At 48.4% G+C, this 52,429-nt stretch overlaps 3 protein-coding genes across 6 annotated transcripts in view; 2 read left to right on the forward strand and 1 right to left on the reverse strand.

Annotated features, from left to right (window-relative positions):
• Nucleotides 1–1,390, forward strand: part of LOC130261898 (alpha-2-macroglobulin-like protein 1) — a 20,702-nt gene extending 19,312 nt beyond the window's left edge. Inside the window, exons 30-34 of the mRNA XM_056508596.1 lie at nucleotide 1; nucleotides 349–439; nucleotides 866–934; nucleotides 1,155–1,257; nucleotides 1,350–1,390. The exon at nucleotide 1 is cut by the window's left edge and continues 124 nt beyond it. Of these exons, the coding sequence (XP_056364571.1) occupies nucleotide 1; nucleotides 349–439; nucleotides 866–934; nucleotides 1,155–1,257; nucleotides 1,350–1,390 (305 nt within the window). The remainder of the gene's footprint in view (nucleotides 2–348; nucleotides 440–865; nucleotides 935–1,154; nucleotides 1,258–1,349) is intronic.
• A 4,668-nt stretch (nucleotides 1,391–6,058) lies between these two features.
• Nucleotides 6,059–30,854, forward strand: LOC130261833 (alpha-2-macroglobulin-like protein 1). The gene is made up of 35 exons (XM_056508470.1): nucleotides 6,059–6,117; nucleotides 6,708–6,891; nucleotides 7,779–7,941; nucleotides 8,396–8,448; nucleotides 9,658–9,678; nucleotides 10,159–10,330; nucleotides 10,734–10,818; nucleotides 12,110–12,221; nucleotides 12,514–12,628; nucleotides 13,007–13,116; nucleotides 13,607–13,774; nucleotides 14,894–14,987; nucleotides 15,312–15,457; nucleotides 15,696–15,845; nucleotides 16,081–16,233; nucleotides 16,837–16,921; nucleotides 17,733–17,847; nucleotides 18,340–18,565; nucleotides 18,685–18,811; nucleotides 19,365–19,486; nucleotides 19,941–19,995; nucleotides 20,621–20,704; nucleotides 21,656–21,832; nucleotides 21,970–22,051; nucleotides 22,820–22,976; nucleotides 23,175–23,249; nucleotides 23,617–23,779; nucleotides 24,138–24,352; nucleotides 24,484–24,699; nucleotides 24,803–24,927; nucleotides 25,188–25,278; nucleotides 25,987–26,055; nucleotides 26,405–26,507; nucleotides 26,631–26,672; nucleotides 30,510–30,854. The coding sequence occupies exons 1-34, from the start codon at nucleotides 6,059–6,061 to the stop codon at nucleotides 26,669–26,671; spliced, it is 4,113 nt and encodes a 1,370-aa protein (XP_056364445.1). The 3' UTR covers nucleotide 26,672; nucleotides 30,510–30,854.
• Nucleotides 26,999–51,204, reverse strand: LOC130261383 (alpha-2-macroglobulin-like protein 1). Of its 4 annotated transcripts, none has more exons than XM_056507665.1 (36): nucleotides 50,976–51,204; nucleotides 48,633–48,819; nucleotides 48,133–48,295; nucleotides 47,439–47,491; nucleotides 47,118–47,135; nucleotides 45,733–45,886; nucleotides 45,221–45,305; nucleotides 44,591–44,711; nucleotides 44,363–44,480; nucleotides 43,419–43,528; nucleotides 42,903–43,073; nucleotides 42,255–42,479; nucleotides 42,084–42,147; nucleotides 41,423–41,568; nucleotides 41,121–41,270; nucleotides 40,093–40,290; nucleotides 39,356–39,443; nucleotides 38,592–38,745; nucleotides 37,577–37,805; nucleotides 37,099–37,222; nucleotides 36,803–36,924; nucleotides 36,368–36,419; nucleotides 35,889–35,972; nucleotides 35,347–35,523; nucleotides 34,960–35,041; nucleotides 33,943–34,099; nucleotides 33,303–33,377; nucleotides 32,987–33,158; nucleotides 32,324–32,538; nucleotides 31,828–32,043; nucleotides 31,345–31,460; nucleotides 30,596–30,686; nucleotides 30,239–30,307; nucleotides 28,925–29,027; nucleotides 28,221–28,262; nucleotides 26,999–27,178 (listed from the first exon to the last, which is right to left on the reverse strand). In XM_056507665.1, the coding sequence occupies exons 1-35, from the start codon at nucleotides 51,044–51,046 to the stop codon at nucleotides 28,222–28,224; spliced, it is 4,401 nt and encodes a 1,466-aa protein (XP_056363640.1). In that variant the 5' UTR covers nucleotides 51,047–51,204; the 3' UTR covers nucleotides 26,999–27,178; nucleotide 28,221. The 4 variants fall into 4 exon arrangements, 3 of the variants coding, with proteins under 3 accessions (XP_056363640.1, XP_056363549.1, XP_056363731.1); XM_056507574.1 differs by having other exon boundaries at nucleotides 47,118–47,138; XR_008841998.1 differs by lacking the exons at nucleotides 26,999–27,178; nucleotides 28,221–28,262; nucleotides 28,925–29,027; nucleotides 30,239–30,307; nucleotides 30,596–30,686 and adding exons at nucleotides 30,718–30,804; nucleotides 30,912–31,097 and having other exon boundaries at nucleotides 47,118–47,138.
• Between the last annotated feature and the right edge of the window lie 1,225 nt (nucleotides 51,205–52,429).

A 52,429-nucleotide genomic window follows, 5' to 3' on the forward strand; every position in this document is an offset into this window, starting at 1 on the left:
GGTGAATAAAGATCTTGTCCCACCTGAGGAGGAAAGCTGGACATGGCTGGAGAGCTGAGGGGTGCTTCTTGGCTGCAGTGGAGGCACCAGGCAGTTTCAGGGCCAGAGCCTTGGCTCTTGCTGGAGAGAGGAGTGCAGTGGTCAGCTCGGACTGGGGATGCTCAGAGCAGTGCAACCATCCTCTGCACCCTGTGAGAGGGAGCAGTGGCTGCCTCTGCCCCAGCCCTGGCTGGGCTGCCTGGCTCAGGGCACTGCACACAGGGGCTGGTGGTAAAAGGAAGGGAAAGCTGGGAGAGACTCTTTTTTATGTTCTCCCCCAGAGACTCTCCTTTTAATCTTCTCCCCCAGGTACAATGGGAAGAAATCCACTTCCAACATGGTGATTCTGGAGGTGTCCTTACTGACTGGATTTGCCTTGGCTCCAGGATCTGTAAGAAGCGTGGAATCAGGGTGGGGATTTGGTATCAGTGGGACCATCCATGTCCAAGGAGAAGGGAAGGTTGCATAGGAAGGTGTTGCCTGTCTCTTCCTTGAGCAATCTCACGATCCCTTTCCCTCTGCCACACAACAAACTTGAACACATACTGTTGGCTCTTGCTTTGAGTCCTGAGGATGGTGATACTTGTGGCCCAATCAGTTTAGCATATCCCTGTCAGCTGAGTAGCCTAGGCTCTTGTCCTTGGGGTTTGCAGGAGCTGAGTGGCCCTGCAGGGAGATCAGCCTGAAGAGATATGAGTCCAAAATACATTTGGAAGTGAATGAATGAGAATCTGCCCACTCAAACTTAGATAAACCTTGTTGGGATGTTTCACACTTTCCTTTCAAAAGACAAAACTAAATTGCTTCCTCCTCTCTCCTGTCCTAGCTGCAGCATGGGCACTCTGTGAGAAGAACTGAGAAAACACAAGGAGGTGTTGCCATCTACTTGGACAAGGTAATGTTTGTGCTGCTGGAGGAGCTGCAGGAGTGGAGGACACTGCCAGAGTTGTTGGGAAAGTCCAGGACTGGGGCTAGCAGATCAGGATACTCAAGATTCATCTTGAAGTCCAGTGTTCAAGTCTACAGAGTTGTTATTGTCAGTTAGTAGGATCAAATTCAGGTGAGGAGTAAAAAGAACAGCTCAGAAGTGAACTGTAATTTATTTTCTTCCCTAGCTGAGCCATATCTCTGACACATATGTCCTGCAGCTGGAGCAGGAGATTGAGGTGACCAACCTGAAGCCAGGCCATGTCAGGGTTTATGACTACTACAGCCCAGGTCAGTGGGGAACTGTGGGGTGCCAGGGCTGCCTGGGTGTTTGCACCTGGCTCTGTGCAAGGATAACTTAGATCTCTCCTGTTCTGTTGCAGAGGAGCAGGCCCTGGCTGACTATAATGTCTTCTGCATCTGAGGTAGGTGCAAATCCCCTCCTCAGTCCCCTGTACAGACCTAGCAGCCTTGTTATGCTTCCTCTGCACCCCATCCACTTCTCTGTGTCCCACTGGAGCCACGTGTATCTCAGATTTAGCATGTTCTCTTCATCTAGGACTGTATCTGACACTCCCTAAGAAGAATTCATGGTACTAGTTTCAGAATAGTATATTTGGATGTGGAGAGTTTCTCTTTCTGGAGAGGGCCTGAAGTAAAACAGAAATACTGGATCAAACAAAAAAATATCCCTTTCCTTAAGAGTCCTTAGTGAGAGCCTGTGCTCCCTAGCTGTTAGCATCCCAAAGTTGATAATTTGGATCATATTATTTGCTCTCTGGTTTACTCTCTCTTCTGCTCTCATTTCTCCAGGGACTTGGGCTGCTTCCTTACTGTCTACTGCTTCAGCTCACAGGGATCCCACTAGTGCAAGATGCCTTAGGACAGTGGGGCTGCTGCATTATTGCTCCTGGTATAATGAGACCTGTGTCACCTGGAAAGTCACATCTCAGGCTTGGGATTTTGGTGCTGGGACACATCTCAGGTTGGATTTTGGACTAACTCCAGCATAACCTGTGCTGCTAATCCTGACAGTCATTACTGGGTGAACTTTTTGGGGTGTCTGATTAATTCTGATTGTTTCAATCCAAGGATTTTTCTTGCTTGTAAAAAGAATGAAAATAAAATACAAATCACAAATCTGGGTACTGTGGTGTGTGCTTGGGCTCTGTGACAGCATTTACCTGGGAAGAGTGGGCAGAAGCAAACTCTGTATCTGAGCCATGTCACTGGCATTCATTTCCTCCAGCATTGGATTCTCCTCCAGCAGTGTTGTGTAGCCATCAGTATGGGGTGAGGACTCCTAGTCCTGCATGGAGGGTGATCCCACTGAGCATCATCTCCTGCACACAGATGTAGCTGAGCCACAAGGTCTTGGCTGCTGGTGCACTTTATGTGCATGTAAACCTACCCTACTGTGTATCTCACAGACTAACTCTGTCCTTCTGGCATGGAAAGCAGAAAGGGAGTGATTTTAGTTTCTGCACCTCCTGTTGAGCTGGATCTTGTGCAGGACAAGTCAAAAATGAGTTGTCAGGAAGGGGTGGTGCCCTGGGATTGAACCCCCTGCTAATGAGTGAGGAAAGTGAGCAGGATCTTTGCCACATTACAAGGAGCTGGACAGGCAATTCAACAGAGTATGTGAAAATTCAACATCTATCACTGCTTTTTAAAATCTAACCTCACGATTTAAGTGCTGGTGATCATGGATCTTTTAGGTTGACAGTGACATGTCTCTGTGTAATCAGGTAGATCTCCCAGACCCTCCCTAGAGCTGGCTGTAAGAATGTGATGGCTAAGTGCAAAGGCAGGTTTAAGAGTGGAAAGTCTGGAAGACAGGCGAGGGTTGAAGGTCAGGATTTGGTTACAGCCCTGAAGACTCTCCATACCCTGCATCAAGGCTGGGATTTTTGGTGGTTTAATGGGAGGGATTTGGAAAGCATGTTTATATTTTAACTATGATACTCCAGAGTAATCCTGAAGACTCAGCAAGTCCTGTCTGTGAGACAAAGACATGTGCATTTCAAGTTTTTTTTGTTTAAGAGTGAACACACTGAGGAGATGTGCCAGCAAGGCAGGCTGATGACAGCCTGTTCTGTGCTTCATGTGCAGTTTAACAGGGCTAGAATGAAAGCATGAGCTCAGCACAGCAGCTGGATGGTAGCAGTACCTTGTGCAGTGCCAGAAGTGGCTGAGCTGGTGTTGCAGGTGTCATTTGTGCTCTTGCACCTTTTTTAAAACAGGTGCATTTCCTCCTCTCTTTATTCAATTTCCTCAGTAGTCCATGAGCAATGCAGGTCTCAACTGTGCAGAACATAATTTTTAATTACTTTCTTTGAAACTTTTTAAAAACACTTTGCAAATGTTTCTGCTTTCTTTGCAAATGGCTTCTCTTTCCCCTGCCTTTACCACTGGCAAAGTCTGTCCTTGCTGATATCAAAAAGCAGAGCTGGAGCCAGTCAGGCCTGCAGCTGGGACTGGTGCTTGGAGAGTACATTGCTTAGAGCCTGGAGTCTTGCAGAGAGGGAGGAACTCCACCTATCACTGCCAATGTGCTCTTATATTCTGTTTTGCAGAGCTTAGCAAAGCACAGGTCTGAGAAAAATCCCAGGCACAGAGGTTTATTGGGAAACCAACTTCTGTGGTGGTTACACACACACAGGAGTCCAGCCTACTCCTTGCTGACACCATGAGGGTGAAATGCAGGAGCCCATTTCTGCAAAAGGAGGTCACACACAGCCCCTCACTACTCCTGTGCATGTGTGCACACACTCTGTGTAAAAACTACCCACAGTCACAGTCACTTTTGATTCAATATCCATTGTAATTTCTATTCCACTTTCTTAACAACTCTTCTCTGTCCTGTAAAATGTTCTTTATGAGATTTAACCAGTAATACCTGTGATGCCCAGCTACTGGAGAGCATTTGGAAGGAGGTGGCTGTCTAAGAGAATTCTAAGAGAATTTAGACAGGGAAAAAACCACTTTTGTACAAAACACATTGATTTCTCTCTGGCTTAAATGTCCCGTTCTCTGCTTAGAGCAGCAGATGTCAAACATATTTTCATCCTTCACAAAATCGAGGGGTGGTGGTGATTCAGGCTGGAGCTTGGTGGTGTGCATCCTTCCATTTAGCTTGTGATGAGCTCACTGCTTGAGCACTGAGAGCTGCTGGCCTCCAGGGACACAAATCCACTATGGATGTCCCTCTTGCCTGTCTCTGGACCAGGCGATGAATGGATCTGTGGGCTGGGGAAATGTCTTAGCACAGGACAGCACCCAGGCCCTGTGTGCCCTGTCACCAGGTCCTAGGGGGTGCAGAGCCCTGCTAAGAGATGCTCCCATCCCCAGAGCCTCCTGGCCACCAGCAACTGGTCACTGTGCTGGTAGTAGGAGATGGAGATAGGACTGAGGCAGATGAGTCACACATATCAAACCTGACACTTTGTTTTTGTTGCTCCTACATTTATTTAGTTTCATTGGGAGTTAGGCTGGATTGGGTGCTCAGGGTGTAGCACTCCAATCAGGGCCAAGCCCAGAACCTGGGAGGTGTTTACGTGTCTGCTCTCACAAAGCAGCTGCTGGAGTCAGCAGGAGTCAGGATACTCAACACCTCTGCCATTGTGAGCCCCTGTGCTGTTATGAGGGATCTGGCTGTGCCCAGGAACTGCTGTGGATCTGCTGTGAGCAAACAAATGTCAGCTGGGATTGTTCAGCAGGCACTACCTGTACTTTTTGAGACCCATGGAAAGAAATGAAGGGCAGCTTAGTGTCAGAGAATGATTCACGTTCCTGCACCGGTTCCTGTTTGCTTGTTTGTCCAGGTGCATTTGCTCATTTTTCCCAACCAGCAGCTCTGACCTGAACAAAGCCCACGGAGAGAGAAAGGAGAGAGAGGAGCTGTATCTGCCCACTACATGTGTGTGCATGAGTGGGGAAAAGAAAGCCTCCAAACCTAGTTTCCTTGTTATGGTCAGTCTGTAGTAAAGCAAAGGAAAATACTGCTAGGCCCTACATGTTTAAGAGCTCAGTTTGGTACTAAAGAATAAGTTAGTGGTACATTTTGATATGGAATGACTTTGATACTGAAATTGAAGAACTTCTTTTTTTAAGAATAAGTAGTTTCAAGATCCAGATTCTCTTTTCAATTATGGTAAGATACTCAGGGAAAGTTCAGTACAATCAGTGAACTAACACATATAAAATCAGCACGTGGAGAGAAGGCCCCAAACCAGACAGCCTGGTGTGTGTTTGCATCACCCAGGACTCAAGCACAGCCTTTTGGTAGCTAGACAAGACCCTGCAGGACTTCAGCCACGCAGATTTTGACCTGCCTGACCAATCTTTGGCCCTCATTTCCTCCATTGGTGAAGATGTGAGTAGGTTTGCCTTGAACTGGAATGCAGAGTAATAGGATACAGCTGGGGTGAGTTGCAGCTATTCAATTTTCTCTTCAAATTGAAATACCTGTAGGGCAGAGGCTAGGTGAGGATTCCAGCTCTGCTTGCTCCTTGTGTTCTCCTCCTCTGTGAAGGAGCAGAGAACTATGCAAATACACTGAATTTGTACAAAGCCTGGTCTCCATATCAGGACTGAGACCTGCCTTGGGTGCTGCAGACTCAGAAAGCCAGGGGACAGCATGACCACACGAGTTCACAGTGAGCTCCAGCTGGGTGCACATGGGTGCCAAGGGGTCATGGGACAATCCAGCCAGAGGCAAAACAATGGGACTTGGGCTGCAACTGGCCCAGGGAGCAGGGGCAGTGCAATGAACAGGAAACAGGCTGCTGGTTAGCAAAATAAAAGGCACATTTGTCTGAAGGGTGCTGGTCCATCCACAGGGGAGTAGGAGAGCAGTGAGGCTGGAGTCCAAAAGGACTTGGATTGGCTGGGGAACATCCTGGATGGTACAACCCTGTGCCTGTGGCGCTATAAATGCAGGAATGAGGTGGAGGGAAGGAAACCTTGGGGCTTTGTGTCTGCTTCCTGGGAGAAACAGCAACAACAGCAGGTGTCCTGGAGACTTTGGAGAGCACTTTCTCTCTTGACCAGCCCTCCAAACAATCCACCCCTTTGGGGTTCTCCCAGGAAAATGTGGACTCCCATCCTCCTGAGCTGGCTGCTCTACACCCTGGGGATAGTGGCACAACCGTAAGTGCCATTTAAAAATCTAGTGATTGATAATTGTGAATGCAGAGGGAGGGGCCAAGATAGCAGGGAGAGAGTGTGGGACCCTGTGAGCCCTTGCCTCCTGGAAGGGCTAGCCATGGGGTGGGTGCAGAGCCTTGTTGTGGATGCAGGGCTCTCCTGAAGGTGGGAACCTCTCTCATGGATATCGCTGCAGAAGTAGGTGAGCACTGGTGGTGGGAACAAGAGTGAGGGGCCGCAGTATGAGGTAGGATGAAGGGAAAGTGAAGGGCAAATCAACTGCAAGGCTGATAGATAAGCAGGAACCAATCTGCTGTCGGGGTAGCTGAGGAGCTGTGTCAAAGCAAGAAGGGCAAAGACTGTTCTGTCACCAAAAGCATTCATCTTGTACTTATATGAAATGAACTCTGTACTTTCCATCCCCCCTGTGCAAGGTTGTCACTCTGGCAATCTGTCCCAGTCTCTCCAGTAGAGTAGCACTCCCAGTCTCAGAGAGACGGCAAAATGTCCTCTTTCCTCAGGCCAGCCTTTTAGTGCCAAGAGTGGATGAGAGGGTTCCTGGGATGTGATGATATCTTGTTTCCCTACTGCAGGAGGTACCTGATCATCATTCCAGCTGCCCTACCCTACCCCTCATCCCAGAGGGCATGCTTGGACCTTCGTGGGGTTGAAAAGCCTATTCGTGTGGCCTTAACTCTTGTGCACCCATCTGGCAACCTCAGCCTGTACCGCAAGGTGGTCCGGAACGACTGGATCTTCGAGTGCACCAGATTTCAGGTCAGAGGCATTCCTGGCAGGGACCCCTAGCTGGCAGCTCCCAGCCTGCTCATCTGCCTCTCACCAAAGAAAGAGAGAATGAGGAAGACAGAAGATAAGATGGCATGGAATGGAGTGAATGCAAAATAAGGGGGAGTTTTTGCTCCTTGTCTTTGTCTGCCCGCATGGTACTCTTCCTGTGGGGAATCCTGGTGGCACACTGAGGAAAGGCTGCCTGGCTAGGCAGCAGAGGTCTGAGGAGGATTGATAGCTTAGAAGCACCCAAATGGCAGTCATGCAGCTCATTCTCTCCCCTGAGGAAGATGCACTGTCACAGTGAGCTGTTTGTGAATCTGTGACACAGAAAGAGTCAGACCTCTCATCTCTGACAGCTCCCCTCATGTCTGCTTCCTTCCAAGCTTTTCCTTCTGAGCTTGAAAAAGTCCTGGAGGACTTGGAAAGACATGGGAGGGTGTGCACAAGCTCAGCACAAACCTTTCTTATTTGCCCAACTCATGATCCTTATTTTCTTAGTTTGCATTGATAATAAGAAGGGGATTTCAGTCTCTGTGACCCTCACACTCTAGTAAACAGAATTCTCATCACCATAGACTTTTTCTTCCCTTGAGTTAAGTCTTCTCCATCTTGCTCCATGCAGATCCTAACAATGGTCCCATGAAGGAGTAAACAAAAGTTCTGTGTCAGAACCACCTCCTTTTTCTCTTGTCCCAGCATCTATCCCAGCTGCTAAGCATTGTTCCCTGTGCTTCCACAGACACAACCACTGAGGGACACCCTACACTGGCCTCCAGAGTAGAGATGGCAAAGAGTCTGGCCTTGCAGTGCAGTTGAAGCAAGAAGAGCACTGCTCTGATGCCTGCTAACCCATGGCTCTCCTGTTTTGTCAGGTGCCCCGACCTGCAGGCAGCCAGGAGGTGGCCACTGTGCACCTGCGCATCTCCAATGGCCACTACTTCAGTGTGAGTGAAGAGAAAAAAGTCCTGATCCGCAGGGCTGGAACAGGCACCTTCATTCAGACAGATAAGCCCATCTATAACCCAGGAGAGACAGGTGAGCAAAGCATGGAGCACTCTGAAAGTGGCCCTGCCTTGACCCTCCCAGGCTTTGCTCCCAATTTCCTGTGAGTGCTTTACACGGGGACAGAGGGGGTGTGCTGCCTTCTGCACTGAGGTATCCCGTGTTTTAGCACCATGCTCTAGGAGCAGAGCTGGCTTGGAAAAGGCAGCAGACCTGGAATTGGCCAGGGCAGGTAGGACTGGTCTGCCTACCCTGCAGACGAGGAAATGTGAGGGTAGCCCTGGGTGCAGCCCATGGGAAAACCCTTAAATTGTGAAGCAGCTGTGCTGCTCCACGTGTTTGGGGCTGCGTAAAGGGTGAGGGGCTGCAGGGCAGGCATGGGGCTGCCACTAGGGCTGGGTGTGGAGCTAGGATTCTGGGGTGAGACAAGTGCTGGGCAAGTCTGTTCTCTGTCTGTATTGTGCTTTACTCCATTTTCTCCCTCCAGTGAAATTCAGGATTGTGACACTGACTGAAGATTTTGTTCCTGTTAACAGCAAGGTAAAGCCTGTCTAAGTGGAGGCAAGGAAGTCTCCAGGCTTCAGATGGCTCTGCTTACTCTACCAGCCCCATGCCAGGGAGGCTGGGACAGTCCCAGCACCCAGGGTGGTAAATGCCAGCCCTCGAGAAAACCAAATTTGAACAACAATTCCTGTTGGCTGGTGTTGCTCTTAGAGGTTGGCTGCTGGTTGATGGGAGGGTTGGATGGGATCTGGGGAGTGTGCCAGCATTCCTAGCTAGCTGAGTTAACTGAATGCACCTGCCCTTGCCAAAAAAGCAGGCAGGGCTTCTGGGGACCAGTCTGTGGGTTGCTGGCCATGGGCATAATTATCAGACAAAGTTGTGTACAAACAGCACGAGACTCGAAGATCCCCTCCCACAGCTCTGAAAAGCTCAGTTACCTGGGCAGTGTGTGACACCTGAGGGTGGCAGGAGAGCCTGAAGCTAGCTGCAACATTTTAAGAAATATTAATTAATATGGGGAAGGATACACAGGAATTGATCATAAAAAAAGGAGAGAAAACAGTACAACCAAATTATACTGAGTTGCTGCTGGCAGCAGCTCATTGTCCCGATGTCAAGGGAGTGAGAAGTTGCCAGAGAATTACATATGTGGTGGCCAGGAAACTGCAAGGCTGGTGCCATTCTTCAGTAAGCAATTATGTCAGCAGCCAGCAGCTATAGCTATTTCACTCCTCAGTCCTCAAGCAATTTAGGGAGAGCCAACAGGAATTCATGCCATGACAATTAAATACTGAAGGGCACGCATTAGGGGAGCTGGACCAAATCCTTCCAGACTAAAATAAAGGGAGAGAGCCTTCCAGCTTCTTTACTGCTGACTTAATTTCATCTTTCTCAGGCTATTGGTGATATCCTAGGATCAAACACCCCTTTCTTCTCCCCATAGGGAAAGCATGTATCTTATATTAATAAGATAATGAAGTGTAAACAAATAGAACAAATTCTAGCTTTCATGGCTGTTGAATACCTATCAAAATGCAACCTAAATATTCAAAAAGCAAATATGAAGAATAGCATGGATTTTTACTATTCCTTACTATTTCAAAGCAGTTGTCCTTCTTTCAGTAGGATCAAGTTTCTTGTATCAGAGTGTTTGTCACAGTACAGGGGCTGGGTGGGTAAGAGAAGTTTATATGCAGCTTGCTATGTCATGCCAGCTTTTGACAGTGCTGTCTGTTTGCTTTGCAGTACTCCATGGTGGAAATTCAGGTGGGTGATCCAGACTCTTCAGAAGTTATGAGGATAGGTATTTCAGTATGGATAGTACCTAGGATGCTGTCTTACCAGTTCAAGTTACTTTTCTTAGGCTCTGTGCATGCACATTCTCTGTCCAAATGCTTCTTGTTACCAAGACTTGGTGATACAAATGGTTTGACTTCATCAATTTCTACATTCAGGAATGCCAGCCAGGCTTTAGCTAATTTTTATAGTTCATATTTAGAAGACTGGAGAGTCTAAATGTCAGAACTTTCCATATGTTCTTTTTCCATGGCTGTGCAGAGCAGAGTAAACCTGGGTGGGTTGGATTCACCTCTGTTTGTGCTCCAGAATCATCATCTGGGCTAAAACCAGCAGGAACCTGTGAAAGCCTCTGAAATCTCTGAAATGCCATTGAATCCAGGGGACTCTGGGTAGAGAATAGGAAGCATTGGTAATGACTGCCTTTTCTTTCCTTCCCTTGCACTGCAGGACCCAAAACAAAACCGCATTGGCCAGTGGCTGGATGTGAGACCAAAACAGGGCATTGCAGATCTCTCTTTCCAGTTAGCTGATGAACTTTCCTTGGGGACTTACACCATCAGTGCCCAGTCCTTTAAGTCCAGCTCAGTCCAGTCCAGTACCTTTAAGGTGGAGGAACGTGGTAAGGAGAATGAAGAAAGGGATGGAAGAAGGTGCTTGTTTGTTGCTTGCCTGTCTGTATAACAATGTAAAACCAAATATTGTAAAATGGGATTTACTGCCTGAGAGCTATGACTGAACACAAATCTATGGGCAATATCAGAAATGAACACAAGGGAAATTTGCTGGAGATTCCTGGAGAAGGTATCTTCTGGCAAATTGAGAAAAACACTGAAGACCTCTGCAAGACTGTTGGGGGAAAAGAAAAAAGGGGGGGGATTCTTTCTTTGGTTTCCCTGTTTTTAATTAATGCTTGCTTTTTCCTCATTAACATGTTCCTTTATGGGAACATACTCTTCCCTTTTGTGACCCTGTGCCCAGGTAGCCTTTTGCCTTTGATGGAGTAACTCAGGTTTTTGTTCCAGTGTTGCAAAAGTTTGATGTTTTCTTTGTGGGACCAGCTCAGATTTATGCTTCAGATAAAACCTTCCCACTGCAAGTGTGTGGCAGGTAAGGAGAATGTTCAGGGGAAAGGAAAGATTCCATCAAAACTATGTCTCTCCTTCCATATATCTCCTATCTTTTCAGTCCATCAAAGAGAGGTGGCTCAAGAAAGGTCAGACAGGGCCATCCCTTTAGAAGAATCCCAAATAGTTCAAGAGTCAAGCTAATGGTTCTTCCTTGTGGAGGAGGTACCTGAGCCCCACATGACAGAGAACATCCATCTATAGGGAGACTTGCCCAAGGCAACAGATACTGTCCTCTGGAAGATGTGTCTGTCTAGCATGGAAAGATCTTACGTGGGAAAAGTACCAGATGGGAAAGACATGTTGAGGTAAAGGAGCTGGCATTTCTTTAGGAGTTTATGCCTTTCCTTCTCACTTACATGCTACTGGACTTATTACCTTCTTAGGAGAAGCAGATAAATTTCTCTAGTTATGTGGTTATCAGCAAAAAATGAGCAGATGAGGGTGGGAAGGAGGGCAGGACCTCTGACAGTATAAACACAAAGAAGGGAGGACAATGAGCACAAAAGCACTCAAAATCTGGTGAGCTCATTTGTATTTGGGGCTGCATTGTCTGGAGACTTTTGGTGTCTCTTTTGCCACTGATTGGTCTGACATAAGTTCTCATTAATTGGGACAGTTACAGCCAGGTCATATGAGGCTGTAGTAGTAAATAGTACACGCCACTCTATATCATCAGGATGGGTCACAGATGTCATCTTCTTACTGATACCATCAGGAGCATTGCTCCAAAGGGCAAGTCAGAGAGGAGTCAAAGCAAGGAAAGGCAGCCAAGCAGGCAGAGGAAATACCTAAACATCTAAATCAGCAGAGCAAGTGGAAACAAGAGCCCTGATCATGAGATAAGCCCATAGTGAGACAAGTCTGAGGTCACTCTGTGCCTCTATTTCTGCAATTTGCTGTTGCTGTCTGCAGGGACACCCATTTCTACTTCTTTCCCTCCCAGACTAATATCTTCACTGAGTGGATAAATCAGGTCCACTCTCTGTGTCTGCCTGCAATTCCAGGGCAGCAAGTGCCCAGAAGTGGGAGAGCTCCAGAGGGTGTGGGTCTGTTCCTGTCCATTTCTGCATCCATTTCTTTGTTTCTGCATCTGTTGGATGCCAAACCATGCTATTGCACCAAAGTACTCAAAGTGCTATATTTTAATTTGTGCCTGCCTGCTTGCCAGCTGCAGTAAGACCTTTGTCACAAAAGGCACCTGTGTGGAGCAATGTGCTGGACAGAGCACACAGTGCCTCTGCCCAGAAGCAACTCTGGTGCTCTCCCTGCAGGTACAGTTATGGGAAAGCAGTACGAGGGACAATGCATGTGACTCTGTGCCAGAGAACAAGGAGGTGGCTGCAGGATACCAGCAAGGACATCTGTAGGGAACACAGCGGTCCTGTGAGTAAAGTCCTGGAAGGTATATGGGCAGTAAAGAAGCACCACACAGGATCAAGTGTCAAGGGCTGAGGGAGCAGAAGGAACTGCTCAGAGCCCTGTCCAGTGTGACCTTGAATGTTTTGGGAATGAAGCATTCACCACCTCCCTGGAGAGCATGTTCCAGTGTTTCATGAGTTCTGCCTTACTATTTGTTGTAGTCAATAGTTAGGACAGAATGACTAATCAATCCCTTGTACTTCCAACCCCTTCCCTTCTCCCCAGCCCCCAATAATACCTATCACTCCTACTGCAGACAGCGAGCAATGGGTGTTTCACCCCTTCTGTCAGTACATCGATCTTCAACCTGGCTCCCAGAGAGGAAGACAATAAACTTTATGCAGAAGCCTCTCTCCTGGAGATAGGCACAGGTACCCAGGGGCTCAGCAGGGAAGGTGCAGGGGCAAGGGAACCATTAAGGGGGTTGAGGACTAGAGAGGGCACACATCCTCCTCTCCTCCTCCCTGCTGCTGGGATCATCACAGGATGTGGAGAGCTACTCTGCCAGCAGCAAGGGGATGAGGAGTGTCTGGGAGGAATGCTGTGGGTCCATGAGACTTGGAGACAGCTTAACTAAAGATGGAGCTGCCACAGGAACAGCCTCCAAACCTTGCAGATTGCTGGTGTTGGGAAGGACGTTTCAGACACTCTGCTAAGAGGGGCTGGGAATAACAGAGTAAAATTGAACTACAGTGCAGTAGTCACCTCTGGTACTGATCCTGCTTCCCTTGCACTCTGCATTCCAACAGGGGTGCAGATCAACACCTCCAGCCAAATCCTCATCTCCAGGACAGCTGCAAGGGCAGTATTTGAGACACCCAATGAATATTACATCCCTGGAGTACCATACAGGGGGAAGGTGATTTTCTTCCCTTGCTTTTTCGCTCCCTGTCATTTGCCAAGAAATATAGTGTCTGGTAAAGCTGACCCAAAGCATTTTGTGCTCCTCAGACAGAGTAGCTTGCCTTGCACTGTGTCACACTGCTTGACAGTGTGGCTGCAGATGCTGCATTTTAGACTCCCTGTTATGTTTACACCTCCAGCATCTGCTGAAAGCAATGAGTGGTGTCTCAGCAAGAATGCTGGGATGCAAGGATGTCTCAACTGTTGGCCAGGAGAGAAACTCCTCATATTCTGGCCACACACACCTTTTGGAACAGACAGATTTTAACCATACTCAGCTTCACACTGGAGATGAGGGAGTTGTACAATTCTCCTGTCTTCTTGGGTCCAGACTGAAGTCTGTAGGTGACCTACACAGGAAGGTCTATGTTGGAGAGAGGAAGGATTTGGTTATGATATTGCAAGAAATATCTGACTTTGGCTTTCCTGCCTCATCTTGTCACCAGATTAAGGTTCAGGATCATTATGGAACTGGTATGAAAAACAGGAAAGTTTATCTTGTGATAAGGTTCATGAGGCGTCGGTTTATCAAAACGTACATCACAGATGACAGTGGAATAGCATCATTCAACCTCGACACAACTGCCTGGAACAGCTCATCAGTCTTCTTGGAGGTAAACACCACCTCTGCATATGGGAAAGTGAGAGTCCTTGAGCTCTACCTGTGCTCCCCACTCCTGCCTGCAGCCCCCCTGCCAGCTCAGGCCTGGGCTCATCACGCAGCCCTGCACAGAGCCACCTGGAAGGCACCAAGCCACCAGCCTTTCCCAAGCCAAGCTGATGACAGGCTAACAAAGCACTGAAGCATGAAACTCTCCATTTCTGTGTGTCTCTGGTGCCCTTTCAGGGGAGGTTCACGCTGGAGGAGTTCATGCGCACTCCTCGAAGGACTGACGTCAGCTACACGAACGCTTACCATCACCTGCAGCCCTTCCATGTCACAACCAAGAGCTTCCTGGACATACACCCACCCATGGAAACACTGCCTTGTGGGCTGAAGCACAATGTCCAGGTGACCTTCACACTCAGCAGGGATGACCTGGGAGAAGACACCAGCCGTATAAGTTTTGTATATTATGTGAGTAAGGGTAGTAGATAACCTGGGGGGAAAGGCTGCACTGACAGGACCAGATGCCGAGGAAAAGTTGAGGATATAATTTAGGTCATATCTGGAGGGATGACAGTTAAACCTTGCTCTCAGGGGAGTGGGTGAATGCTATGCCTGGTAGGTCTCAGCCTGGCCACACCGTGATCCCGGTGCTGGGTCTTCAGTCACCACCATGGATGGGTGAAGGTTCTGTCTTTGTAGCCCCTCACCCCCCTAGCCTCTGCCAAGGCTGCAGCTGGAAGTGTCATCTGCCATTAAAACTGGATGGTGAGGGGTATCCCTTCTTCACTCTGGTTATCAAACAGCTGCTCAGTGGAAGTGGGCTTTGATCTGTTTGGGAGGCCAGCCTACTAGAGGAGAAACACTTTAGGTTATCACTCACCAATCTGCAGTGAACCCACTACCCATCCATTGTCCTCACTGAACAGACTAGACCAGAGACTCCTGTGCTAAATCTTCCTGACTGTGATGTCTGCAAATCTCCTCAAGTCTGGGGTTGGATTGAGCCCACTGTTAATTTTGTGGGCTTTATTTTGCTTTTGGGAGCAAGATGCACATAGGTACGTGTGGATGCACTCTGTGGCAAACAGCAGTCTGCTCATCCCTCATGTCCCTCCTCCTGCAGGTCACTGGCAAGTCTGGAATTGTTGTCAGGGGTCAAAGGAATATCCAGATCGGGAAACTGAACAGTAAGTCATGGCAGAGATGGGGAAACAGTTGCATCCAGTTGGTTTCTAGTTTGGACATGAGGGTTGCCAGAGTTCCTCCCAAATTCCCTCAATCTATAGGTCTGGAGCAGTCAGCAAACGGGACAGAGAGAGGCTGAGGAAGCAATTGTTGTCAGCTGGAAGAGGGCAAAAAGACAGAATGAAACAATGATGGGAAGAGAGGCTGGGAGGACATAGGGGAAGATGGAGTAGAGGGCAGAGAGTGCAGCTGCAGGAATTGGTTTGACATTTTGGGATTATATAGCACAAAAAGAAGAAGGGCAGAAGGAGGTATCAGTGGGCTTATGATGCAAACATTTGCCTTTCCTTCCTCAGTGTTGAAGGGCTCGTTCTCCATCCCTTTGACCTTCACTGCCGACTTGTCCCCATCGCCTTCCTTAGTGGTGTACGCCATCTTCCCCAGCGGAGGGGTCACAGCTGACAGCATCCGTTTGGATGTTGCCTTGTGCTTCCAAAACCAGGTGAGACTCATCTCTGTGGCTGGGGAAGAGCTGATGAGCAGGAGTTAGGAAGCCTGAGGAGATCCTCAGATCCAGCACAGTGCCCAGACAGCAGGAAAGCTTCAGCAGTGACTTTTGATAGCAGTGGCTGAGCAGGAGAGATTCCAGCTAGTCTTCCTCTTTCTGTCTGTGCCATCTGTATGTCACACTCCTCACACCTCTTTCTTTTTCATATTCCTTTCCTGGTGCATTGCTCCAGGTCAAGGTAGGATTCCCAGGTAAAGAAGCCCTTGCAGGGTCAGCAGTGCAGCTCCAGCTGCAGGCAGCGCCCGGCTCCCTGTGTGCAGTCCGGGCAGTGGATGAAAACATGTTCTTCACCAGACCAGACCATGAGCTGACCAGCAGGATGGTGAGTGTCTGTGCAGCCAGGCAGAACCTCGGGAGTGATGGATGAGCTGGGTGAGGCAGGCAGGGGCTGTGGCAAGGGGAGCTGGAAGCCGATGAATGAGGAGGTCTGTGTGTGAAGAAAGCAGGGCCTGCCTAGGAAGGACAGGAGCTGATGTACATGCTAGGGGAGGATGGAGTGAAGCAGCTGGAGGTATCTGCTCCTTGCCCAACCCTTCCCTGCCTGTGAGTTTCCCTAGGTCTATGGTTTGTTCCCTGCTGCCTACCGACGTGGATACCCTGCCCAAGTAGAAGAGCATTCAGATCGCTGTGTGCAGCCCCAGTCCTCGTCATCTCTGCTACGAGCAAGGCCACACAATTCCTTCCAGCCTGACATCTTCAACCTCTTCCGGGTAATCACCACAGGATGTTTCCCAGGGCTGTTGCAATTATGAGCATCTGAGGTATTTCCTCCCAAAGCAGTCTGAGAAGGCCTTTCCTCCTCCAGCCAGACCCTGCTGTCTGCCCTGACTGAACTGTGCTGTCTCAATAGATGTACAACCCCACTGAGTAGGCATACTTGTATTTCCCTCCACACTTGCACAATGCAAGGTGATGAAATCCTGGACCATCAAACTCCATTTTTTTGGACTTGAATGGGAATGAGGAATGAAGTCCTCGGCTATGTACTGTTTATCGACAGTGTTAGAAAAAAGAGACACAGGGAGTGATCCCAAGCATCAGACCACAGATTGTTGATGTGGCTTAGTTGTTAGCCTGCTCTTTGCCACTGTTCTGGGCAGTTCCCAGGCAGACCTCTTGGGGTCTTTAGGGCAGATCTCCTCCATGCCTCCCTTCAGCACTGTGTCCGCTTGGGCCATTGCTGCTCTGGGCTGCCTGGGCACTGGGTTGTCCTGACCCCCATGGTTTCCAGAACAATTTTGAAGAGCAGCAGTCAATCTTCCCCACTCACAGATGCTTTTCTGCCTCTCTTGCCCTCCTTCTTTTCCTGATAGAACATGGGACTGAAAGTCTTCTCAAACCTTGTAATCAAGAAGCCCTCTCAATGCTCTCGTCGGGCGGATAGGAAGCCAACCATAGGTAAGCTGCACTTTGAGCCCACCTGGGATGTGAGATCACATCAGGTGGCAGAGCTCCCTGATCTTTTTGGGGTTTGCTGGTGGGGGACATTGTCTCTCTTAGGAGTATTGGGTGCTGCTGCCACAGTCTAGCTACATAATCCAGACTCAATAGGAGTGACCCAGTCCCTATAAAAAAGGGCTCTGAAGGATGTCACTTCCTGGATGTTCCCTGACACTAAAGGATGGCACTCCCTTTCCTCACAGACAAACCCAAGTGGGGTGCAGGATCTGTTTCCCGGTGTCCATTCCCATTCCCCAGGCTGTAGAGACCCAGCTTCTGTCCTCACTAGTGGCCACAGAGACAGTCCTGTTTTTACTGTGTCTCAGTTTGCACTTGATAACTGTACTAAACAGGCTCATGTGCCTGCCTGTATTTAAACCATTGCTTGCTGTAGAATGTGAGTTTTGTGCAAGCAAGCAAACAATGCTATTACTCACAGAATTATATAAGCATTGGTTAAAATGGCTCTCTGGAGATTCTTAGTCTCTTAAGCAACAACTTGGGGTCAGGTCAGGAAAGGGTTTTGTCTAACCAAGTTTTGGAAACCTTGCAATCAACTCACTGCAAGCTGCTTCTCCTGCTATCACTCTCTTTTCCCTTCATTTCTAATCTCTCCCGTGAGATCAGACCAGTCCCTTGTGCTTTCGTCTGGCAGACTCTCCTCATGTCTCTTAGTGCTTGCTGTGCCTCCAGCCCCACTGCTAGGCTGTCTATGGCTGGCAAGGTTCACCTCTCCCACTCTGGTGGGACTCCTTACTCTTTCTTTCAGGGGTGCCTTCCACAGAAGACCAAAGAACCACTGAGGAACATCCCCAATTTACAACTCACAGAAGATTTCACCACTATTTCCCTGAGACTTGGATCTGGAATGTGTACTCTGTTGGGTAAGTGATTCCTGTCTTTACAAATGGACAGAAGGATGACCCTTTGCTACAGAGACTTGGCTGACTTGAATTTGTGTAAAAGGGGTGTAAAGAGACCTCTGCATGCAAATTATGTGGCTCTTCCCTGCATTTTAGTGTGTTAAACTACTGGACTTTGAGGAGCAGAACTGAAGTGTACACAGATTTAAGGAACAGCAGTACACATCCAGACCAAACCACCACGAGTGTACAGAGCTGGAATGCTTGGGCAGTATTTTGCTCAGGAGAAGGACATAAAGCCATTACTGATTCCATTTAAAGAGGGTTTATGGCTCTAGAGAAAAAAATGCTGAGAAATGCCTTGCAAGTGTCACTGGCAATACAGCAGAGGTTGGTCCAAGCATGAGGAGCTGTGTCACCTCCCTCAGCAGGACCATGAGCACTCCTCATTGCATCTCCTTCCCTCTCCATTAGCAGATGAATCTCTCCATGCAAGTTCTCTCTTCCTCTCAGCTCCAATGGCAGCAGGAATGTCTCAGTCACAGCACCTGCTGCTGCTGCAGAGTGGAAAGTCAAGATGTTCTGCTTGGCTGGGAGGGGGTTTGGCCTTGCCCCCACCACGAGCCTCAGAACAGTTCAGCCCTTCTTTGTGGACGTGACGCTGCCGTATTCTGTCATCCGTGGAGAGACCTTCCTGGTGAAAGCCACTGTCTTCAGCTACCTGCAGCAGTGCATACAGGTGTGTGCCTGTGCCACAGGTAACACTGTGTGGGACAGCTCTGCCCTCCAGTTTTAGAGCTTATTGAGCCATCTCACCTGAGCTGTGCAGTCACTCGCCCACATCTGTCATTCCCTCAGATCCAGGTGGCCCTGGCTAAATCCTCAGACTTCCAGGTGGAGCCATGTCAGACTTGTAGGGACAAGGAATGTCTGTGTGCAGAGGAGTCCAAGACCTTCATGTGGAATGTCACAGCAGTCCAACTGGGTATGGCAGCAAAAAGGGACTGGTGATAAGGAACCCTAAAACTAAAGTGAAAGACCGTGGGAGGTCCAGAAAATTTGGCAGAGCCATGTATCCTCTGAATCCTGAAATTAGTTATTAATGGTGCAAACATGCAATCCATAATGTTTGCCTTCTTTCTCTCTTCGTAGACAGACTCACCAGAGAGGGCAGGAACCCCTGAAGAGAGGGCTGTGGGAACCAACTGGGGAGGAAGAGGCTGCATGGATGTGGGTGGGGGAATTTTGTATTGCTGGTCCTGTGCTTCATATCCAATGGGAAGGGCATGCTGGGCTCCAAGGGCTGCTGGAGGTTCTGTCCTATTGCAGCAATGAAGTCACTGCTGGTGAGATGTTTCTGAGTTTCCTCAAGCTCAGGGTGTCTAACAAGCTGTCAGCACTGGCTGGCTCACCTTTATTGGCCAAACCACCAAGACCATGAAGACCAACAAGCCAAACCATCTCCAAGTTAGTTAAAGTAAGTTTACTCCACTTGGCCACAGGTATAAGGAAAGGACTCTATTGACTTTGTTTGCTAGGGACTCTGAATATCTCAGTGAGGACAGAAGCACTGGACACCATGTCACGGTGTGGGGGCAGAAAGCCCTTGCCAGCTGCTGTGAGGGGGAGGCACACACTCACCAAACACTTGCTGGTCCAGGTCAGTATGAGAACAGCCTCACTTCTCTCTATGATATCCCTGCCCAAGGGGGAAGGCAGACTGGGGTGGGATAAATAGTTTTATCACCTCAAATTTTGGCCAGCAATAGTATACCAAAGCTGTGGCTTAGTTCACTTTATTTCTCCCAGGACCTAACCAAGCCTATTCCTGCAGTACTCTTTCTTGAGCTGTGTTCCCACATCTATGTTTCTCCCTGTACCTTTTCATGCTTTGCCTGAGCTTTTGTACGTGCTCGCTGGCCAGAGAGTCCTGTCCCTCGAGCTTACTCGTGATGCTTTGAGCAGTGAAGCAGGCAGACCTGCCAAAAATGAGGAGGGTGGAGTCCCTGACCTCTGAATTCAGACTTGAACTGGCTCTGAAATGTTGCTGTCATTTGGGAATTTTACGTGTATTTGTGTTTCTCCTGTCCCATGTGCGTGTTTCTGCCTGGCAGCCAGAGGGTGTGTTAGTGGAGAAGTCTTACAGCTCCCTTCTGTGCCCAAGAGGAGGTATGTGCCTAAGACAAGGTATGTGCCTCCTGAGTGGGTTCTGCAGCCTGGAATAACTACATCTGAGAGTAAAACTAAACTATGGGAGGTATCATGAAAGAATGTTTTGAAGTTACTTTTCACATAGGAAATTTCACTTCCTATCAGACACAAACAAATAAGAAATATTACTCCCATATGTGCTGTCCTACTGAATTTGCTGCTGAGTATAACTGGCAAAATCCTGCTCTGTAGCCTCCTTCCCACAGTGCAGCCATTGGATGTTCCTGGGGCTTGATAGTCACCAGTGAGTGGGGCTCCATCCCTCCCAGCCCATCCCTGCAGCACTTTAAATCTCACCAGGATGTCCTCCAGCTGAGTGATGTCCAGCTGTGATTCTTGTGAGCTTTCTGAAGTGCAGTGATTTGAGCTGAAGTGAAGCTTGGTGGGTCCTAGGCCCCACCAGCAGCTCTCTTGTTTGGCCTAATCTGAAAAGTTTCCAGGCAATGCACCTTGGTACAATGACCAGGACAGTCTGTGAGCAGGATTTAAGCAGTGTCCCACTCACCTGGGCCAGTCTTGTCTCTCCAGTTAGAGGCTTTTGGCTTGGTTTTTCATGCTGCACCTTTTATCCTACTGTTAACAGGAAATATGGCTGAAGAACCTGTGTCCCTTCGCCTCCCTGACAATGTAGTAAAGGGATCTGCCAGGGCTTCCATTTCTATCACAGGTAAGTGACTTCTACTGTGGGCTCACAGGCTGCTGGTACCAAAGAGCAAGGCTTAACTTGGTGTCAGAGGCTCCACTTGACATGAAACTGCCCAAAAGAGAGGATGCTGCGTTTCTATTCCCTGTAAACACCAGGCTTTCAGATTTTTGTCTTTCATGGGAAGGGTAATCTGTACAGGAGAATAATCCTTCTTTTTCTAGCTAGGACCTTGGAGCAGAGACTCTAGGACCTTGGCTATTTCTGTGTAGATACAAACTATAAAGCTCAAAACCACGCTACAGTAGAAGCTCCTTGAGAGAAGAAATCTTTCTCAGCATTATAAAGTTGCAAAAGAATGTTTTGGAGAGGGCACTGGGACTGACCATAACTACCATTAAATACATCTGTTGGTATTGCAGGCCAGAACTGGTATGAAGCCAGGCCTGGCATAAGTAGCCATGAATATTGTGCAACAGAACCCCAACAGAGGCTTTTCTGACTGGCTGAAGGATATATAGACACTTTCACACCATCTGAGTAGCACCCCTGCTGGCTTCCTCACATTTTGATGCTTGTCATATGGCCAGGTAGAACAGGCCTGGCTAAAGACCAGAAGCATTTCAACCTTTTCCTGAGTGCTGTTATATTTGCTTGTCTATATAACACAGACTGAGCAGGTGCAGCTCTACTCATAGCCTTTTACAAACAGTATTTGTTATAGCTGGAGCTCTTCAGAATGCACAAGCTGATAAGGGGAAGCTCTCCAGGGAGTCCACAGAGTAGTCATGATGACAAGCTGGAAAGAGGCAAAACAATCACCACTCTCCATCTTGCACTCAGTTGTTTACTCCTCTTTCCTCCTTTCTCCAGTGCTTTCCCCCTGCTGAGATAAAGCACTATTATCCCCTGCCTGGCTGAAAAGGCACCTCAAATCACTTACACTTTATTTGTTTCTTACACCCTGGCTTCAAGGCGACCTCATGGGGGTGGCACTGCAGAACCTGGACCACCTGGTGCAGCTGCCCCACGGCTGTGGGGAGCAGAACATGGTGCTGTTTGCCCCCATTGTCTATATGCTGCAGTACCTGGAGAAGACGAGGCAGCTGAGCCCCGAGATCAAGGACAGGGCAACAGGATTCCTGCGCAAAGGTGAGTACAGCAGAGCCACCCTGCCCCTCTGCCTTCCCCTGTGCCCAACATAACAACTCTTGCCCTGGCACCCACTCTGTCAGCACTGTCTCCTCCGTGCTGCTGTGCCATATTAATCACTGTTCCCATCTCCCCAGGGTATCAGACACAACTTCTTTACAGGCACAGAGATGGCTCCTACAGTTTCTTTGGGGAGAAGGATGGAGAAGGAAACACTTGGTAAGCACTGCAAACATCCTGCACTTCTGATTTTTGCTGTCTGGGTCTGAGCACCTAATGTATCTGAGAAAGCTGGCAAGATGTTCCTTCTTTGGGATGGAGACAGAAGGAACTCTGATAGGGAGAGTCTGAGGCACTCGAGCCACTTGAAAAAGCAGTCAGGCAGGGCAGCAGAGTTTCTGGGGAAATGGAACAGCAAAGGGAATGAAAGGTCTTTCTTTGGTCTCTATGTCCCTGCTGTTGGCCCACAGACAACACCAGGTCATGCTGCTAGTGACCTGGCAGCTAAGAGGGGCACACATGATTGGAAAAAATCAGGTGAGAGCAATAAAAAATCCTCTCCTCAGTGAGTGGAGAGGAGCTGCCTTGGAACAGTTTACACCTATAGGGCTTTGCTAAGACAAATGGGGAAAGGAAGGGAGAAAGAAAATGGGGAATTCCAGATTGTCTCTAGTAATTTGGGGGAGATGAAGTAGAACAGGTAAAAGTAGAAGGAGTAGGAAGGTTTTCACCTGCTGAAGGACTGGGTAAAGCACTAAGTAGTACATAAGTAGTATATTTGTGGAGACAGGGGCAGGGAGAGGAGCCACTGGGGTGGGTCTTGTGGACCATTTCCACTTTTAGATTTACTTTCGTTATGAAAATTACTCTTTTTTGTACCTCCACTATGTCACTAGTTCAGGGACAAGCACCAGGAGGCCTCTGACTTTCTCTTTGCCTTTTATTTTTTTGTTTGCCTCTTTTTCTCACAACTCATCCTCTTCCTAGGTTGACAGCTTTTGTACTCAAGAATTTTGGCCAAGCCAGAAAATACATCTATGTAGACGACAAGAACATCCAGGATGCCCTACACTGGCTAGAGCAAAACCAGCTCCCCAGTGGCTGCTTTGCCACCAAAGGGAACTTTTTTCACTCCTCCCTAAAGGTAATGGTGGGCCAGAGCAGGGAGCACTGCTGGGGAATGACTGGACAGGTTTGTGACAGCAGATGTAGAATCCTAGAAAGTCATTCTGCAATCTGTGCAAGACATAAAGGGAGGGAAAATATGAGAGCAATGCTTTTCTTTCTGAGGAGTGAGCACTCCTAACACCCCATAAGAGTGAAAGATGTGTTCCCTTCACAGGGCAGCATGGATGATGGAATCTCTCTGGGGGCCTATGTCACTGTAGCACTGCTGGAGATGGGTCTGCCACTGCAGGTGAGCATGCTCAGCTCACTCCTGCTCCCTCCTGCTCTCCTGGGGGATAAACCAATTTGTGATTCTGGTGCTCTCCAGGCCATGAACTGGGAGGGAACTTCTGGCAATGAGTCAATGTTTGGTCAAATGATGAAGTCAGCCCTCAAAAGAGTCAGTGTTGTGAAAATGACCTGATACAGTAGTGCTTGGTGGTGATGGCTCCCAGTGCACACCAGGGCTGCACTGCCTGTTTTCTGAAGACAGTCTGTAATTTAATGGGTTTCTCTGGAGCTATGTTAGGAAGACATAGTGTGGCTCCCTGGAATGAGTTCCCCAGCCCCCTGTTTCACCCCTGTCAGAGTTTGGCACGTGTCTCCTCCCAACACAGGGCAAGCTGATGCAGACTACTCTCCACTGCCTGCAGAAGGTGGTTCACAACATCACCAACATCTACACAGAAGCCTTGCTGGCCTATGCCTTTGCCCTGGCTGGGGACTATGAGACAACTCAGGAGCTGCTGTACAAACTGGAGGAACAGGCCATCAAATCAGGTGCTGCCTGATGGGATTCTGGACTAACACATGCCCAGCCACAGCAGTCAAAAATTATATATGTATTTATATATATTCCTTATATTTGTGCAGTAACTGCATTGTGTGACTGAAAATACAATAAGGTATTTCACAAGCTGTGACTTAGAAATAGCTTCCTCAGACTGGGGTATTTCAAGATCCCTTTGAGGGAAGAGGTAGGTCTGTGAGCTAAAACAAGGTGAAGCCTTGGAGAGTAAATTCGATATAGCAATCCTGGCCTGAGTACAGGGAATGTGCTGAAGGAACCCTGAAAGCACTGTGGGGTTTGTTCCCTCAGAAACCCTAAAGAGCCTTGATAATCCTTTTCCTGCTGCAGGAGGACAGATCCACTGGAGCCCCAGGCCAAGCTCTCCAGCCTCCACAGGCCTGTGGCCCGGCGCTCAGCCCGGGGACATCGAGCTGACGGCCTACGTGCTGCTGGCCTACCTATCCAAGCCGCGGGTGCACGCAGGGGACATGACGGCCGCAGCCGGCATTGCGGCCTGGCTGGCGCGGCAGCAGAACGCCCACGGGGGCTTTGCCTCCACACAGGTAAGCAGCAGCACGTGGATTCCCCCGTGCCCTGGGCTGGCAGTCAAGCCCTCCTGGGATCTTCCTGCTCCCAGCCAGCGTCCTTGCGGCTGACGCCGCCAGAGGACGGCTGTCTGTCTGTCCCTCTCCAGGACACGGTTGTGGCCGTGCAAGCCCTGGCGAAGTTCGCGGCGCGGACGTTCAGCGCGTGGGGGCAGGCGGTGGTGAGGGTGCGGTCGCAGAGGGCCCTGGGCAAGGCGTTCCCGGTCAGCCGCCAGAAGCGGCTGCTGGTGCAGCGGGCAGCGCTGGTGGAGCTCCCGGGGCAGTTCCTGGTGCAGGCCCAGGGCAGCAGCTGTGTTCTCGCCCAGGTGAGGAGCCGGGATGAGCGTGCAGGGAGGAGAGGACTCTGCCTCTTCTCCTGCATGACACCAGGCCCGGCCTGTCCGTTCTGTCCCGGCCCTTGGCCTGCAGACAGTGCTGCGGTACCACGAGCCCTCCCCGCGGGCGGCCGTGACCTTCACGCTGCGTGTCGGCACGGAGCTGGCCAACTGCAGCCAGCCGAACCCGCGCAGCCTCGCCGCCCGCATCCTCGCCAGGTGAGCGTGGGCTGCTTCCCCCTCAGCAGCATGGAGGCAGCTGGGGCACAGCAGCCAGGACAGCCAGGGCTCCCATGGAGAGACCCGGCCCTTGGGTGGACAGGATGGGGTGAATCGCACAGGTGGAAGGCTTGGAGAGGGAGGGGGCTGGCTAATTCCTGTGACAGGGAGCAGTGGGTGCTGTGCCCCCATCCCAGATGGGGATCAGGGCCTGGTGGTGGAGGGCATTTTCCTCACAGAGTCTGTTTTTTCTTCTCCAGCTACATCGGCAGCAGAGTCACATCCAACATGGTGATCATAGAAGTCTCCCTGCTATCCGGATTTGTCATGACTTCCAGATCCAGAATGTTGGTAAGAACTTTGGAATAAGAAAACCCAGCTGTGGTAAATGGATCCTGTTTGCTTACTCCTGTTGAGAATTGTTCATTTCAGGTCAGGCTGTAGCTAAATTTGCAGGAGACCTTTGCTGCTGCAATTGCACCACAAATTTTTGTTTTCCTATAGCCCAACAAGGGAGATTAGAGGTGGTTCAGCTTCTCCCACTGACAGTATTTGGACTTGGCCAGGAACAAAGTGTTCTGCTGGGTGTGCTAACACTGGGATTTGTTTGTCAGAAATTCCAAGACAGGATTTCTCAGAGCTACTCTAGTTCTATCTAAAAAGATTATTTTGTTTTCCAATTAAATCATAAATTAAATCTCAGCCCCCATGCAGGTCTTTAAAAGCAATTGAATACTCAGTGAGATGAAATAAGAATCTCTACTGGTGCCTGCACCCCTTTGCTGACCAACATATCAGTCATATGTACTACCTACACAGCCTTTGGTCACCAGAGGGGGAGATTCCTCTGCCCTGAGCAGGGTCAGTGTGGCTCATACATGAGATGCTCACAAGGAGTGTCCAAGAGGGACCACTAAAGCCCTTAGGCATGAGAAAAGCACAGTTCCACACAGTGTCCAGCTCCATACTTTCCCTTCACTAAAATGCTGGGTGCCTCAGGTCAGGAATCCCTAAGGAAAATGCTCACAAATTTCATTATATTATTGTTTCCTAACCTAGCTGGAGAACAGAACCATTGTTAAGAAAACAGAAGTGAAAGATAATGTGGTCTACATTTATCTGGAGAAGGTAAGTGAGAACAAAAGCATTTGGTGTGGCACAGTGAGAGCAAAAGGTCAGAGGACAAGGAGCTGTGTGAGAAGCCTGAGGCTGGTCTAGGTAAGAAAAGAACACAAGTAGAATTTGGAGCAGAGGAAGTTTGTCCAATTTCATTGTCATTGGATTAGAATAGTGCTATTCCACACAATACTCAATTTTAAAGTCCAGAATCTCTAATGCAGTAAAGAATGGATTAGAGAAATGTAGTGCAGGAATGGATTAAAGAAATGTAGTGCAGGAAAACATTCAAATCAGGGAAGATGATGATGCTGTGACATCTTTCTCCCCTTCCTTGCTAATTTCCTTCCATCTCCATTAGCTCAATGATGAATCTCAGACTTTCATTCTACAACTGGAACAAGTAATTCCAGTGAAGAACCTGAAACCAGCCATCATCAAAATCTATGATTACTACCAGCCAGGTGGGTCGCAGATTTCTTACTTTTTGGGGGTGGGGAGCTGGGTTCCTGATTCTCTGGCTGGGAAGAGATATGGATGCTCTGAGTGCATCCATGTATAATCACCTTGCTCATTTCCTTTTGCAGAGGAGCGAGCCTTGGCTGAATACCGTGCTGTCTGTAGTTGAGGTAGGCAGCAAGTTACTGTGTGACACCAACAGTGGCATCAGGAAATGGTGGGTCTTGGGTGGGAAACATGGAATACAAGCAAAGACAGGCAGGGGAATGGTAAGCAGTGGGGAAAATGTAGCCAGCTAGAAACAGGAAGTATCTGTTTCTAGGTCTATGGATCAGGTTTTTTTGATACTCTATCTCCTCCTGTGCACCTCTGCAGGTGGAGAGGCAGAGTTTTGTACATGAGCAGAAGTAGAGAACTTATTTTTCCCAGCTGCTCTTAAATGCAATTTTCCTGGTTTGGGAGAAAAACAGTAAACCTCAATAATCATTCAATCAGATGGTTCTAGTCTTCTACTTTTAATAAGACACCACACAGTCTGAGCCTTCCAGAAACTAACTGCTCAGCAGGAAATTCCAAGCCTTTTCTCTTTTCTTCATATCTCCATGTGGTGACAGTTGGCAGGCATGACAAAGGACTGATGGACAGAGACTGCAGAGGGGGGAATCTATACTGGTTCCTGTGAAGACAATAAAGGGGGAAAAAAATAGTTCCTGAAGTATTAAAACTAACCACTGGGAACTTAGGGACCTTTTTTGCACCTTGTGACCAAATGGTACTGTTAGCCCAAGAAAGACAGAGCTTTTATCACCCAGAGGGTGGCTGGGCACTGGAACAGGTTTCCCCAGGGAGGTGGTCACAGTACTGTTGGAATTCAAGAAGCATTTGGACAGGGCTGTCAGGCACATGGTGTGACTCTTGGGGTGTCCTGTGCAGGGACAGGAGCTGACTCCATGATCTTTGTGGGTCCCTTCCAATTCAGAATATTTTATGACCTAAGATTCTCTCTCACTTTATCTATACAAAGCCTATGTCAGAATCTCCAGTAAGGGTGTGGAGGCTGTGGCAGACATCCCAGGACAGGGCCATGTGCCTCCCCTGCAGGTGATTCATGGAGCAGGTGCTTTTCCCAGTTGTGTGGGCTGTGGGCAGGAAAGCATGTCTGTGCAAGGAAAGTTTAGAGCAGGGGCAGGTGCTGGTCAAGTTTAAGCTTTGTCTTTGCTCAGCCTGGAAGGAGGATGGGCAGGTGTCCATTCCCTAGTGTGAATCAGAATCCAGGCTGAGATGGAGAAAGGCTTGGCACTGAAATGGAGCCAGGCTTTGCAGTAAATGTGAGTGTGGCACGTTGTGAGCATAGGGCTGGAGGGATGTGAAACTACAGGGAAAGTGCCAGGAAAAGGAACTGTGGTGACTTGAATAAAGTGTGTTTGATGCAAAGAGCCAAGACTGGTGATAGTACTTGGTACACGCAGTCCTTGTTTTCTGGAATATATCTCCAACTTTGTCATGGTCTTGTCACATCAAATCTTCTACTTTAGTTCTCTTCCCCTCAGTTTAACCACTGGGAAACAGGAACCCTTACTTGGCATTGCAAATTGCTTCCTACCCTGGACCTGCAGTCTGGCAAGTTTCTTGACCAAGAGCCTTTGCCTGCATCTCCCACCCTTTCCATATTCTTCAGGACCACCCCTTTGATAACAAAAGAGGTGTTGGGTCCTCACCTCACTCGCACGGGACACTGTAGCTCATCACTGCAGTTTCTTCTGGAAGGCAAGAAAGAAAGTGCTGGTGAGACACATTGACAAAAACCCACAAAAGCAATCCAGCATTGTGCCACTGTTCCTAGGAGAGGTGCTCCCTAGGTTTACAGGCTACAGCTCCCCTCTCCTTGACACACGAAACCAGAGGTGTGTGGCCGTGACTGCAGCTTGGTTCACCCAAGGCCTGAGGCTGCAAGTACTGAAGAGCTCATCACAGTTATGAATTCCTCACTTTCTGAAGGAATAGCAATCCCTGACACATTTCTAGCTTTTCTTCCCACTAGGAACCCCGCAGAACAGAGGGCAGGTTGATTTTGGTGTTATTTTTTAAGGGAGCCCTTACTTTTCTGGGTCATCCCCTCACTATGGTCCCTCTGCCTTTGCTGTCTCCCACAAAGTAAGTGTTCAAAAGCACAGCTCCTTGTTGGGAGAGCCAGACCCTTGGTGGTTCTACAGACCAGCTGCAGGCCTGCAAGTTCTGGAGCCAGAGAGAGGAGGACCTACCATTTTGAAAACCAACCGGTTAAGTTCATGCCTAGAGAGCTTCTAAGGGACAGTCAGATAACCATGTCAGAGATGGTATTGTCTTAGACTCAACAAAATTCAGAAATTTTCTTTCCAGAAGTACATTTGGGTGGTTTTTGCAGTATAGCATCTGAGCTCACCTGGCATATAGTAATCATAGATCTTGATATTAGCTGGTTTATGATCCTTCACTTGCATGTCCTGCTCCACCAGGAAAGTGTAGGTTTGAGGCTGTCTAGTCAGCTAAGACCAAGAAATGCGAGGATTAAAAACAGAAAAGGGCAGAAAAGTCCTGTTAGACAACCTTTTGCACCTGCTTGCATTCAGGCTCTGTGGACACCTCACCCCTGTAACAGATGTGTTCTGCTTTCTAGTCCATCTCAGAAATATCCTTCACTTCCCATTCTGTGACTATCTCCCCTTTTTGGTCACCAAATTTAACTCAGCTCATGAGGAACATCAAAAACCTGCAGAGTCAGTGTGCACTACTAAATGGAGTGTTAGTGTTCCCCACCAATCCCACCTTCCCATCCAGCTCTACTCTGAGCTCCTTCATGCACCTTGCCTCAGTGGCTACTTTCTTATTCACAGTGACATCAGCTCTTTTTCTCCAGTCTCACATAACCCTCACCATTAAGCAGACAGATACAAGCTGTGAATGAACATCTGTTGGAGGGTAGTAGTTACATGACCTGCTGTTGATTGTGGTGCACCCTGTGTTTCCTGGCAGCTTGAGCCAAAATATTTCTCTGTATTGCCTTTCTGCTCTGTGCTGTAGATGTAATGAAAGCAGCGGCTCTGCAAGCCTAATGCATCCACATGACACTAACCCATTTCCTATGGGGCCAGCTCAGCTTAGCCTACTGAGAAAAGCTGAGGATGAAGAATCACAGAAACGCTCCCTAGAAATGCTGGAGTTTTAAATACACACCAGGTCTCATTTCTGGTGCTGTTTAGGTATTCATGGAGCTAGGAAAAGGCTGGAGTGGTTGTTAATCTGTTGATTCGTGAGGCTGTGGAGTGAGCACTTCTGTTCACACAAACATCTGGTTTAGTTTCAAACAATCTTGGCAAAATCCATGAGCAATGTCACATGCGCTCTGTGCGTTCAGGCTGTTTAAGAGGTTTCTAAGATTCCAGGCTTGCTTGGATTTACTAGATGGATCTTATTACTACTCCACAGTTCAAATCAGGCACCATATATATGGACTTTCAATAGTCTCTGAACTAGGCCTAACATGAGAGTTTGCCTTGTTTCACTCAAGTTAAGTAGCTCCGGAACGGGGCTACAGATGAATAACTGCCAACTGACACTTCTCCAGATCAGCAAATGTGGCTGGTATGCAGGAACAACAGCTTTGGATAGTTAAAATAGTAATGAAACCAGTAAACAAGAATAAAAGCTGTCAGTTCATAGCCCCTTTAAGGATGATATTAGCCCAAATTATACTCACTTCCTCCAGGTACAGAACGACTTGGTCAGCTTTGCTTTCAACTTTCTTCACTAAAGGCATTTTCTTTAGCTGAAAATAGTGGGAAAATATCAGAAAGGCTTTAATAAAAAGAAGTAGTATTCAGGGGTATTTGTCTTTGTGAGAGTATGGGGAAAATATTCATGTGGCCAGGGAAGCTGTTGATGTAGGGAGAAGCAAGGTGCAGCTTGGAAGACACTTTGAATATAAGGATTTCTTAGGAAGAAAATAACCCTGGTTTCTCTGCCCACAGGAATGATCACATTTCAGCATACAGTCCTGCATGATGGACATACATCACTGTTCCCATCCCAGCTGGACACAAATTCATGGTCTCACCTCTTCCAGTGAACCTGCCACGGGGCTGTATCCAGACAGCAGCTCCACTTGGATCAGGACCATGTTGGTGGACACACGGTTCCCTGTGTAGCTGCAGCAGGAACCCAGGGGACAGCACTAATGTTACTTTCTGAGCCATGATCTCCAGATACTCCAGCCCAGCTTTGGTACTCAGGTGGAGGAATGTGCCTTTCTTTCCAGTGTTTCTCCTGTAAGCATACCTGTTCCTGTACTGTAATAAATCTTTGTGCTTCTCTTGATCTCGCTTTTAATTGTCCCAAGGAGAATAAGTTCCTTGGAAGCCTTCTGGTGTTACCTTCTTTAGGCACAGAAGGGAATATCACATCCTATGTCTGTTCTCTTGGCAGTTCTGTCCCAAGCCAGGCAGGAGTGCAGCAGAGGAGAGTGGTGTGACAGTCAGCCAGGAGCAGAGGAGGGAACACTTAGGAGTATGTGTCAGTCCCACAGGACCTTCACATCATTGGCATTTTGAGATCTAATCCTAGAAGGGGGTGAGACCCTCAGACCTTGGGAGAATTTGTGGTGAGGGGCATGGGATAAGAGAGGAGTACTGTCTTGTAGCCTGAGCCACCCCTCTGGGGCCTTGTGCCTCTCACCCAGCTGGGGACAGCACAGTGGGGTCACCTCAGCACTTGGACCCTCAAGTGAAGGGGAGACCTGCCAGCAAGAGTATGGTGCCAGAAGCCTCTCAGCAGAGTGGAGGAAAGGGACAACTGAGTGTCACCTACCGAGCACGAATGGTGACAGGGAAGCGGGTGGCGTCGGGCACGGTGCACTCCGTCTGCACGGACACGGCAAAGGTGGCCTCGCTCCTTACCGGAGGGATGTGGTACCTCAGGATGGCCTGCCACGACAGAAAACAGCTGGGTGGCAGAGCATAGCAGGGGTTTGTTGCTGGAGACTATTCTTGTCCTTACTCAGCTACTGTTTGCTGTCTTGTATTGGTGTTAAGAGAGAGCAGAGGTTCTGCCAGTAAGTGCACTGCTCCTGGCGGATTCCTTGGAGGAGAGGAGCTGCTTTGGCTGGATGGAGTTGATCCAGATTTCATTTGGGGACTAGATGTTACCTTCCTGTTGGATCACAGTAATCCTCACCAGCCTTGATACCCAGATTCTTGCAAGTTACTACAGCAGTTTGTATTTACTGTTGGCTAAGTAGCAAGGTCAGATGCTCTCTGGCTTTCAAGGCTTTTTCTTCCTGGCTGGGCTTACCTGCAGGAAAAGACACCCATGGCCCTGCACACGCAGAGTGTAATCTTGGGGAATGACTGGCAGCTCCACTGTCTGCAGAAGGAGGCGATTGCTTTTGTCTACTTGGAAGTTTTGGCTGAACTCCTTGGAAGTGAGAGAAACCTGAAGATCAGGGCTATCCTTGCTGAAGATCTTGGTTGCATACAGAGCTAGGGCTTCCAGAGCAGCAACTGTGTCCTGAAGAAAGAGAAAAACATCAGGAAAAGTAGGATTCCTGCTTCCTATGTATGCCCAGTCCTTAGCCTTTCTCTCCCTTGTACTACAGCTATAGCACAATAAGGGTTGAGCTTTTCCCTTTGGCTTTTAGCATGGGATTATCTGTAACTCCCAGGACCTGTAAATCCATACATCCTTTTTTAATTTATTCATTATTCTTTTTTTACTATGGGCTGTTAGAACCCATTGCTCTCAAAAAAAACCAGCATCAAATCTGATGATGATGGCTCAAGGGGATTACCTGGGTTGAAGCAAAGCCTCCATATGGGTTTTGCTGCTTGGTGAGCCAAGACACAATCTGGGATGCCTTTTTGATTTCATCTGATGACAAACTTGATTTTGTGAGGTGAGCCATGAGGATACTAGATGTCAATTCCACATCAACAGATGGAGCTCGATACCAAGGTAGGGAATCTTCTTCCTGTTTGGACTGTTGACTCCAGAATATTTGGTCATCTAGAGGTGGAGTAGGAACATTTATGGAATGTGTAAATGTATTTAGTGACCCTGGAGTTCTGTGTATAGGTATTAAACAAACATGTACATTGGATATAGTACAGTTGGACAGGATATATGTGCATAGCTCCCTATTTGCTCCCCACACCCTGCTTTTCCCAGCAAAAACTTAGACCTGCAGGCTGGGGAGGAGCTCCACAATTCCCATGAAGCTCCCCTGGTTTGGGTGACTGGGAGGCCAGGACTGTGAGATCATCCATCTAGACAATCTGTCTCACAGTGGGGATATAACCTGGGACAGCTTGGCAAAATGAGGCTTGGATAGGCAAGCTTTGGACTCCCTAGAAAGCTCTGGCCCTCCTGCCCTCCATTCCCACGGTTGTTCAATTCAAGGATTTCCACACAGTTCTGCCAGTGGCCCTCCCTCCTGCCCCAGAGTCTGTGGTACCTGATATTATGGCAGCCTTATCCAATCTTTTGAGGATTTTCTGCCTGAGGGCCTTGTCACCTGCCACTGCAAAGGCGTTTGCAGCCAGTGCCAGGCTGTAGAGGTTGGGACTGCCAGGATCAGCATTGACCAGGTCCCTTATACATTTCAGAGCTTTCCCCACAACTGGGTCCTAGGACACAATGGAAAGCGCTCTAGTTACGGGCAGGGTGTTTGGGAAGGGAATGCAGATTTCACTTGTGCAGAACCAAAGGCAGAACCCAGGCAGTTCCTGTGAGAGGCTGCCCACACAGCTGCTCCTGCTGCTGCTACTCACAGAGTGAGGCATCCCCGAGCGTACGAGGGCCACCACGATCACAGAGCTCAGCCCCAGGCCTTCCTCCACTGCACCCTGCAGACACACAAAACACAGAAGAGGGATGTTGTGAGAAGGGAGAGGGGAAAGTTTTCCAGTGCCTTCTGGTCCCCTAGCAAATGCCAGCACAGGCAACAGTGCTGGTCCTATTCCTTCTCCTAAGGAAGTGACAGGACTGATATCCACTTTTAAAGGTGCTGCTTACCAGAGCACTGCTCTGCCAGGGTTCCCCAATCTCTCTCCCTCTGCTGAGGACATTCCCCTTTCCCCTCCCAAATGTAAGATTTTCAGTAGCAGATTTCAATGCCAGAGGAAACTGATGTTCCCACAACCCTGCTGCAAGCTGGCATGTCTTATGTTTTGAGATGGAGGTAGGGCAGGGCACTGTTTCACTTCCCAAGTGCACATCATCAAATGCAAACCTTAATCAATCATAACTTGAAAAAGTGAAAGACTAGTCAACCCTGAGTGTTAACTAGGTGACCCTGGGCACTTCAGAGCCTTCCTCCTGCAACAGAGTTCATTTGTTCTTGGCACTCAAACTGGACCAGAAAGTGAAGGAGCTCTGAGGTACCTAATGAACCATCAGGACATGTCATACCATCAGACCATTATTGAAGAGCTTCCCCACACTCTTGAAGCAGCCAGATGGAGTCTGACTTTTAATCAGGGCACTGGCAGCATCCTTTATATTTTGTTCATCTATGTGGATGAAGTCCCGGGCTTGGCTGAAGGTCTTCAGGACAAGAGCAGTAAGCCTAGAGCCAAGGAAGGAAGAAGGAAATAGAATTGAACTGTCACTTGATACATGTCTCTAAGAGGAGACAAGAGTCTCTGTGTCTTCTACTACATTTTCCCTGTAGAAATACCAGCAGGCCACAGCCCCTGTGCAGATGGAGTACTGGAAGCAATGCACATGAGCCCAAGAAGCTTGAGGTCAGAGCCATCTGCAGCAAGACAGAAAATATTCAACTCTTCAGACCTTCAGAGCTCTGCTGATTCCAACAGGGTGCTTTGTTGCCCTGGAGGACTGACGTTTAGTGAGCACACTCAGACCCATTCCCAATCCTGTTTGGGCACCAAGCATTCTGAAAACCTGTAAAGAATGTGCCTTTGCTGCTAAGTTTTTAGAATCAGTCTTGTTTGGGGTGCCCAAAACCAAACAATCCAACAGGGCACTTCAAGTTAGTTCATTGTCACATTTGACAGAGGTGTTCCATAGACTAAGAGGAAGATTTTGTATATTTACCAAAACAGATAACTAGGGAAAGTGATGGCATACTGGGGAGTATGAAACCTGGCATGACAACTAAATGTTATAGAGTAAGAGATGGATATTGCTCTGGTTTCAACTAGAGTGGAGTTAATTTCTTCTCAATAGCTGTTAACAGTGCCATGTTTTGGATTTGGCATGAGAATGGTGTTGAGCAAACAGCTGTGTGGTGCTTAATTTCCATCTGGGCTTAAGCCAGGACACCTTCCAAAAGGTCTCGGGAGCAATTTCTATTCAAAACTCCACACCTTCAGACCGCCTCAGTTTCCCCAGATTTCCCAAAATCCAAGTCAGCTTAAGCATGATCAGGCTGTTCCTCAGTTATGCCTGGATATTGCTGCTTACCAAGTGTTTCCTGGCTCACTTCCTTCCCCAAAGGCACTGTAGGAGCCATCTGTGTGCTTGTACAGGAGCTGCCGCTGATATCCTGCAGGAAGAGGCTGGGGCTAGTGAAGATGCTGTGTGCCTGTCCTGTTCTCCAGGTGCCAACCTGCCCCACCAATCCTGCTGATCATTACAGAGAGTGTTATCTCTGAGGAATTTAGCAGAGGGGGTGCCATGTACCACTTGATCCACTGACATGCACTAGCCTGATTTACACTGCCACAATTACCAGGGCGTCACACAAGCGATGCTGCACAAATCCTGCTCAGCACCAGGCCTCTGCTGAGGCTCCTTCCACACAAGTACTGTAGTGCACATCACCAGCTCAGCAAGTAGAAATCCACTCACCGCTTTCCAGATAGGCAATTGCCTTCTGTTTGATTTCTGGAGTCAGCTGTCCTGTTTCTTCAAGATATCGTGTGATAAAGACGTTTGGGGCAAAATGAACCATGTTCTGCTCACCACAGCCACTGGACATCTGGAGAAGCTCATCTATGTTGTCCAGTGCTGTTCCCATAATGTCACCTGTAGGACAGAACCACAGCTTTGGGAGCAATACGTATTCTTTACATTTCACAATTCTGGTCTCACAGATTCTCCAGATAACCTTCTAACATTGATCTCAGTTCACCTCTGCTCATTTGATGTCTACAGACTGTAGGAACAGTGATATGGCACTTGGCTGTCTTTCCCCTGTCTTGGTGAAATAATGCATCCATCCAGTGACACTTGTATAGGAAAGATAGGATACTGCTCTGGAAGACAGTACCACACCTTGCTGTACATATTCCCTTCCATTACTTTGTTTGCTAAAGAAGACACAGTGGCACCAGAAGAGATGTGTCCTGCAGGGAGAAATATTACTTCCCAAGAATCTTCTAGAAACTCACCTAAGAAAGAGATGTGGGCTCTCTCTGAACCAAAGACAATGTTCTCTGGCAGAGTGAAAGAGATTGTCTCTGAGGCTGAAGTTCCTGCAAATGGCAAAAACATCAGAACAACATGCATGAAGAATGTGGCAGAGTCACAGGTGCCCCCAGGAGATGGTGTAAACAGGCCTGGGATCACCTCATCAGTTGGTGACATCTGCATTCAAGAGCGAGGATGACACAGAGATCCAGCCACCCATCGATGAGGGCCTGTGATGTGGTTAGACTGTGGCTTGGTGCTGCCAGGAGCTTTTAGTACTGGGTAGGGCTGCATGGCTTTGCCTACCCATAAAAGCTCCAAAATGCCTGACTTTCTGCTCCCAACACTCCTCCAGAGAGTCCTAGAGTTGATCAAACACCACACTGCTTCCACCTAATCTCCTTGTTCTGTGCACAAGCACAGACCCAGTTATAGAGTATTTGGGGGCCTCTGCACCTACCTTCAGGGCACAGGAGAGAGGTGTGGGTCTTTTCCTCCAGCTGCCCCTCTGCCTGGTGGGGAAAAGGCTGGTCAGCTCAGGAGGGAGAGTGGCCATGCAGCACCACACCTTTGTGCTTTTCTATCCCTGTGGGCCTTGGCAAAGGGCGCCACACAGACAGCAGAGACATCCATGCCAACACTGAACCTGTACTGGGAAGGAGGTTTCTAAGCTGCTGCATGGCCTTTGAACCCATTGCTCTGCCAGCAAGCAGTTCTGATGTTTCTGTCCCATCCAGTGGAGGAGCTCCAATCCAATCTACCCTTAGAATCGCTCCTTGACTGGTCTCCCTGAGAAATGTGCCCACGGAGTTCCCAACTGACTTTTCCTTCCAAGAGCCACCCACTGGACTGTCTTGAGCTCCAACCTCACCAGAACCCTGCAGTGCAGCCTGACCTTCACCAGCAAGTGTTTAACCACTGTGTCCTTCCCTCCAGACTCTGGCACAACAGCTGTATGCTCCGTGCAAACATCTTCCCGCTCCATCGCCTCAGCAGTGACAGTGAAATTCACCTTCCCTAGAAAACAAAACATCAGGAGGCCAGTTGGCACATCTATGCCTATGTTTTAGTTTGCTCAGGCTGCTCACTCATGCTCTGCAGAGTAGGCCAGTCTCCCTTCCAGCCCAGCTCTGGCTTCCTCAAGCAGCTCTGCCAGTGCTTCCCACCCCTGCCCCTCCCTTGATCCCTTACCTAATTTTGTTGTCCTCACATCCCAGGAAAATGTTTTTGCTGCATCAGGGCACAGGCAAAGAGTGAACCTGGCATTTTCATGCAGAAATTCAAAATCCCTCGAGTCCATCAGGCTAAGCTGGAGCTAGGGGTGAAACAAAAGGGAGTTCAGGTTACAGAGCTGCTGCTGCTGTTTTTCCATTCAGGTCCTTGATCTAAGTAACAGTCAATCCCAGAAGCCAGGGGTGAGTATGATGACGGCCTGTTGCAGTATCTGTGGGACACCAGCAGTGTCCTACGGACATGCAGTCATGGAAGATTTGGCTTCTGGGGACGAATAAACTGGTCAGTGATGACTCTGTGTGGAATCAAATTGAAAAACATCTTTGGTGTCTCTTGCCCAGTGCCTAAGCAGGCAGCCCCTTTGTTTGGGTCTCTATTAATAAAGTATTCTCCACTCATTCCTCTGCTCCAAATCTTCATGGAGGGAGCCACTCACCGCCATGCACTGCTTCAGGTAGCTGAAGACTTTGACTTTCAGGGGAAATGACTCTCCCTGGAAAACAGAGTAGGGCAAGGTGGGTTCCACAAAGAAGGGCTTAAAGCTCCGCAGGCTGGCGGTCTCCGAGATTCCCAGGCCATGGCTCTCCGAGGTGCAGAAGGACATGGCTCTCCAGTCTGTGATACTGTCAGGTACTGTGACAGCTAGCTCAGCAGCCCCTGAATCACTGAGGAGAAAACAAGAGTGGAATGGGTTTGTCCCCAACCTGGAAAAATTTCTCTTGGGAAGACAAATGCAGAAATTCAGACTACGAAATGGAAGTGTATGTGAAAGTGTGGGGATTTCTAGCAAGTAGGACAGAGGTATGGGAAGGATAGCATAGTGGGTAAGGAATGACTTGAGAGGAAAATGCAACCCAAAATTTGCTTCTGAGCAGTGCTGCACCTGAAATTCTTCTTTTGTGTGGGCACAGAGGGCTCTGTGGGGGGGTCTGTGTTATACACACAGTCTGTACCATGGAGTATAATGTGACACTTCCTATAGGGAAGGTGTGGAGACAATGGGACATGTCTCTTCTGTGGTGCATATTGACAGAATAAAAGGCAACACACAGCTGGAACGTGGGGGATTCTGACCTGATGTAAGAAAATACCATGAGAACAGTCAAACATGGAAACAGTTTGAGGAATCTCAATCCTTGGGCATACAGAATACTTTACTACAACTTGATCTAATAGCATCTGCCTTGTATAGAATGTTGAGCTATGGATCTGGAGAGGCTTCTTACATCCTGCAAGAGTGTGCGATGCTAAATTCCTAGAAGCATTGGAAAACCTCAAGCAGGGACAGGAACAGAACCAAAATCCATTGTCCTTATCCACTTCTTCACACCTCCTTCCTCTACTTTATGCACAGAAGGCAATAATGCCCTGTCTCTGCTCCTGTCCATCCCCTCTACTGTGTCAGGTAGAAAGTCTGTGTCCCTGTGGAGCCACAGTGGGTGATTACTCACTTGATGGGAACCAGAGCCCAGATGAATGTCTCTGGGAACCAGGTGCGTGCTGGTGCTGACTCGCTGCCCAGCTCGGTGTGCTCTGCCTCAGCAGCTTCAACAGCAGCATCTGATTCTGGGTACAAGCTCTCCAAGTCTGTCAGCTCGTCAAAAGCTATTGGGAATACAAACATTCATTCAAAGGCAGAGCAACTGTGAAACCAGGATAGAAGTCAGGCAAGAAAAGCTCAGTTCTCCATCCCTTGCACTCCCAGCCCAAACCCCCCTGCCCTCAACTTCATTATTGTTTTCCACAAGACAAGCCAGGAGGCCAGGGGAATTTCAGTATATATGGGCTCCCCCCATGAGACATTTTACCTGCTCACAGTTTTGCTCTCATTCCCTGCAGAAAAGCCTAGATACTGCCCAATGCCAAACTTGGTTCATCCTCTGGTTTCCAGAAAGACCTTTCCTGGTCTTACAAACAGATTTTCTTTCCTGAGATGGATGCCCAATTTCCCTCCTTGACCATATTGTCTCCCTGTTCACCAGCTGAATTTTCCAAAAAGGTTTGAACCCTGCAGCCACCCCTCTGCCCTCCAGTGCACTGGACACACTCTTGCCACACCCTTTCCCCTCTCCCTGTGGAGCAGAACTCCTGTGCAACCTCCCACTCATCTCTGTAAGCCATCCCCAGCTCCTAAGTACACTACATGTTCAGCTGCCCATGTGCAGCCTATATGTTACCCATGATCTCCAAAGAAACAGGAAAAATCGAGATGTACACATGTAGTCTTGATCAAAAGTGTCCTGAATGTGGCATTCAATTGGAGACTTGATTTTAAGGCTGGTTAAAAATGTTAGACCTGCATTCTGGAGGAAAGAAGGGGAAGAAAAGAAGGTATATTTCTGTGGAGGGGTTGGTGTGTCTGAGGCTCTGCCTCTTCCCCTGCCTCCCAGCATATCACAGATACTCTGTGCTATTCCACCTCAGCACAACCTGCAAATTTATATTGGGAGAGAAGGCAAAACTGTCCTGCTCCCATAGCCTGGTCCTCAAAGGATTGTGGGGGTGACCACAAGCATGTGCATGCTCGTACACAAAGTTATTATTTAGGTACCACAGTTTGCTGCCCACCCTAACCCAGGCTTTTCTTTATCCTTCACTTTCTTTCTACTATTCTTTCTCTCCTCTCCCTTCCCCCTTTTCTCGCAGGTACTTTGCTTTTCCAACCTCCAATTTTCTCTGACACAGGCTGACAATCCACTCTGCTTCCAATCCCTAGAAAGTCTAAAGGGAACTAACAGGGAGTTGGGTTCTAGGAATCTGCCTGATCAGTGGGAATTTATCGTGCTGGGAGCATAGAGCATCATTGATCTCTTAGTTCAGAAGCTTAGCAAATTCAGATTGTGAAGTCACCAGCATTTACAGGAAAAACAACCTGTGAAGCTACTCAGTGCTGGCCTGGGATACAGAAGGGCTCAGCTTTGATATTTCAGGCTTTCTGGGAATTAGATTTACCTTCAGAAGTTCATAAACATCTGGTTGGGACACTGCGTAAGAGTAACTGTTGTACATGAATGGTGACATCATTCCTGGTGAAAGGGTGGTCTGAGAGGCATCAGTGATTCCTGGGCTCTTGTGGATAGTGCAGTAGTCACTGTAGACATCTGTGAGGGTGCTGAGCTGCTCCTGAGCATAGCTGAACATATTATGCACCTGTAGAGAGAGAATGAAAACAGTACAGTTCAGTGTGAGAGGTGGGTAGATTTTAATTTCTATCCAGAGATTTCCTGTGACCTCAGAGGCCAAGTTCAGATCCTGCCTGTCACAAACAACACAGCCCCAAGGGGTTTTGAATTTTATGGAGAGCCTTCTCAAATTTTGGATATAGCACCAGCAAAGAACATGAGCCTCTCTGGGGTATGACTGCATAACTGTGGCCACTTCTAGATTAATAATTGTATCTGTGAACTCAATGCAAATGCTAAGGACACCTTCCCTGCATGGGGGAACACTGGACAGCTTGTTGTCTGGCTGAAGACACATCCTGGATTCACCAAGACAGTGTCAAGAGGCAATTCAGGTGTCCTTAGACCAAGGTCTAGAGGAGTAAAGGGACCCTTCCACTGCCAATGCACCACTTAGAGCCCACTCTGTGAATGGAAGGGCTGTTTGGTTCATGCGAGCTGGAACAAACACGTGGAGCTTATCCCATGTTTGGCATTTTTTAAAAAATGGGTGTGTTTTCAGACTGCTGTCATGAATCGGTTCAGGAGATGGATGCCTCTTGCCTCTTGCCTCCTGCTTGCCACTGTGGTAAAGCACTGTAAGTTTAACAAGGATGTGACTTCAGGCTGTAGCTGGGGATGACAGTGGGTTATTATGTCAGAATAACCTACCCTCTATAGACACCGGAAATTTTGGCTGGTGTTTGATGTTGGCCTTCATCTTTTCTCATTAAACCGTGCCCTGACCCTATTCAAGTACTTGTCAGTATATCCACCATGCCTTATTAACCAGCAACAGCCAGCACTGAAGTGACTCACACTATCCTTGGAAAGCTCAGCCTCTGGCCTCAGGAGAAGGACACTTTTATCCACTGCACGGATGCTGCACAGGGAGCCTGGTGCAGCCTGCAATTGGAGACTGACAGTGGATCCTGGGAGAGCCACTGTGTCTGAGAAGCTGAGCTTCACCTGAAACAGCAGAAGAAAGGGGGCTGCAGACACTGAGAGATGAAGGAAAGATGAGGAAGGTTATTGGATTCTGCTGGATATCTACTGCCAGCTTGCAGATCATTAGCCACCCTCCAGCCTACCTGCCCCTCTGTGTTTTTTGCACTGCTTACATGGTTCCTGAAGCAGCTGGAGCCTTTCAGACGGAAGGTGTCAGCTGCCACTTGTCCCTCAGGGAAGGCAATGTAGACAAAGAGGGTAGCCATGGATGAAATGAGGTCAGTGGGCAGAGTGATGTTGAAAGCCCCACTGTATTGACCTAAAGGAAGAACAAAAAAATTGAAAAACTATAGCAAGATACAAGAAAGTCTGAAATCCAAAGATTACAGCAGTAATGTGCTCTTCCTCTGTAATACTTCTGTACAGATTCTTGGATAGAATCCATTCTGCCTTGCTTCTGGGGAGACCACAGCTAGGCCAGGATGGAGGTTTTTATAGCAGTGACCTTGTATCATGACACACCTTGGCAACAGTGAGCACTTGGAAGAGAAATGACTTTCCACTTGAGCCCAGAGAGGCTCCATAAGTTACTGTGGAGGTCTTTGATAATTTCCTGCTTGGCAGATAAACTATGACAGTTTCACCATTTGATCAGCATATAAAAAAAAAGGAAATTAAAAGACAGAAAAAAGATTGCATATCTCCTATAGGTTTCTTGTGCCAGCTCTGTGTTCTCCTGTTAGTATCAGATGTCTTTTCTCTCCTTCTCCATCTAGGCTGGAAAGACTTTCTTGTTGGATCCTTAACCTGTTCCTGGTAGTTAGATGCCCTTACCTGACGGTGGATCAAGAAGCACTGTCGTTTGGCCATGATGCACAAGGGACCCTCTGGCCATAACCTGAAGGGTAATGAACAGAACAGAGGGTTGAGAGTGCCTCTGCTGCCAGGGCCCTGTGCTGACCCACTTGGCACAGAGCTGGCCTCGCAGGCGCAGCCCGCACTCACCAGGTGGTAGAAGCGGGCTCTGGCAGCCGCGCGGCCCAGCTCTGAGGCGAGAAGCTGGTAGTGCACAGGGACCTGCTGCGCCTCCCCGCAGGCTGGCACTGCCTGCACGGGCTGGATGCTCACGGAGCTGCGGCTGGAGGAGTGGAAGGCGCTCAGCGGGAGCGCCGCGGTGCCGTAGGACACCTTCACGTGCCGAGCGCCCGACTCCTCCGGCTGGGACCTCGCCTGCCGCACAGCAAAAATGTCTGAGCATTTCTGGCAGCTCTTCCTACACCAAAACCAAGTGGGCTGTGAGCTATCCCAGGGTAAGGTGTCTATTTCCACCTGTGCCAAGTTCACTCAGTCCTCTTCTGCAGAGCCTGCTGTACCACACTCGTGGTAACTAGTGCCTAAACAGGAGCAGGGAGCTGTACACTACTGGGGCTTTGGCTGAACTCTCAAATTCTGCAATGCTGCTGCTACCCTGGGAGCAAGCCAGGTCATTTCACTATGTAAAGTAGCATATTAGCCCCTGGATCAAACCACTGAACACTTGGCTTCTGTATGGTATACTTGGATAAAGTATTAGCATGGATCTGCCCTTATAATGCATTTCAATTCCAGTTACCTGCTTAGCTCCACACTGGTTTGCAGTAACTGGTTCCTAACCTGTAGTATAACTTTACTGCTGTTGTCCCATGCTGATGTCTCTAAGACGAAGGAAGCCATCCCAGTGTCATCTGTGAGGTAGGTCTTGGTCTGCTTCCTGCTCCCATAGGACACTGTAAGAATCACCTTCTTGTTCTTCAGGTGTGTCCCATTGGCACTTTTGAGCTCCAGCTGTAACAATGCAGAGGTCAGAGAACCAGAGGCATCAGTATTGAAAATCCACCTCCCAGTAGAAGTCCCAGTCCCCCTCTCTGCAAACGGACTCTTGGTGTGAATTTTAACCTCTCCAACCCTTTCCCATTTATGCAGCAGCCATCTCATCTGGCAAAGCCACAGATCCTGCAGTCACACCTTCAGATAACCTCTTGGTAGATGTGTCAAAGAAAGGACTGGGGCAGAGGATTGTGCTGGCAGCTTTGGGCAGCTCAGAACAAAGGGACCCTATGGCACTTCTGTGCCTGCCACCTGCTTAGGGCCAGCCACTGGGCTTTCCATGTTTCTTCCCTTTTCACTCACATTTCCATAGTAGGGAGCTCCTTGCTGATAGTAGTAGCTCGTCCCCCAGAACTGGAGAGTTGTGATGTCAAAAGTGACCTTGCAGTTTTCAGTGGTGTTGAACTCCACCCCTGGGAAAGACAGGGGGCACATGCAGGTGAATATCATATCTAAGCAGGCATCTAGACTGGATGAACTCAGTTAAGGGCTGGACTGTCACTCATAGGAGATTGCAATTTCTCTGTGAAACTTCAGGAGTCATCTCACACACACGCATTCAGCCGTAGTGTCTCCTGCATCCTGACGTGACAGAATGACAGCAGTCTAGCTGGAGGTCTCTGTCAGTTCTCAAACAGCCTTTCCCACTCTAAGATGGTCCTACTCCTAACTGTCCTCTTCCATCCTCCTTCCCTCCTCACAGCAGCCACCAGAAGGCAGCATTTTTCCTTGCATTTCCCATGTCAGTTCGCAGTCTGATGTCTTGTCCCCTGTGCCCATCTGAAATCACTGCAGTTGTTTGTTAAGTAAATATGTGTCACTGTTTCTGGTAAGGGGCTGCAAAACATTTTCTTGTAAGAAAAGCTTTGCAAAATCTTGTGAGAGAAGGAACCTTATAATAAACTTTATCTCCCTATCTGGGCTGTGGAGATAAATCTAATGAGGAGCTACACATTCAAGGCTTTCGTTATCTCTAGTTGCTCTGAATAACATCTCATTCCATGGATTGTCCTAAAATATGGTTTAAGAACATGAGAACCTGGCTTGACCCACCTCTGTACACATTTTTAATGTGATGAGAAGACAAGAAAAAGCAGCTCTTGCCCATGTCTGTCAAAATGACTGCCAGAACAGGCATCAAGACTGGATGAACTCAATTATCTTACACATAAAAACCCAAAGACAAGTACATTTTATGAGTGTAAAACAGAAGATTTTTCACAAAGTGTAGAATCAGTTTTTTCTACCTGTTCCACTTTCTTTCAGAAAAGCCTCAGCCTCCAGGTTGAAATCATAATTATCACCATGCTTCCGGTGGAAAATCTTAGTATTCACTTCAGTGGAAAAGCAGCCATCCTCATTTGTCTGGGAATATGAAATTGCACATGTTAACCAGTCATGAAGGCAGAAGAGCACTCTGTCTCTCTGCCCTCTTTCCTGCCTTTTGGAGAGGGGTGGGTGTCCCACGGGCTCACCTCTCCAGTGTAATCCTTACAAATGCTGCGCTTGCCTTTGGAGGATTTCCGGTTATAGCGGATGTGTTTGCGGCACACCACAGCCCTCACGCTGCCCTGGACTGCTTTCCCATAGGTGTACCTGGCCAAGGGAGCACAGAGCACTTGCACTCACACAGACACACTGGCTCAAGAGTGAGTAATGTCAGCTTTATCCTTTATCCAGCCCAGCAGCCTGCAGTATGTTCATGGGTCATCAGCGCAGCAGAGGAGGCCAAGAAGTACAAATGACCTCACCAGATTGAGACAGGAGGCAGTGGTGGGAGAGTTCTCTCCAAGCCAACATCAGTCCCATCAGGCAGGGCTAGGGGATATTGTGCTGGCCACAAGCTGAGCCATTATTCTTACAACTCTGTCACTAACAATACAGCAGAGGTGCTACATTGAGGGAATGCACTGCCACACTTTCAGAGAAAGCAGGGAGAGACAATATGGAGAGAGTCCAGGAGAATTGCTTAGCAAAGGATGCCAGGGTACCAGCTCTTGGGGTGGGGGTAGGGTTGGCAGAGATCACTCTGAGCTCAGTTATTGATGGCTGTGCATTTTCCAAACCAGTAAAAATGCACCTTCTGCCACGATAAGTCAGCTCACATGCCACAGACGCGGAGGGGGAAGTTTTCCTCTAGGATGGTGACCACCTGAGGCATCTGGATGGAGACACTGAACTTGGGCAACACTGTGTGAAAGCAAGAGAAGTATAATTCAGTGAGAATAGAAAGACTTAATTTGCTCCAATCCTTCCTAAGTGGTTGTTTACAGAAAAAAAGTCTCTCCTTTCATTCCCTGACTACTAGCACAGGGCCTGGTAGGAATAGCCCAGCTAGGAGAACGGGATGGGAGTGGGCAGCTTGAATCTCCTCCCCAGAGCACAGCTGTGGGACACAGTCTCAGTCCCATCCTGAGGACAGGGGGGAGGAGAAAGCCAGTGGGCCTGGGTGAGGTCAGTGATTACACCTACGGGCAGGCAGCTGCACTTCCAGCAGACAGCACAACAGCACAGCTGCTCACAGCTGCACGGCCCATCCAGCTCTGTGCGTGGGGAGGGGGGCCCCAGGCTGGCAATGCACCTTTCTCTGCTGCCACCAGCTTCCTGAGACTCTTACCATACTCCTCCACCCTGAAGGTGCGTGTGAGGTCAGGCACTTTGATGGTGTACTCTCCAAGCAGTGCCTCTGCAGCCAGCGGGAAGGACAGATCCACAATGCCTCCCACGGGTGCGACATCCAGCCACTGTGCAATCCGGTTCCCTTTGGGGTCCTGCACAGGTGTATAGGGAGAAGTCATTTTCCAGTGCAAAAAGACTCTTTTGCAGGGTGTCCAAGGTACCAGGGCCTGATCTGACCATATTCTTTTGTCCTGAGAGCCCAGGTCTATGGCACAGCTACAGTGCTCAGGTGAGTCCAAGCTCAAAGAGGAAAGGACTTTTCTCCCTGTCTCACTGACAAAGCAGATCCATCGTATCTTTGTTCCCTGGTGGCACTGCCATCTCTGACTGCTGCAAAACTGCTGTTTAGTGCCTGCCTTTCTCACTAAGAGGAAGAAGTGCTCCTTCTTAGAGATCTCTGGCACAGCCCACGAGGTCACTGTGGAGACACTCTGCCTAAGGCACCAGCTACTGGGGAGTGATTTCTAGGGAGAGATGTCTTGAATCCCTAGGAAAGAATGGGAAAACTAGTCCAGGACTCCATGCAGGGGAACCATTGAGTCATGAAGGACCACTGCTGGGTCTGGGAGGGCAGCATGCAGAACTCTGGGTACAGCCACACTGCCCAGCCAGTAAGAGCTATGTGATGAGTGCTTCATGTGGAACAAGTGGGCAGTGCTGTTGGAAGAGATGAAGCCAGATCAGAGTGCTATGTTTGCCTAAATTGGCAAAAAGTATTGCACAAATGTCTTAGAAACCATGTGTTTATGTAGTGATTCCTTGCTGGGTATGACATGTACACTAACTACTGCCCATTGCTAGCTGGGAGTCTGACCTCTCTGCATGGGTATTACAAACCCCACCACCACTCTCAGGTGTCTTTTCTCATCACAGTGATTACATGGAACAGATTTTAAGAATAATAGCCTGAAAGCTGCTTTAGGAAGTGTTTCTAGCTGTGCAGTCACAACACCAACTGGTGAAACTTTTGTTTTCTATATGGCAAATATAAAAGTCTCCTTAAGGAAACTTCAATTCATAGGCTAGAGGAACTAGAATTCCATTCTAGGATGAATGAAGGAATTCTAGAATTCTAGGATGGTTTGCTGGTTTTCAGTGGCACCCATCATTTACTGCAGGGATCCCTGTGTGATCAGTGCCATGACACTGCTCTGCCAAACTTCTGTGGACATGGAATGAAGGAAGGACAAGCAGTCAAGGACTGTCCCCATTCATTCAGAGGTAACTGACTTTCTGCACCCATATTTCCCTACCACCATCTCCAAACCTGTGTCTTCCCAAGGTGAGAAGAGTTCATCACTTTCAACAAAGTAGGAGCTTTACCTTCAGTTCCACCAGGCGCTGCTGTGGAGAGGAAACAACAGTTACTGCTGGGATGCTTTCAGGTAAGTTACCATCCACCTCCCTGGGATTTTTTATTTCCCCAACCATCCATCAGTCTTCTCTAAGCAATTCTTAGGCACTGCCCACAACCCAACATCATGAGCAGCTCCTGTCTTGCAGGTGGTGCCAAACACTGTAAAGCACCTAAAGCAGATTTGAGACCTGTACACACATCTCCTGGCTGGGCCAAGCAATGATCTAGAAGACATGCAGGCAGCTCATAACATTTGCAGACTTCAGGTATCTTCCCTCTTGACTTACTGTTTCACTGCTGGCAATAAAGTTCTGATCCAAGGTCACAATCCGCAACTTGACTAGAAAGCAAGAGGAAAACAGGACTGGCTGAAATGAAATCAAGTGTCTCAGTAGCAAATAACAAGAACACCTGGCTAAGAAAGATGTGTACAGGTGCTTCACTGAGAGGCTGTGGGCAGCAGGTAGAGCCATCCACCCCTAGGCTATGCCCAAAGCCCTGCTAGGAGCCCCAAGCAGCCTGCTGGGAAAAGTGCTGGAGAGGCAGTGTGGGGCTTTCTGGGAAGGGTGGCTGTGCTGCTGGGAAAGAGCATGTTTCTGGACAGTGGGCCTGTGGTGATCTGAGCTGTGCTAGGACAGTGATGGGACCTGTAGGACTGCAGTCCTCACCTGAGGAAGTCTGTGGGGAAGAGAGGGATTTAGGGCCCTGACAGACAGTCATGGCTTTGACTGGAGCAATCATGAGTACAGCACTGTGACTTCTAAACTTTTTCTCAGGCATCAAGGAAAAAACACAAGCCCTGTTCAGAGTGGTACATGGCTGACATAGGAGAGATATTCCCAAACCCCAAAAAGCCTAGAAGGAAGCCTCTGGCCCATCTCCCTTCCCAAGCAGGTCCTGCTCAGAGGACTAGAGAGTACCCCACATTTTGTGGCCTGAGGACCACTCTCTCTCTCACAAGACACGCCATTCTGTCCATACCAATCTGTCCAGGTTTGTACACAGGTTTGTCTGTCTGGATAAAAGTCTTCTTGTCTGCGTGCTTGATTAGGACTTTTTGTTTCTTCTGGAACTCTGAGTTGGCTTCCATGACTGTGATAGCAACAAAAGCCACTTCATCAGGGTTTCCAACAGGAGGAGGGACCTGCAGGTATAGTTATAACCATTATTAAGGGTGGATCCCCTTCACTGATCCAAGATATTTTGAATAACAATTGTGATATTACTTCTGGGTTGCTCTAGTTCTTCTTGCCTGGAAAGACATCGCAGAACATTTCAAAAAGTTTTCTAGAAGGGTAAATTATTAGTGGGGCTAAACAGCAGAAAGGACACTGGCAGACCTATGCAGGCTGAAGCAGAAGATTCACTGGCCAATTAAGATGACCACACGGGAAGACACAATTCTTTGCATTCCTGCCCAGCAAGAGCAGAACTCGTGGAATATCCACCCTAATGAGAGTCCTTGAAAGTATCTTCCTTACCTGGAAGCTTGTGCAATGAAAGAAGGGGAACTGAGAGATGGACTGAGTGATCAGAGTCTCATTCCCAGCTCTGCTCTGCAAGGTGACCGACACATGGATGGGGACTGCTTGCTCTCTGCTGAGCTGGAGACACACTGTCTCTGAGAAGGGGTAGTAGAGCTGAGAGGGTATTGCCACGGCATAGTTTCTGTTGAAAAGAGAAGAAAGAAAGAGGAGAAAGAAAGAGAAAAAAGAGAAAAAAGAGAAGAAGAAGAAGAAGAAGAAGAAGAAGAAGAAGAAGAAGAAGAAGAAGAAGAAGAAGAACAAGAACAAGAACAAGAACAAGAACAAGAACAAGAAGAAAAAAGAAAGTCAGGTTAAACTAACTTTCTAAGAGGGCAGGTCTTGACCTGTGTTTAGGTACTTCCTAACAAGACTTCTGGTCTCTTCATTCTGCTGTCATGACTCCAGTGGGACTGGACTATTCTCATGAATGGGTACTGCAGACACTGACAGTGAGGCAGCACTATATGCTGCACACACATATAAAATTATAAAGTCACTGCCCTCCTAATTAAAAGTGAAAATAAAGTGAAGGGACCTCCCCATGTCATCTAAGGGATCAGCAGCAGCTTGGCTCTCCTGCAAGTTTCCCAAGTCTTGAGTGTTTTCACTGAACCACACAACATTACCACCATCAGTTTTGGTGGCTGGTTTTCCTACTCTTGGGCTCAAAAGCAATGTCCTTTGTGAGGGACCCAGTGTCCCAGCTCCATGTCCCAGCCACAGAGACTCATGAGCACCTTCACTTCAGACTCTGACACTCTTGTTCTCTTTGCACTATACTTGCTCTCCCATCTCTGCATCTGTTCTGAGCTGTGTCCATAACACCAAAAAGCTGTTCACAGTGTGTTTGTTTTCATCTTTTACTGTACTGTAGCATCTAGGAGCAACAATAAGCCAACATTCCAGTAAATTTCAAAATTCTTATCACTGACTCAGCCATCAGCATGTTTTGCAGGAAGCAGAGGGCAGGGCCTGGAAAGATCAGAACAGCAAGAGGAAGGGAGGTGATCTGTTGGCAGCTCTCAGCTGGAACCAGCATCCTGGTGAGAGGGAGTCAAAGTCCTGCTGGCCAGGAGCCTTTGACTGCTGTCACACTTTAGTGCTGCCAAGCTGCCTCGAGGATCTCAAAACACATACCAACAACATTTTGTTTTTCCTACTTGAGCTGACTCATGGGACCTCCCTCCTGCCACTTGTGCCAAAGGATGGGATGAGCACTAAAAATTCACTTCTTGGAACCTCTCATACCTCCCTTGCTCTTAAAGATCCTCTACTCTGGAACATTTTCTTACACCCCTTTAACAATTCATTCCTTGCCCTTGCCTTCTGAGCTATTAAAGTAAGAGAGAACATTTCCGGGGCTGTCACCCAAGATCCAAGCTGGATCACGAATCTACAAAAAAAATCAGAATAAAGGCAAGACAGCAGACAAGGTATTGAAGCAAGTGGTATTTCCATAAAGCAAGGCTTCATGCTGAAGGTAACAGGGGCAAGCAGACAGCAGCACAGCACATCCTTTGCATGGGAGCTTGTCAGCTATGGAACATGTCCTAGAGGAAGTATTCCCACTGGAGAGGTGCACATGCAGCAGGAGGGGACCCAGCCAGAACTCACTGCTGTATTTTTCACTGTAACTTCTACTGTTCAAGCACAGTCATGCTTCTGTTTGCACTTGTGCCATGGCTGAAAAAACAAACGCCTTCAAAAGAGCAAGAACAAATTCACAAGCTTGGTTATCACAGCAGTGCCTGCTGGAACAGGAGCTGAATTCCTGACAGTATATGGAGAGAAGCTGTGCTGGGAATTGCCCTTGACAGAGGTCTGGAAAAGGCGTGGTGGGAGCAGATGGCCAGCCAAGCCTGAAGGAACACACTGCTTCACCAAGAGCATCCTTAGCAGATACTTGGGCTCACGTTTGCTCACTTTGAAAAGACACCCAGCTTTGCTGGCTAAACTATTAAATGGTGACCTATGAGTCTGGGAAGAAGCTTAGCCCAAAGGAAACTTATTCTGGAACACAGCAGGAGACAGGTCAGAATGAAGACATGCAGAAAGCTGGCAGAGTCCTTGCTGAAATACATGGTCTACATCAAAGGCACTAAAGGGACAGCCAATTAGCAGGGGGAATGTGGAGAAAGGGCACATGGAAACCACACAAAACCTTGGGAAGGTGAGAAATGATGCCTCTCTGGAAAAACACTCCTCACCCTAAGACTGCTGTCCCATTTCTGCCACACTGCCACCCCCCACAGACCCCTCAGAGAGCAGAGCACGTTTGCAAAGCAGTGGAGTTCTTACAGCATTGCAGGCATTCCGGCCGTGCCCGGCAGGAGAAGGATGCAGCCCCACAGGAAGATGATCCTCCACATAGCTGACTGCAGGTCGAATTCCTCCAAGGAAAGCTTAGCCACTCCTCAGCACCCCTTCACCCCTGCTCCTGCTGTCTTCCTTCTCCCCCTCATCCAGAGCCGAAGGAGCACGCAACTCCTGCCTGACCAGACACCAGTTCCTCCCTTGGCTTCCAATCCAAGCTGGAGATCAGGCTGCTGGTGGGCGGGAGAAAGGGGTGGCGACAGTGTTTGCTGCCTACAAGCCAGAGGCAGCTGCTTCCAGGCTTTGTAAGGCTTGTTGGTGTTTTCCTGGGAGAGGGCTTGGGCAGCACAGCTGCTGGCAGAAGGAGTACTTAGTTATTATGTTTGGTACAGGAGCACAATTTTGTAAAAAAAAAAAATTCCCAATTTTTTACTGGGACGTCATCATAAATTTTTGGACGCAAATTAATTCTGTGTGATGTCAGTGGATTTTTTTTCTCCGTGGTTCTTCTTCTGTAGATCTTCTTAGGTATTATTTGGTTCTTACTGAAATGTAACTCCTGACCTGCAGCTTCCAGCAGGCTGCACATGAGCCCTGCCAGTGTCCCCATTCCTCCCTGCAGGAAGGGAAGAACTTTAGTATTTTATTATCTTTTGGTTGTCTTTCTGTTTTGTTTTTTTTTTTGTCTCACTAATTTAGACTTGAACTCAAACCCCATTTTAATTCTGGAGGCTCAAATATGCTCCCAGATCAGTGACATACAGTGCTTTAAACCTGAGGTTTATCTGCAATGTCACTCTAGGTTAAAGGCTGGAGTGCCTCTGTTACATCAGACTGTGGTCTAAGAGAGTGGGTGCTAAGCACACAGATAGAGGCTGTGCCAAAATAAATCCAGGGGATTGCTTCAGCCAGGAGCAAGGCACAGTGGATGGCAAACTCTCTCTGTGCTCGTGTACCTTTGGTTGTGCTCTGCTAAAACACAGCAGGGACCAGGACAGAATGAGGACATCCACCTTCAAGTGAGCTGGTAACTAGAGGGCAAATTCATCCAAGCCCTGTGCACTTCACTGCTGCCACTCAGGAGATGGAAACATAAGGGTGCAGTGCCCAGGGACAGTCTGGAGGAGATGGGGTCAGTGTACAATCACCTTGTGGCTGGAGGAGTCTGCCAGAACACTGGGCATCCAACTTGAGCTCATGTAAAGCAGAGATTTGATAAAATACATGTGGACTTAAAATGCCATGCTTTATTTGGAAAGGCCTAAGAGTGAACTATGAGAGGAGCTGGCATAGGGAGCAGGAGCTGCCCTGGAAGAGATTCTGTACCCAGGAAGATCAGACGTGGCTAGGATGGGCAGAGGTAGTGATGCATGGCATGGAGGTGATTTGAAAGGTTTTTACTCCAAGCTCAGAGTAACCACTGGATGAGGGGAAGATCA

This window comes from Oenanthe melanoleuca, chromosome 1 (genome assembly GCF_029582105.1).
Source record: "Oenanthe melanoleuca isolate GR-GAL-2019-014 chromosome 1, OMel1.0, whole genome shotgun sequence".
Classification (NCBI taxonomy): Eukaryota; Metazoa; Chordata; class Aves; order Passeriformes; family Muscicapidae; genus Oenanthe; species Oenanthe melanoleuca.

Excerpts from the sequence above, each read along its gene's own strand:
- LOC130261833 (XM_056508470.1), top strand. The coding sequence starts at position 6,059 with ATGTGGACTCCCATCCTCCTGAGCTGGCTGCTCTACACCCTGGGGATA. Across the intron at positions 9,679-10,158 it reads ACTCCATGGTGGAAATTCAG|GACCCAAAACAAAACCGCAT; the intron begins GTGGGTGATCCA and ends CTTGCACTGCAG. Across the intron at positions 23,780-24,137 it reads GGAACAGGCCATCAAATCAG|GAGGACAGATCCACTGGAGC; the intron begins GTGCTGCCTGAT and ends TTCCTGCTGCAG.
- LOC130261383 (XM_056507574.1), bottom strand. The coding sequence starts at position 51,046 with ATGTGGAGGATCATCTTCCTGTGGGGCTGCATCCTTCTCCTGCCGGGC. Across the intron at positions 34,100-34,959 it reads AGTGAGCCAGGAAACACTTG|GCTTACTGCTCTTGTCCTGA; the intron begins GTAAGCAGCAAT and ends CCTTGGCTCTAG. Across the intron at positions 32,044-32,323 it reads GAGGCTTTGCTTCAACCCAG|GACACAGTTGCTGCTCTGGA; the intron begins GTAATCCCCTTG and ends CTCTTTCTTCAG.